This window comes from Salvelinus namaycush, chromosome 28 (genome assembly GCF_016432855.1).
Source record: "Salvelinus namaycush isolate Seneca chromosome 28, SaNama_1.0, whole genome shotgun sequence".
In the NCBI taxonomy this organism is placed as follows: Eukaryota; Metazoa; Chordata; class Actinopteri; order Salmoniformes; family Salmonidae; genus Salvelinus; species Salvelinus namaycush.
Window position 1 is genome coordinate 39,673,875 of NC_052334.1, and position 60,948 is coordinate 39,734,822.

At 43.6% G+C, this 60,948-nt stretch overlaps 2 protein-coding genes across 2 annotated transcripts; both read left to right on the plus strand.

Annotated features, from left to right (window-relative positions):
• The first annotated feature begins 1,186 nt into the window (after positions 1–1,186).
• LOC120023353 (DNA-binding protein inhibitor ID-3-A-like) lies at positions 1,187–1,528 on the plus strand. Its single transcript, XM_038967363.1, has one exon. The coding sequence runs from the start codon at positions 1,187–1,189 to the stop codon at positions 1,526–1,528; it is 342 nt and encodes a 113-aa protein (XP_038823291.1).
• A 32,223-nt stretch (positions 1,529–33,751) lies between these two features.
• e2f2 (E2F transcription factor 2) lies at positions 33,752–50,014 on the plus strand. Its single transcript, XM_038966999.1, has 8 exons — positions 33,752–34,015; positions 47,314–47,416; positions 47,649–47,868; positions 48,140–48,419; positions 48,859–48,861; positions 49,236–49,400; positions 49,434–49,470; positions 49,734–50,014. Exons 1-8 carry the CDS (start codon positions 33,752–33,754, stop codon positions 50,012–50,014), a joined length of 1,353 nt encoding a protein of 450 aa, XP_038822927.1.
• Positions 50,015–60,948: the final 10,934 nt, after the last annotated feature.

Sequence of the window (60,948 nt, forward strand, 5' to 3'; positions counted from 1 at the left end):
GAAAATTAGACCAAAAAGGAACAGAGGGACACACTTTGATTTAAACAAAAAAATGCATGGGTTAAAAAGAAAGAGAACAATTTATAACTTATTTTCAGTATTCATCCCGAATTGTATTCACATCACCCAAAGGATGTTTTCGTCTGCCGTGACTAACTAGATTTCATATTTGTTTGGATTTGGTTCTTATCTTTTATCTTTATTTTAATTGAGAGGAAAATGATCAAGGAAAATCCTTGAGAGTGGTGGGGAGATATAGACACTGTTCACAATTTAGCTATAAAACAGAGAGGGTTGCTGGGGCTATAATAAAACAAAGATAATAATATGATAGCTAATAATAACAAATTAAAAACTGTAATTCACAATGAAGGTAGTTTGAACTTTCAAGCACTCATGTATGATAAGGTTTATAACTGTTTGGATAAGTTATCTAATTTCTTGTGAATGGAAAGGATTGTTATTCCTATAAAGCGAGTGAATGGTGTGAAATCCATCACCTTTCATACCGCTTATAATTATAGGATTTTCAAGCTGTCTGTCTGCTCTCTGTCTTGTCTCTTGACATCTTTTAAAACCATGTGACACCAAGAGAGGTGAAAAAAAAAGATTCCAGACGCCGAGATGTCTGTAAAGTCATGACAGGAACAAACTGCCGTTAAAGATGTAAAGGTAACGTGTGGCTTCAATTTGATAAAGAAAGAAGACCCAGAGTGGGCCCTAAGCCTATATTTGTCTTGGCACAAACTATGTCAGTGAGCAGAATAGTAGCCTAGTCATATTTAGGCCTATTAATCTAGCAGAATACCCTATCAGAATAGCCTATCATATGCCTATCATATGTTGTCATCCGTATTCAGTGCTCACCAAAATATGCTTTGTTGATTGTAGCCAAATAGGCCTACCTAAAATGATGTGTCTAATTGTTGGTCAATCCAACAACATCCAATCAGAAACCCTATGCTCCTCAGAACCACCAGGAAGTCTCTACACTGGCTAATCAGAGTTCGAGGGTTTATTTATTTGTGAGAAGGGGGCGGCGACTGGTTGACAATGGTGTATAAAGCCATCCTCACACTAACAGAATTACTGTAGCTGGTTGTTGCCTGAGTGAGAATATTGGATCCTTATCCGAATCGGAACGTCATTTCGAATTGAAATAATTAATTGTAGCCTACTCACAAACATGAAAGCCATCAGTCCAATGAGATCTGTCAGAAGCTGCTACGAAGCTGTCCGCTGCATTTCGGATCAGAGTCTCTCCATCACCCGGAATAAGCCATCTATGGAGGAACCCGTGGGCGCGTTGTGCGATATGAATGACTGCTACTCGAAACTCAAGGAGCTGGTACCGAGTATCCCACAGAACAAGTCTGTCAGCCAAGTGGAAATTCTGCAGCACGTTATCGACTACATCTTCGACCTGCAAATCGCGCTAGAAGACGAGTCTTCAGCGACAACCACGCCTGACTTGGTGCTGTCACTAAAGGTGAAGATGGTTGCCCCGCGCCCGCCCACGTTATGCTGAATTTTATTGCATGTGTCTTTAATTCCTATTGTATGAAATGGAGGAATAGACGTGCATGTAACGGAAGACATGTTTTTCGCTATGTTTTACCTATGAACAATGTAACATGGTGAACGGTCAAAATGTATTCATCAAGTATCGGTGCGTGTTGCACTATATGTAACCAGTGTATCCACTCCATGCGTCATTGTTTATATCTTGTTGTCAAGTCTGGCTAAGAATTTCGCTTTCAGTGGCTATAATATTTCTAATTTTTCTTTTCCATGAAGACTGCAGACCTTGCACGCAATTTCTCCCAAGAAGATGGACGATTGTGCCATTAAACAGGAGGAATGTGACTTCCAGAAATGGTAGGTATCTATACATCTGTTTACATCTATTCATGTGTTATTACTGTTGCATTACATGTATATATAATCTCCAATTTGCTGTGAATAGGCTGGCAATGGCATTGGACTGCTTCAGGAAAAAAGTGTGTGAACAAACTCCATACTTCTTCAAATTATTAACAACAATAAATAGCAATATCAGGCACTGGTTTTGGAGATGAAGGGGGCATTGCTATGCAGGGAAAGAGTCTAGTCCCCTTTACCCTCTTTTTCTTACCCCCCTCTCACCATGGTTGCCAATTAGCCAAGCCAGCGAATGTGTAGGGGATTCATTGCTATCAGCCTGGGGTTAGTGAAAGTTCCACACTAGGCGCCAGTCTGTCTGCTCCCTTTCTCCAGTGGAGGGAGGGAGAGAGGGAGGGAGCGTGAGAGAGGCAGAGAGAGAGTACTGACTTAACTTTTTCTTCCCTTTCTCTCTGTGCAGGTGCAGAGAAACACATGTCTCCACTTCACTCTGGGTTAGAGGATAAGAGGGGCAGAAAGAAGGGGTAGTATTTGGAGTGGGGGGGGGGGGGAAGAGGATCAACATCTTCTCTACACTCCTCCAGTCACTTCTCACCAGACGTGGAGTAAACAAACACCAAAGCAGAAAAATATTTGAATGGATATACTCTCTACTTGTTCCTCTCAGTAGTTTTTTGTGTATGTGTGTGTACCCCCCTCCCCTTGTTATCTTATCATTTGAAGGTTTTTCCAACTAGGTCAAATTGTGTACATATCTAATTTGTGAAAGCTATGAGGGAGATAGTTCAGAAGAATGTGGTCTGGGGGGGGGTCCTTGGTTAGGATCACAACTCTATACTAGAGTTGATTGTAAATGTTTGTAGGGATTGTGTATTTCTACTGACAATGTCAAATAATTGCTGAGTTTTATCAACTTTTTATAAAAGTGTGTTTTGTATGTACGTTCTTATGTAATAAAATTACTAAATGTTCCGAACGTTCTGTGAAGTACTGTAGCTTTTTTTTTCTTGGATAGTAATAGGGTCGCGTCCCAAAAATGGCACCTTGTTCCCTTGGCAGTGCACACTTTTAGTCAAGGCCCATAGCAGTGCCCTATCTAGGGAATATGGTGCTATTTGGGACATATTCTATATATATATATACACACACAGTATATATATAGTATGGTGGCTGATTAGCTTGAAGAACTCTTATGATTTCATAAAATACTTTGAGATGACAGGATGTATTCAACAGGCGATTGAGGTCTTGTGGTTGGAAATCACATGACGGGTGTTTCCTGTATCTATCTCAGTTTTTCCATGAGCATAGGCCCTAACATAAGCAGCATGCTCTCTAGGTGCTAATCATGATGGTATTCAGAGGAGTTGACACCTAGTTACAAATAACATTACTCTTATTATATCCAATCAACATAACTTAATAGACCAAAACTGGTTTGATCGCCTATAATTGTGTTTGTAGCCTAATGATTTTCACCTATCCTAACAGAAGTCAACAGCTTTCCCACTGGGCACATACATTTAATTTTGATTTACATTTAATTTACATTTCGTTGAGTTGTCAACTAACGTGAATTCAAAGTAAAATCAACAACACAAATCACCATGTCATTGGATTTAGTTTAAAAGTCAGGTGGGGAAAAAAAGACAATTCCCTTACGTTGATGACTTTTGCAAATTCAATCAGTTTTTCACGTTGATTTAACGTCATCACATTGCATTTTTGGGTTGCAATTACGTGCAAACAACATTGATTCAACCAGTTTTTGCCCAGTGGGTTGTCACAATGAATCTCAATGTCAGCCCTACGCTTTTTTGGAGACTATTGCCATGTATTCATGATTTGTTTATTTTGTGATGTAGGTAAATGATTACTTCTAAGTAGTCAAGCTCGCTTTCAAGGTCTAGTTGACCAGCTGATCCAGAGACAGTACATAGATCAATATTCAAATCAAATCAAATTTTATTTGTCACATGCGCTGAATACAACAGGTATAGATAGACCTTACCGTGAAATGCTTACTTACAAGTCCATAACCAACAAGGCAGTTAAGAAAATTTTGTTAAGAAAATATTTACTAAATTAACTAAAGTAAAAAAAATTAAAAAGTAACACAATAAAATAACAATAATGAGGCTATATACAGGGAGTACCGGTACCATGTCAATGTGCGGTGGTACTGGTTAGTCGAGGTAATTTGTACATGTAGGTAGGGGTAAAGTGACTATGCATAGATAATAAACAGCGGGTAGCAGCAGTGTAAAAACAAAGGGGGGGGGGTGGGGGGGGGGGTCAATGCAAGTAGTCCGGGTGGCCATTTTATTAATTGTTCAGCAGTCTTATGGCATGAGGGTAGAAGGTGTTAAGGAGCCTTTTGGACCTAGACTTGGCACTCCGGTACCGCTTGCCGTGCGGAAGCAGAGAGAACATGACTTGGGTGACTGTTTTGACAATTCTTTGGGCCTTCCTCTGACACCACCTATTATATACACTACCGTTCAAAAGATTCTCGTCACTTAGAAATGTCCTTGTTTTTGAAAGAAAAGCAACTTTTTTGACCATTAAATTAACATCAAATGGATCAGAAATACAGTGTAGACATTGTTAATGTTGTAAATGACTATTGTAGCTGGAAACGGCAGATTTTTAATGGAATATCTACATAGGCGTGCAGAGGCCCATTATCAGCAACCATCACTCCTGTGTTCCAATGGCACGTTGAGTTAGCTAATCCAAGTTGATCATTTTAAAAGGGGAATTGTTCATTAGAAAACCCTTTTGCAATTATGTTAGCACAGCTGAAAACTGTTGTGCTAATTGAAGAAGCAATACAACTGGCCTTCTTAGTTGAGTATCTGGAGCATCAGCATTTGTGGGTTCGATTACAGGCTCAAAATGGCCAGAAACAAAGAGCTTTCTCCTGAAACTCGTCAGTCTAATCTTGTTCTGAGAAATGAAGGCTATTCTAAGCGAGAAATTGCCAAGAAACTGAAGTTGTAGCTGGAAACTATTGTAGCTGGAAACAGCTGGAAACACCAGTCTCAACGTCAGCAGTGAAGAGGCGACTCCGGGATGCTGGCCTTCTAAGCAGAGTTTCTCTGTCCAGTGTCTGTGTTCTTTTGCCCATCTTAATCTTTTTTTTTTTGGCCAGTCTGAGATATGGCTTTTTCTTTGTAACTCTGCCTAGAAGGCCAGCATTCCGGAGTCGCCTCTTCACTGTTGACGTTGAGACTGGTGTTTTGCGGGTACTATTTAATGAAGCTGCCATTTGAGGACTTGTGAGGCGTCTGTTTCTCAAACTAGACACTCTAATGTACTTGTCATCTTGCTCAGGTGTGCACCGGGGCCTCCCACTCCTCTTTCTATTCTGGTTGGAGCCAGTTTGCGCTGTTCTGTGAAGGGAGTAGTACACAGCATTGCACGAGATCTTCAGTTTCTGTACGCCTATGTAGATATTCCATAAAAAATCTGCCGTTTCCAGCTACAATAGTCATTTACAACATTAACAATGTCTACACTGTATTTCTGATCAATTTGATGTTATTTTCATGGATGAAAAATGTGCTTTTCTTTCAAAAACAAGGACATTTCTAAGTGACTCCAAACTTTTGAACAGTAGTGTAGATCCTGGATGGCAGGAAGCTTGGCCCCCGTGATGTACTTGGCCGTACGCACTACCCTCTTCCGGTTGGATGCCAAGCATTTGCCATACCAGGCGGTGATGCAACCAGTCAGGATGCTCTCGATGGTGCAGCTGTAGAACCTTTTGAGGATCTGAGGTCCCATGCCAAATCTTTTCAGTCTCCTGAAGATGAAAAGGCATTGTTGTACACTCTTCACGACTTTCTTGGTGTGTTTGGACCATGATAGCTTGTTGGTGATGTGGACACCAAGGAACTTGAAACTCTCGACCCGCTCAACTACAGCCCAATCGATGTGAATGGGGGCGTGTCCGGCCCTACTTTTCCTGTTGTCCACGATCATCTGCTTTGTCTTGCTTACTTTGAGGGAGAGGTGGTTGTTCTGGCACCACACTGCCAGGTCTCTGACCTCCTCCCTATAGGCTGTCTCATCGTTGTCGGTGATGAAGCCTACCACCGTTGTGTCGTCAGCAAACTTAATGATGGTATTGGAGTCGTGCTTGGCCACGCAGTCGTGGGTGAACAGGGAGTATAGAAGGGGACAAAGCACGCACCCCTGAGGGGCACCTGTGTTGAGGATCAGCATGGCAGATGTGCTGTTGCCTACCCTTACCACCTGGGGGCGGCCCATTAGGAAGTCCAGGATCCAGTTGCAGAGGGAGGTGTTTAGTCCCAGGGTCCTCAGCTTAGTGATGAGCTTTGTGGGCACAATGGTGTTGAACGCTGAACTGTAATCAATGAACAGCATACTCACATAGGTGTTCCTTTTGTCCAGGTGGGAAAGGGCGGTGTGAAGTGCGATTCAGATTGCGTCATCTGTGTATCTATTGGGTCGGTATGCGAATTGGAGTGGGTCTAGGGTTTCCAGGAGGATGGTATTTATGTGAGCCATGACCAGCCTTTCAAAGCACTTCATGGATACCGAAGTGAGTGCTATGGGCCGGTAGTCATTTAGGCAGGTTACCTTCGTTTTCTTGGGCACAGGGACTCTGGTGGTCTGCTTGAAACATGTAGGTATTACAGACTCGGTCAGGGAGAGGTTAAAAATGTCAGTGAAGACACTTGCTAGTTGGTCTGCGCATGCTCTGAGTACACGTCCTGGTAATCCGTCTGGCCCCGAGGCCTGGTGAATGTTGACCTGTCTTGTTCACATCTGCTACGCAGAGCGTCCGGAACAGCTGGTGCTCTAATGCATGCTTCAGTGTTGCTTGCCTCGAAGCGAGCATAAAAGGCATTTAGCCCGTCTGGTAGGCTCGCGTCACTGGGCAGCATGCGGCTGGATTTCCCTTTGTAGTAGTTTGCAAGCCCTGCCACATCCGACGACCGTCAAAGCCGGTGTAGTAGGATTACATTTTAGTCCTGTATTGACGCTTTGCCTATATGATGGTTAGTCTTAGGGCATAGCAGGATTTCTTATAAGCGTCTGGATTAGTGGCACACTCCTTGAAAGTGGAAGCTCTAGCTTTTAGCTTGGTGCGGATGTTGCCTGTAATCCATAGCTTCTGGTTGGGATATGTGCGTGCGGTCACTGTGGGGACGACATTGTCGATGCACTTGTTGATGAAGCCAGTAACTGAGGTGGTATACTCCTCAATGCCATTGGATTAATCCCGGGGAACATATTCCAATCTGTGCTAGCGAAACAGTCTTGTAGTGTAGCATCTGCATCATCTGACCACTTCCGTATTGAGCGAGTCACTTGTACTTCCTGCTTTAGTTTTTGCTTGTAAGCAGGAATCAGGAGAATATAATTATGGTCAGATTTGCCAAATGGAGGGCAAGGGAGAGCTTTGAACGCATCTCTGTGTGTGGAGTAAAGGTGGTCGACAGTTTTTTTCCCTTCGGTTGCACATGTGACATGCTGGTAGAAATGAGGTCAAACGGATTTAAGTTTGGCTGCGTTAATGTCCCTGGCCACTAAGAGCGCCGCTTCTGGATTAGCATTTTCTTGTTTGCTTATGGCCTTATACAGCTGGCTTAGTGCGGTTTTAGTGCCAGTTTGTGGTGGTAAATAGACGGCTACGAAAAATATAGATAAACTCTCTTGATAGATAGTGTGGTCTACAGCTTATCATGAGGTAGTCTACCTCAGGCGAGCAATCTCTCGAGACTACCTTAACTTTAGACATTACAGCTGTTATTGACAAACAGACACACAACCCCACGCCTCATCTTACTGGACGAAGCTGTTCTGCCGATGCATGGAAAACCCAGCCAGCTGTATATTATCCGTGTCGTCGTTCAGCAACGACTCGGTGAAGCATACAATATTACAGTTTTTAATGTCCCGTTGGCAGGATTGTCTCAAACGGAGCTCATCCAGTTTATTCTCCAGTGATTGCCCCTTGGCCAATAGAACGGATGGTAGAGGCGGGTTACCCACTTGCCAACCAATTCTCACAAGGTATCCTGATCTCAACCCCTGTATTTCCTTATTTTCTTCTTGCGAATGACGGGGATTTGGGCCTTATCTGGGAGCAACATTATATCCTTCGCGTCAGACTCATTGAAGAAAAATCTTCATTCAGTTCAAGGTGAATAATCACTGTTCTGATATCCAGAAGCTCTTTTCAATCATAAGAGACGGTAGCATAAACATTATGTACAAAACAAGTTACAAACAATGCGAAAAAACACACAAAATAGCACAATTGTTTAGGAGCACGTAAAACGGCAGCCATCTCCTCCGGCGCCATTCTTTATTGCAATAGAACTTTGAAGAAAATTAAAGCCTGCTTCACCTTTTAACCTTTTTATGCCTAGAGGTTGGGGATTTAGGTAGCCCACCTTTATTTTGCAATAGGTAGTTCTCATTATTGCACAAAACATTAGGAAATAATATCATAAAATTGCTATTTCTACTATTTCAAACTCCATGTGTTGTGTGCCAAAAGTGTGCAATGGATCTTTGAACTGTATGATGAGAATTAACATGCTATTGATACCTGTACCTATTTGGTTTGTAAATGCTTTTAGAAGACATAAGAATGTCACAAGTATTTATATTTGTATTTATTATGGATCCTCATTAGGGGGTCCAGCAAAATTAAGGCAGTTTATACAAGTACTCAGACCTCTGAGACTACCCGTGCCAATGAAATAAAAGCACTGGCCTCTCTTGCCCTACTTGACTTAATTTGTGAATATGTGCTGACACATAGTGGTTAAACTTAAAATTGCATGCGGCAAGTCAGTATGGCAAAGACCATAGAGCCCCACAGTGGAGGTGTCATAATACCCATAAAACCTAGCGGTCAAACAGGCTAATGGTTCAAATAAATTAGTGGTGGAAAAATTTTCCCATAGCAGATTTTAGAAACACTTAACATAAGGGCTGTGTTTGGTGTAAGCTTACCCTGGCATGACGTTTTGATAACCATATAAACTCTGTCGGACAAGGTGACTTTTATCAATATATTCAGCTCTATTTACTCTCAGATTCGAGGATGCCAACTAGCATCAAAGTAGAAATCATGCAAAACTACAAATCCCTGCAAGCTCCTGCATGGCACCTTTGCTAACAGGTATTGTGTCAATGTAAAACTTGCACAAGACAGTTTAAAGAATTGTCCGTTTAAAAAATGTTGCCAATTTATTCATTACTACATTTAGTTAACATGATATAGTTAATTCAAAGAATCTTATATTTGCCTCGATTCGGCAGTCTCGTCCAGATCATCATGGAATTTGTAGTTCTTTATCATAACCACATTAGCAGCTAATTAACATTTCATTATTTGGGGGGTAAATACAGGCGAATGTATTGATAAAAGTCACCGTGTCCTTGAGAGATTTACACGTTTATCAAAACTCCACGCCAGGGTAGGTCTACACGAAACACAGCCCTTATTTTAAGGGTTTCTAAAATCCCCTATGTGAAACATTTATGGTGGAAAAACTATTGGAACCATTTACCTGTTTAGCCGCTAGATTTTATGGGTATTATGACTCATACTGTTGTACTCTATTGACACATTGCACATATTGCAAGATGATGATCCTAGGATATATCGATTGAAGTCTATTGAAAATTCGAGATTTTACCATTTTTGATTACCATTAATTCGTTTTTCACCCTATATGACTTGAAGGTTGAATGAAATTGTGTTGGCCGCTGGCGTCAATGCCCTATGATTACCATAGATAGCATACAGTCAGGTTCTTTATACAAAAACATTTGTATAAAACATTCACCTGATGTTGAACGTTCCTATAACACATCATCTGTTTTTATTAAGGTTCCAAGCATGTTTCTTTAGGTTCTGGGTACAGTCTGGTGGGATCATTCTGGAGACATCACAAAAGATATGTTCCCAAAACACAAAAACTGTCCAGTTTTGCAAATGATTCTACAATGTTTCTTTTATGGTGTAAAAAAACATTCACCTGATGTTACAACGACATTCCCAGAACACATTTAGTCTGTTCTTTAAAAGTTCCCTGAATATTTAATTCAGTTGTGGTAACATTGTAGGGACATGACAAGAGATATGTTCCCAAAACACAAAAACTGTCCAGTGTTGCTGACATTCAGATAATGTTTGTATCAGGGTGAACAAAACATTTCTTTGATGTTGCAAGAATGTTGACAAAACAGCCTTTCTGAGTACTTTAGCCTGCTAACGTTAGCTAGCTAGCTACTCTCCCAATGTCTCTCACTCGTCCGTTCCAGGAATATGGGCCGGTGCTCACATGAAAATAAATCTCAGCGGTGCCTCCAAATTTGTTACCCTTCCAATGAGCTTATCATATAAACTACAACGCAAAATGTACGGTTTACTTCACTTTTAATCATGTCAGCACAGGTAACAACCGTTTACAGTCTTTCTTTAGTGTTTCATTCTTACTCTTCCCAATTCACTTAAACTATATTTCTTTATTTCCCATGGGCTTCACCAGAGTGACTAGGGTAATAGACGTCCCCGTTTTTAGTGGCCTGTCCCAGGAGCTGTCCCCGGAAATGTCCGCGTTTTTAACTGTGCGTTAAAAACAGACTGCAAAGTGAAATAATATTTTACGTGGCAAGAAAGACCGGGCATCAGAGTCTACCGGTTTACGTCTCAATCGCGTTGTGCTTGTTTTGTCCAGCAGAGGGGGCTGCTAGCTATATCAGCTTCATTCACTCTTCTTCTACTTCTTCTAACTACTTGCTCGCGCTAGTTTTAGAGAAAACTGCTGTGGAAATCTCGGCCAGAAGCTAGCAAGTGTCAAGTGAATGCCTGGATGTGTATGTTGAAACAGCATGTTCCAGTATGTTTGTGAGCAGTGAATGTGACAATGTGTAAACACCTATTGTGTTTATTGAGATGTACACTGAGATCTTCAGTTGGTCAATATTCCCCTTCAGTGATTCCCCAACATCTTGTCAACATGGGCCTCAAACACGAAAGAGAGGTTGAACAGGCTAGTAATAGAGGTGGCAACAATTTCAGCAGATAATTTTAGAAAGAAAGGGTCCAGATTATCTAGCCCGGCTGATTTGTAGGTGTCCAGATTTTGCAGCTCTTTCAGAACATCAGCTGACTGGATTTGGGAGAAGGAGAAATGGGGAAGGCTTGGGCGAGTAGCTGTGGGGGGTGCAGTGCTGTTGACCGGGGTAGGGGTAGCCAGGTGGAAAGCATGGCCAGCCGTAGAAAAATGCTTATTGAAATTCTCAATTATAGTGGATTTATCGGTGGTGACAGTGTTTCCTATCTTCAGTGCAGTGGGCAGCTGGGAGGAGGTGTTCTTATTCTCCATGGATTTTACAGTGTCCCAGAACTTTTTTGAGTTGTGTTGCAGGAAGCAAATTTCTGCTTGAAAAAGCTAGCCTTGGCTTTTCTAACTGCCTATGTATATTGGTTTCTAGCTTCCCTGAAAAGTTGAATATCACGGGGGCTGTTCGATGCTAATGCAGAACGCCATAGGATGTTTTTGTGTTGGTTAAGGGCAGTCAGGTCTGGAGAGAACCAAGGGCTATATCTGTTCCTGGTTCTACATTTCTTGAATGGGGCATGCTTATTTAAGATGGTGAGGAAGGCATTTAAAAAAAAAATAATAACCAGGCATCCTCTACTGACGGGATGAGATCAATATCTTTCCAGGATACCCCGGCCAGGTCGATTAGAAAGGCCTGCTCGCTGAAGTGTTTCAGGGAGCGTTTGACAGTGATGAGTGGAGGTCGTTCATCCACCTCTGGCCTGCTCGCCTCCCTACCTCTGAGGAAGTACAGTTCCCGCTCAGCCCAGTCAAAACTGTTCGCTGCTCTGGCACCCCAATGGTGGAACAAACTCCCTCACGACGCCAGATCAGCGGAGTCAATCACCACCTTCCGGAGACACCTGAAACCCCACCTCTTTAAGGAATACCTAGGATAGGATAAAGTAATCCTTCTAACCCCTCCCCCCCCCCTTAAAAGATTTAGATGCACTATTGTAAAGTGGTTGTTCCACTGGATATCATAAGGTGAATGCACCAATTTGTAAGTCGCTCTGGATAAGAGCGTCTGCTAAATGACTTAAATGTAAATGTAAATGTCGTTTGACCGCTGACCCATTACGGATGCAGGCAATGAGGCAGTGATCGCTGAGATCTTGGTTGAAAACAGCAGAGGTGAATTTAGAGGGCAAGTTGGTTAGGATGATATCTATGAGGGTGCTCGTGTTTACGGCTTTGGGGTGGTACCTGGTAGGTTCATTGATAATTTGTGTGAGATTGAGGGCATCAAGCTTAGATTGTAGGATGGCCGGGGTGTTAAGCATGTTCCAGTTTAGGTCGCCTAGCAGCACGAGCTCTGAAGATAGATGGGGGGCAATCAGTTCACATATGGTGTCCAGAGCACAGCTGGGGGCAGAGGGTGGTCTATAGCAGGCGGCAACGGTGAGAGACTTGTTTTTAGAGAGGTGGCTTTTTAAAAGTAGAAGTTCAAATTGTTTGGGTACAGACCTGGATAGTAGGACAGAACTCTGCAGGCTATCTTTGCAGTAGATTGCAACACCGCCCCCTTTGGCCGTTCTATCTTGTCTGAAAATGTTGTAGTTAGGGATGAAAATGTCAGCATTTTTGGTGGTCTTCCTAAGCCAGGATTCAGACATGGCTAGAACATCCGGGTTGGCAGAATGTGCTAAAGCAGTGAATATAACAAACTTAGGAAGGAGGCTTCTAATGTTAACATGCATGAAACCAAGGCTATTATGGTTACAGAAGTCATCAAAAGAGAGCGCCTGGGAAATAGGCGTGGAGCTAGGCACTGCATGGCCTGGATTCACCTCTACATCACCAGAGGAACAGAGGAGGAGTAGGATAAGGGTACGGCTAAAAGCTATGAGAATTGGTCGTCTAGAATGTCTGGAACAGAGAGTAAAAGGAGGTTTCTGGGGGCGATAAAATAGATTCAAGGTATAATGTAAAGACAAAGGTATGGTAGGATGTGAATACAGTGGAGGTAAACCTAGGTATTGAGTGATGATGAGAGAGATATTGTCTCTAGAAACATCATTGAAACCAGGTGATGTCATCGCATGTGTGGGTGGTGGAACTGAAAGGTTGGATAAGGTATAGTGAGCAGGGCTGGAGGCTCTACAGTGAAATAAGCCAATAAACACTAACCAGAACAGCAATGGACAAGGCATATTGACATTAAGGAGAGGCATGCTTAGTCGAGTGATCATAAGGGTCCAGTGAGTAGAGGTTGGTTGGGGTCACGGCGATTCAGACAGCTAGCCGGGCCATCGGTAGCAAGCTAGCATAGGATGGAGGTCTGTTTTTAGCCACCTCGTGTGTTTCCGTCTGTAGATTAGTGGGGTTCCGTGTGGTAGAGGGGATCAATCCAATTGGCAAAATAGATATAGTTATAGTGACCCAAGAAAAATTGTCCGATAGACTTATTCAGATAGCAGCCGATAAGACAGCTAACGATTAGCGGGCCGCAGATGGGTGTTCAGGTAATGTCGCGACGGAGGGGCCAGTTGGATAACTCCCTCGGGCAGATAACGTCGGTAGTCCAGTCGTGAAGGCCCGGTGGGGCTCCGCATTGGCAGTAAAACGGGTCCGGATAGGGTATTGTAGCCCAGGAGTGGCTGATGGAACTCTTCAGCTGGCTAGCTCCGGAATAATTGATGATTGCTCCGGAATCAACGTAAGACAATAGTCACACAGATAGCAGCTAGCTAGCTGCGAAATCCAGGTGTAAATGTCCAGAGCTGAAATCCGGGGATATTTATATCCGGGGATATGGAGAGAAAAATAGATCCGGTATGTTCTGGTCTGAGTCGCGTTGTACAAAACTGGCAATAGATTTTCGAGCTAAAGGAATAGCTGATGACCACAAACCGTGGTTAGCTGAATACTAACGTTAGCCAGTAAACTGGCTAGGCCTCTGAATAGCTTCTGGTTAGCTTCTGCTTAGCTTCTGGCTAGCTTCTGGCTAGCTTCTGGTTAGCTTCTGGTTAGCTTCTATTGTGGATTTCAGATTTGAGGTAAATAATACTTTTTTTTTTAAATTGGTGAGGCGGGTTGCAGGAGAGTGTTTTGAAGTTGAGTTCATGGAAAATAAAATATATAAAAGATATGCGAAGAAAGGTGTAAATATATATATATACGGGACACGACAAGACGAGGACAAAGGACCTCTGACTGCTATGCCATCTTGGGACAAGATGTATACAGTAAAGATGCTTAGAAATGCACTTAAGCTAGGACAGGGAAAGGCAAAGACTCTACTCAATCTGCTTCAGCACTCAGAATACACGGAGGAATGCTTGCTTACAGCAGGCAGACGTGACGTTGTCATTCCAGGTGGACAAACAAAATGGATTCATCCCTGTATCCCAAGAGGGGCTCCCTTCAATGATGAAATGGTGTTATTTGAACCGGACGTGAGAGTGATCTGGGGCCTGGACCTACAAAGTCAGGTCGTGAAAACATCAAAACGGCCATCTCGAAAAGTTGACATTGCAGTAGTGAATACTACCAAACATGACATTACCTTACCAAGACAAACAGTGATAGGGACATTACAGAGATTAGTAGCGTGTCACCCGGTTCCTGTGCCCAGTGGAGAAAAGGTTACTGTAGCACAGGTTCAGGACAGATCCCCACCGGAGCCTGGCCCTGACAACGGTCAAATAGAGTGGTGGGACCCACCTGTAGAGGTTCAGCACTTGAGCCAAGAACAACAAGAATTAGTCAAACGGATGCTCAGAGAGGAATCAGCTGTTTTCGCAAAAGATGACATGGACATAGGGTGTATTGAAAATCTCAGAATGGAGATAACATTGACTGATAACATACCAGTGTCAAAGAGATAGAACGGTGTGCAACGCCCTTTTGTATGCTGAGGTGAAAAGCCACCTTCAGGGGCTCCTGAACAAAAACCGCACCCTGACTCAAGCAGAGAGAAACTATGACCTTCGCTCAGGGAAACTGGAATTCTTGGCCCTCAAATGGGCAGTGACTGAGCGGTTCCGAGATGACCTATTTTATGCTCCCTCTGTGACAGTGTACAGTTATAATAACCCCTTGACAGATGTACTAACTACAGAAAGACTGAATGCCACCGGTCATCGCTGGGTGGCAGAGCTGTCTGACTTTAATCTCACACTGAAGTATCGTCCTGGAAAGGTAAACACTGACGCAGACTTTCTGTCACGCTCTCCTTTGCATGCTGAACATTACATGGAAGAATGCACAGAGAAACACTCACTTGAAATGGTAAAAGCAACACTCAATAATGTTCAGACACAACAGAATGACTGTGTAATGTGGATATCCACGGTCACACTAAGGCCATCAGTGCAAGATGAGCTGTCATGGTGGGGTGGAACAGTTACAGACCGACTGTCTCCACACGATATCATGCAGGCTCAGTTAAAGGATGCGGCTGTATGGAGAATCTTGGAACTGAAAAGTCAAAGGACTAAGCCTAAACCAACAGAATGTCAACAAGACTCATACAAAGTCAAACAGTTACTGCAAGAGTGGAACAGGCTCCATGTCTCACCAGATGGATTATTACAAAGGAAAACAGCAAAAAGGACACAAGTTGTGGTACCAAGTCAGTATAGAACACTGATTTTACAAGTACTTACACACTGAAATGGCCCATCTCGGAACAGAAAGAGTGTTGAACTTAGCACGAGAACACTTTTATTGGCCGCGCATGCAACATGACATTGAACACTTTATCACCAAAGTATGTAAGTGTATCAAACAAAAGAAACCCAGTGTAATAACTAGGGCCCCAATGCAACATGTACGAGCTACAGCTCCATTCCAGATGATTTCAATTGACTATGTGCATTTGGAGAAAAGCAGAGGGGGCTACGAGTACATTTGAGTTATTTTAGATAACTTTACAAAATTTGCACAAGCCTACCCCACCAGAAATAAGTCAGGGAAAACTGCAGCAAAAAAGCTTTTCGATGATTTTTTCCCAAAGTTTGGCTTTGTGTCAAAAATCCATCATGATCAGGGAAGAGAGTTTGAAAATCAGTTATTCAGAGCCTTGCAGAACTGTACGGGAATAGCCAATTCCAGAACCTCCCCATATCATCCACAGGGGAATCCGGTGGAGAGGTTTAACCATACACTGTTGTCAATGTTGCGCACACTAGATGAAGAGGAAAAAGGCCAACTGGGGTGATTATCTGAACAAGGTCATTCATGCATATAATTGTACCACCCGTGATGCTACTGGGTTCTCACTGTATTTCCTGCTATTTGGAAGGGCTCCACTGCTACCTGTTGACCTTGTCTTTGGGTTACAGATAAAGGAACAGGAGAAATCATACCAGGATTATGCTAAGAAGTGGCAGCAACAGATGGCTGAAGCCTATGACATCGCCAGTAGAAACATGGAGAAATCAACAGCAAAGGGAAAAGTCTACTACGATCGGAAGAAAATGAGTTTGGTTCTGGTCTCAGGGGATCGTGAACTGGTGAGGAACATGTCAGAACGTGGGGGGCCGGGAAAGCTAAGATCACACTGGGAGGACCAAATACATGTGGTGGTAACCAGGAAAGGTGATGACAGCCCTGTCTATGAGGTCAAACCCGAGAGCGGTACAGGCAGGGCCCGGGTTCTGCATCGCAATATGCTCATGTCATGTAATTCCCTACCATTTGAGGAACCTATTGAAACTCCCAGTAGAGGTCTGTGGAGAAGGGATTCACCCCAGCAAAAAACAGCAAAATGAGGAGAGCGCTGAGTCTGAGAGCTCAGATGAGGATTCTTATCCAGTATTCATCAATAGGCCACTTAGGGATGAAGAGAGCAGACAGAGTAGCACACAACTAGTATCAGATAATAGTGAGGAACGGGGTCAGACTGATACAAACTTCACTGTGAAGGAGTGCCAGCCAGTCCTCAGAGAGAGCCCGGAGGGACAGGGGTAAATATGGAAACAGCTGAGGGCTCAGAGACTCAATCATCTCATGATGAAGTGGACACTGATTCATTGGGGTCACCCATGATCTTTCCCCGCCGTTCAGCCCGGCAGAGGAGGCCCAGAGACATTTGAACCTATAACACTTTAGGGCTGCCAAGCTCTTATCAGGATACCAACTAGAGATGTTCTGATGTGTATATATTTTCTTGTTTACCTTTACTAATCACAGTGTGATAATATTTAGTGGGGGTTACGTCTGCCCATAAAGGCAGACTGGACATGTCTAGATAGTTATATGGCTGTTAGGCCAGTTTTTTCTGTTGTTCTCATGACCAGCACTTACATCTTCTGTTTGTTTTGAGGCTGGTGAAATGTTTGGGACAACATTTCGTTTTTGCAGGGGGGTGTTGTAAGGGGTCTTAGTACAATTGTATTCCAGCCACTAGGGGGTACTCTGGTGAAGCCCATGGGAAATAAAGAAATATAGTTTAAGTGAATTGGGGAAAGTAAGAATTAAAAACTAAAGAAAGTCTGTATACGGCTGTTACCTGTGCTGACATGATTAAAAGTGAAGGAAACTGTACTTCTCGCGTTGTAGTTTATATGATAAGCTCATTGGAAGGGTAACATAAACAGATACATGTGCTGCCTTTCCAACTGATGTGAAGTTCCAACACAAATATTCATTTGAAAAAGCAATAGACTTTCACATTGTAGGTCTGTTGTATAAATAATGTAATCATAATATATGCCATTTAGCAGATGCTTTCATCCAAAGCGACTTACAGTCATTTGCACATACATTTTACGTATGGGTTGCCCCGGGAATCGAACCCACAACCCTGGTGGTGGGATCGGCATTCTCTACACAGGATCATCATTTATAATGTAATATGTGTTTATAACAGTGAATGACATTGATAATAAAAGTCTATAGCAGTGTAATAAGTGTTTATAACAATGTACAGCACATCTACCAACGCACCGATGCGTTTCAAGAGCCTAGACTATTTTGTTTCAGAATCCTCAGACTCCTGACAGGGAGTAGCATAGGGGATAGTGCCATCTAGTGGAATGGAAATTAAACTATTATTCCAGATATTATTTAATAAAGAATATTGAAAACCTAAATTACTTTTCAGAGATCAGAGAAACGAAACAGAACGCATCTTGAAACAGGGAAATATACTACAATTTGTGATGTGTTCAAGTAAACGATGGACTTATAATTTGAAGCTTTTTGCTCGATTTGGAATGTCGCTGATTTCATGTAGCTCTCCTGCGCATCATTTACTAAACAAAATCCCGCAAACGTAAAAGCGCCAGAATTAAACATCGCGAGATTGTAAATATGTGTGAGAGTCAGAGATTTGAAAGCAGACGCATTCATCCAAAACGATTTACAGTAATGCGTACATACATTTTACGTATGGGTGGCCCAGGGAAATTAGACTTTTTATAAAGTTTTTCGAAGCAATTTCTTTACCTCTTTCTTTGTAATACTGTATGTATTCAATCATTTCGAATTGATCTCTTCCCAATGGGCACATACATCATTTTTATTCCATGTTAGTTCAACGTAATTTCATCGAAATTACATGGAAAAAACATTGATACAAAGTGGGTTTATTGTGTCACAGTGAATGTTATAATCTGCATTCAATTTCATTATGTTTTCATGTGCCATGATTCTGACATTTGACATATGATCCTCATAGGATTAGGCTAAATAGTTTCAGTGGTGCAGTAAATGTAATCTCAATTCAATACGATGTGCATATACTGTACATATAGCCAATATAGCTATTAAACCCATGTTCAGTGACTGTAATCTGTGACGCAAGTGGCCGAATATGTTTGTGACGTTCCATGGAAACCACGGTATTGTTTAAAACTCGATTCTGATTGGCTTGCAGGTCATTCTACAGTGTAAATTATAAATGAAAACGTGCTTTTATATCAGTGTGACAGATTCACAATACCGAGCGTGTCTCAAACCGTACCGCGCTTTTATCTGCCTAAAGGTATCTTCACGCACGACTGGATAGGCTTTTTAGATACGCTTGTCCAAGGTAAGGATATGAGTCAAACTATAGCCTACTTTTAATCTTTTAGTTCCGAACTCAAGTTACTCCAGTCAAGTGATTAATCGTAAAAGTTAGTTGTTTTGACTGAGCAGTCCAATGGCCAATGCTGTTTTTGGACTATGACACCCTCTGCTATATACTATGATGAGCCAATAACATGCATAGATTATACATTAGGCATTGCACAAATCAGGTCAGAATATAAAGTTGCTATTTCCGTCAACTCAAATTACTCAAGTCAAGTTACTCAAGTCAAGTGATTAATCTTAAGAGTTAGTTGTTTTGACTGTCAAAACAAATAACTGATGGATTATTCCAAATTAAATGGGCAATTATGCATCACAAATTTACAATATTACTTGTATTTCAATTATTCATCCAGGCCCAAGACATAAAGTCGCCTGAAAGCTGTGTAGCAATAATTCCAGCTCCTGATCCATAGGATGGTAATCACATACATGATTGGCTTAATCAAGAATCATGGATACCTTTCATGTGAGTACTCACACGCCAGATTTTTTTACATACCTCAGAAGGAAGATACCTCAATATCTGGAAGCACTGTCTCATGTACAATTGTTAATGATTATCTCTGAAATGTCTAACAAAATGTTGACTTGATCGTTTCATCAAGACCTTCTCATCACAAGTTGGAACTAGTTGTCAACATTGGGACAGTGCTGCCCAAAATAACAGGGGCCAATATTTTCATGGAGGTAAGCACTACATTTCGGATGGGTTTAAAGACTGTATTACATTATCTAAATTTGAGAAAGTAAACCCCAGCTGTTGTTATTCTTTTCACAGTGCCATGAATGTTCTTTTCACAGTGCTCATTATGCCATGAATGTTTCATTGCTGAACAACCATAGATATTTTTCCTCTAATTTGGCTCCCGTTCCTCCAACAGTGAGCAAGACCTGCCAGCAGAGCTCACTGGAGCAGGGAGACAACCCGTCATCCTTTTGGCGCCTGACAAAGTACACTTTTTTTCTTCTAAATAACACTATAGTAACATCATATGCACAAAGTTACATTCCTAATAAGATTGGTGTTAAGTGAGAAAGAATTCTAAAGATGGTCCAATGGGCATGGTCTGAAGCCTCTCATCATCTCAGTATGTTGAACCACCTGATTTCTTGCAGGCTTGAGATTCAGATCCTGCTGAACGATGTTAAGCAGTCGATTAACCACATGCAGGGGACGCTGAACACCATGCAGGGGCAGTGTATTGAGTTGCAGACTGCCATATCTAAGGTAGTGTCAGATGAGTCTCAGATACAGAAGAATAGGTCTATGATGGTATGGTGATATGGATTGAGATGGTGATTATAATAATGATGACTAGCGGTACCCCACCCTACTGGCGGTAAATCATTGGATCTGATTAATTCAATTCAATGCAATTCAATCTTTGAGGACTGCAACCATAGAAATACAATTTATTTACACTAATAATAAGCTATTGTCAACTTCCCGTCTATGGTTATCTTGCTCATTGCTCACTGTTACCCTATGTGTGCAACTATTATTGATTTATCACACCATACCATAATTTGGTTGCAAATGTACCTGGTACCATGTAAATAATTGTTAGGCTACTCATTTTGAATCCACCGGTGGCAACTTGTGTGACCATAAAAGTCTGTGTGCGACTAGGCACAGTTAAATCATTTGGTTACTGACCTGCCCTACATCATAGAAGGCCCTTCATGTCGGAACTAGGAAATTCTGACATTTCTGACTCGCTAACTCGTTATGGAATGATGATTTCAAGTTTCCCACTTGTGAAGTATCAGAATCAACCAGTAGGAAGATCTACGCTAATAACTTACATTCCTTTAACTCTGAGGTTCCAAGTTTCCGATGGCATGTGAATGCGTCAATAATTGACATGGTAATTTTGAATGTTCAGTCAGTGAGCATTATGGGTAATTGTCCTACATACTTACATCAAATGCTGTAGTAACAGTGTCATTCCAAACACAATAAATGTGAAAATTAACAAAGATACAAAATATTGCTAAAGTGAAGAAAATCAACTCAAAATTGTAGGAGGAAATGCCCCTGCAGCAGGGAGGCTTACGGTATTATAATATATTGTAGATAACATTCATATAATTTGTGTATTTACAGTATCAGCACACATACAAATGAAAGTATATGCTATGGATTGATCTACACTGAGTGAACAAAACATTAAGAACACCTTCCTATTGAGTTTCCCCCCCTTGGTGGTGGACCATTCTTGATACTCAGGGAAAACTGTTGATCGTGAAAAACACAACAGCATTGCAGTTCTTGACACAAACCGGTGCACCGGGCACCTACTACCATACTCTGTTAAAAGGGACTTAAATCTTTTGTCTTGCTTATTCACCCTCTGAATGACACTCATACACAATTCATGTCTCAATTGTCTAAAAATCATTCTTTAACCTGTCTCCTCCCATTCATCTACACTGAGAAGAAGATTTAACAATTGATATCAATAAGGGATTATAGCTTTTACCTGATTAGTCTATGTCACAGAAAGAGAAGGTGTTCTTAATGTTTAACACACTCAGTGTATGTGTAATTTTTTTTACCTTTATTTACTTAGGCAAGTCAGTAAAGAACAAATATTTTTTTTCAATGAACGTCTAGGAACAGTGGGTTAACTGCCTTGTTAAGGGGCAGAACGAAAGATTTGTATCTTGTCAGCTCAGGGATTTGATCTTGCAACCTTTCGGTTATTAGTCCAACACTCTAACCACTAGGCTACGCTGCCGACCCAATGATGTTATTTTTTAGGGAATGACTATATGCTCTATATTATACCTGCAGATCATCACAGCAGCCGAAGTTGCTGTGCAGAGGGAGGAGATCGTCCGAGCATCAGGCCTCATCCCGTCACATAGGGAGGGTATCCTTCAAACAGCCAGTGTCCCTGCACAGAGGGAGGGGATTCTCTCAGCAGCCAGCATCAATGCACAGAGGGAGGAGATCCTCCGATCGTCAGGCCTCATCACTGCACAGAGGGAGGGGATCCTCCAAACAGCCACTGTCCCTGCACATAGTGAGGGGATCCTCCAAACAGCCAGTGTCCCTGCACAGAGGGAGGGGATTCTCTCAGCAGCCAGCATCAATGCACAGAGGGAGGAGATCCTCATTTCGTCAGGCCTCATCACTGCACAGAGGGAGGGGATCCTCCAAACAGCCAGTGTCCCTGCACAGAGGGAGGGGATCCTCCAAACAGCCAGTGTCCCTGCACAGAGTGAGGGGGTCCTCCAAACAGCCAGTGTCCCTGCACAGAGGGAGGGGATCCTCCAAACAGCCAGTGTCCCTGCACAGAGTGAGGGGATCCTCCAAACAGCCAGTGTCCCTGCACAGAGGGAGGGGATCCTCCAAACAGCCAGTGTCCCTGCACAGAGTGAGGGGGTCCTCCAAACAGCCAGTGTCCCTGCACAGAGGGAGGGGATCCTCCAAACAGCCAGTGTCCCTGCACAGAGTGAGGAGATCCTCCAAACAGCCAGTTTCCCTGCACAGAGTGAGGGGGTCCTCCAAACAGCCAGTGTCCCTGCACAGAGGGAGGGGATCCTCCAAACAGCCAGTGTCCCTGCACAGAGTGAGGAGATCCTCCAAACAGCCAGTGTCCCTGCACAGAGGGAGGGGATCCTCCAAACAGCCAGTGTCCCTGCACAGAGTGAGGGGATCCTCCAAACAGCCAGTGTCCCTGCACAGAGGGAGGGGATTCTCTCAGCCGCCAGCATCAATGCACAGAGGGAGGAGATCCTCATTTCGTCAGGCCTCATCACTGCACAGAGGGAGGGGATCCTCCAAACAGCCAGTGTCCCTGCACAGAGGGAGGGGATTCTCTCAGCAGCTAGCATCACTGCACAGAGGGAGGAGATACTCCGATCATCAGGCCTCATCCCTGCACGGAGGGAAGGGATCCTCCAAACAGCCAGTGTCACTGCGCAGAGGGAGGGAATCGTCCCAATGGCCAGCGTCCCTGCGCACAGGGAGGGGATTGTACCAAAGGCTAGTGTTCCTGCTGAGAGGGAGGAGATCCTCCAAACAGCCAGTGTCCCTGCACAGAGGGAGGGGATTCTCCAAACATCAAGTGTCCCTGCACCGAGGGAGGAGGTTCACCAGTCAGCCATTGTCCCTGCACAGAGGGAGGGGGTTCTCCGAGCAGCTAGCATCACTGCGCAGAGGGAGGAGATCCTCAGAGCATCAGGCCTCATCCCTGCACATAGGAAGGGGCTCCTCCGAGCATCAGGCCTCATCCCTGCACAGAGGGAGGGGATTCTTCCAGCAGCTTCTTCCATCAGCTACTATCAGAAGAATAAGCTCCTCAGAGCATCACAACTCACCCCTGCACAAAGGAAGTTGAGATTCCTGATAGCCAGTGTCACTGCGCAGAGGAAGGGAATCTTCCCAAAGGCCAGCGTCCCTGCGCATAGGGAGTGGATTGTCCCAAAGGCTAGTGTCCCTGCAGAGAGGGAGGAGATCCTCCTCACAGCCAGTGTCCCTGTGATGAATGAAAACAATCATCCACAACCACCTCCCATCATCCCCATGGTGGCACCACTGTGGAAATGGGATGGTGAAGCGTGTCCTCCACCTGTGGATTTCTATTCCAAGAGAAGAGGTCACTTAACCTTACCTAATTAGTAAAGAAATTACCATTGTGATAGCTTGATAATAAGTTGTGATAGGTTAAATGTATGGCTCATGTGACTGTATATCTGTAATACTTTCATACATTTTCTACATAACACAGGTTTAGCTACATTTTACTTTTACATTTTAGTCATTTAGCAGACGCTCTTATCCAGAGCTACTTACAGTAGTGAGTGTATACATTTTCATACTTCCTTGAATCTCTCCAGGATTTCGCATGGATTTTTAAAATATTAAATATGCTAGATTTTGCAGCGACAATTACGACATTTTGCATAGCAATATGCAATTGTTTTGTCCAATTTGTTGCAAAAATGCGCTGACAAGGGACAAAACTGTGTTGACGTGTGGCTTGATTGAACCATATTATGCAGTAAATGTGCGGTGATTGGTTGAAATTGCGAGCCCTCTTTTTGTACTGTGGTAGTGGGTCAGTTCTATGCGATAATATTGTGATGATGTGACTATTTTATGCAGAAATAGTTTGGTGATTGGTCAAATTTGTAAGCCCTCGCATAATATGCAGGGAATTGTTGATTTTGCAACCAAAACAATGCGATTGCAGAGTCCTGGAGTAACCTCCCAGTAATCCCTGTGACTGCGTGTAGGTTAAGATTGGGTTGTAACAGAGTATCAGAGCGAGACGTTCCTACCTGTCAGCCAGTAATTGTTCTGTATGGTGACATGAGCAGAGTGGCCTGACTTCTCCCACTTATTACAGATGTCCGACTTAGATATGTTGAGCATCCTGCTATGATGTCCATCACCAAGCCGGAACACTCCGATGCCAACCCTCAGTTCCAGACTGGCAGCCGGCCGGTGGCTGAGCCCGAGACCCCTGCTGTTCACAATAACAGTGGAGGCTGGCTCAGCTGGGTCTTTGGGAGTGGAAGAGCTAATAAGAAGGAGGTTCATCTACCTGAGGACAAAGACAGATTTGTAAGGAACTGGTTATTAACACTATATTCTATGTAGAGACAATTGAGTGGATTTTGTTAAAAAAAAATTGTGGCTTGCTTCACATTGCTAATATCTTCTTCCTCAGATTGTCTGGGATCCAACTCTGCACAGATGGATTAACAAAACTGAGCCCAAGGCTGAGGTACATACTTAAATTCAATTCAATTAAAAACAGTGAACAACCATTGTATTTCAACTGTGATAATATTACTAACAATTTGGAAAATGTGTTGATGTGTTTTACAATGTGTTGATGTGTGTACCACCACCTCCACCGATGGGGACATATGGATATCAGGGGAACACTGGCAATGTCCCCAAAGGAGTGAATCCTTACTCTATGAAAGCAGGTGAATATTGCTTTAGAATACATGTGGTTTAACCAAGACTGTGTCAGCCAATCATAGATGTCCCTGGTGAACTCCTGGTAACACCTTTCCCACTACCAGCAGGTCTATGGGGCAGCAGATACCCTACAATGAATTACAATGATGAGACCAACTCAAAGCCTCCAAGCCATGGGCCTGGACTGCTTCCTAGACAGCTCTCTGGCTTGCTCCCTCCTTCACACTTTGACCTCATGGCACCAATGGTTGTGCCACCTGACACTCTACCCTACTGAGGTATGACTCTGAAAAATCCTTCCAAATTGTATCCATTCATCATTAACTGAGATTTTACTTTAACATAGGAAATGGCTGAAGTAGCAAGAATGTTAACTATTTTTTATTTTTGACCAACAGGCCATTTGCCCAGAGTGGATTTGCCATACATAGATTCTTTCAGCATTAAAAAACTTCAGCATTAAAAATCTATTAAAAGATGATCTTTGAATTAAATCTCTCCTTTGTGTCCTCATGTTCACATTAATTTGATGTGTTCTATCATCGTTTACAATGCTTATTGCTTCTGCATTGCTTTACTTTACTGACAAGTATATATTATACACATATATTTTATTTTAGACATTACAAAAACATATTTTTGTGCATTTTGGATTTCCTACATTTACTTACTGTACAGACAAGTATATTTTATACTTGTCTGTACAATTTTATACTTGTCTGTATGTGATTTTAGTTGGATAGAGATTCCTGTACCTCTTTCTGGTAGTCAAATGAACTAGTGGCCTCATGGGTGGAATGCTATTCATATTTTTCATAATTTTATAATTCATAAAAATAAAATAAAAACATTACACAGAAAATCCAGTCTTTCTATGTCAAATGGTTTCATTATATTTCAGTCTTCTGTGATGGATATAAAGTGTAATATTGGGATGCAAACTCAAAATTAAATACATATCTGACATGGTACAGGTGTCTTTTTTTTAAAAGCCCATAACAATGTGTGTGAGGTGTACACTTTTGTTTGAATGTAAATTTGTTTCAGACTACCAAGACTACGAAGTAGATTTTTTTAAGACTACCACTCTGTGTGACCCTGATTTAGCCCACTGCAGTAAAATACACTGCTCAAAAAAATAAAGGGAACACTTAAACAACACAATGTAACTCCAAGTCAATCACACTTCTGTGAAATCAAACTGTACACTTAGGAAGCAACACTGATTGACAATAAATTTCACATGCTGTTGTGCAAATGGAATAGACAAAAGGTGGAAATTATAGGCAATTAGCAAGACACCCCCAAAAAAGGAGTGATTCTGCAGGTGGTGACCACAGACCACTTCTCAGTTCCTATGCTTCCTGGCTGATGTTTTGGTCACTTTTGAATGCTGGCGGTGCTCTCACTCTAGTGGTAGCATGAGACGGAGTCTACAACCCACACAAGTGGCTCAGGTAGTGCAGTTCATCCAGGATGGCACATCAATGCGAGCTGTGGCAAAAAGGTTTGCTGTGTCTGTCAGCGTAGTGTCCAGAGCATGGAGGCGCTACCAGGAGACAGGCCAGTACATCAGGAGACGTGGAGGAGGCCGTAGGAGGGCAACAACCCAGCAGCAGGACCGCTACCTCCGCCTTTGTGCAAGGAGGTGCACTGCCAGCGCCCTGCAAAATGACCTCCAGCAGGCCACAAATGTGCATGTGTCTGCTCAAACGGTCAGAAACAGACTCCATGAGGGTGGTATGAGGGCCCGACGTCCACAGGTGGGGGTTGTGCTTACAGCCCAACACCGTGCAGGACGTTTGGCATTTGCCAGAGAACACCAAGATGGGCAAATTCGCCACTGGCGCCCTGTGCTCTTCACAGATGAAAGCAGGTTCACACTGAGCACATGAGCACATGTGACAGACGTGACAGAGTCTGGAGACGCCGTGGAGAACGTTCTGCTGCCTGCAACATCCTCCAGCATGACCGGTTTGGCGATGGGTCAGTCATGGTGTGGGGTGGCATTTCTTTGTGGGGCCGCACAGCCCTCCATGTGCTCGCCAGAGGTAGCCTGACTGCCATTAGGTACCGAGATGAGATCCTCAGACCCCTTGTGAGACCATATGCTGACACATGCACATTTGTGGCCTGCTGGAGGTCATTTTGCAGGGCGCTGGCAGTGCACCTCCTTGCACAAAGGCGGAGGTAGCGGTCCTGCTGCTGGGTTGTTGCCCTCCTACGGCCTCCTCCACGTCTCCTGATGTACTGGCCTGTCTCCTGGTAGCGCCTCCATGCTCTGGACACTACGCTGACAGACACAGCAAACCTTTTTGCCACAGCTCGCATTGATGTGCCATCCTGGATGAACTGCACTACCTGAGCCACTTGTGTGGGTTGTAGACTCCGTCTCATGCTACCACTAGAGTGAGAGCACCGCCAGCATTCAAAAGTGACCAAAACATCAGCCAGGAAGCATAGGAACTGAGAAGTGGTCTGTGGTCACCACCTGCAGAATCACTCCTTTTTTGGGGGTGTCTTGCTAATTGCCTATAATTTCCACCTTTTGTCTATTCCATTTGCACAACAGCATGTGAAATTTATTGTCAATCAGTGTTGCTTCCTAAGTGTACAGTTTGATTTCACAGAAGTGTGATTGACTTGGAGTTACATTGTGTTGTTTAAGTGTTCCCTTTATTTTTTTGAGCAGTGTATTATAACCTGTATTCTTGTGTATTCATATGCTTCTTAAATACATACTCAGAACCTTCAAACTAAATAAGAAAACAATTTGACCTTTTCTTAATTTCAAAATCACATTTCGTAAGACTTTCAACAAAAGGGATGACGGGAAAAAAATCATCAAATACAGTGTTACAAGTACACAGCATATGAAGAAGATGGGAGCATTTCAATAACTTAGAAATTGTGTTCTGTGTTCTGATTGACCGTATTTGATTGAAAAGGAAACAGAAACACACAGCTGATCCCTGGTGGCACAGAGGGTTAAAGATCTGGCTACAAATCCAAACATTGTGTGTTCAAACCCAACATTTGCAGGTTGTTAAAAGCTGTTCAACTGTCCAAAGTACAAATGCCTTGTGTCTCTGTATCACCTACGATACTGCCCTCAAATCAAAATTGCCATGAAATCTGTGGAAAAACTTAATGGGGATGTATTCCAATCTACTTACTTATGTTTTAAGGAGCTACACATTTGCATGCTGAGAATGTTGTGGTAATGTTAAGTAAAGCTTAAATATAACATTTTTGAAATGTTCTGAGGAACTCCAAGACAAGGTAAAATATTGGAATATCAATGGAATATGATGTTAAACCTAAAACAAATATGCTATGAATGTAATAAAAACAGACTTATTTAATTCTTACAACATTAAGGGAATCCTGTGCAACCTAACTTAAACAATGTATGAATGTCATCACAATTGAGCATATTTTGTGTTTTGGGAATATATCTCTTATCTCTCCCACAACCTAAATAAGTGTTTTAGGAACCTTTATGTAATGCCTGATGAAAATCATGAACATAATATTTCTTGCAAGTGTAACGGATGTGAAATGGCTAGCTAGTTAGCGGGTACGCGCTAGTAGCGTTTCAATCAGTTACGTCACTTGCTCTGAAACCTAGAAGTAGTGTTGCCCCTTGCTCTGCAAGGGCCGCGGCCTTTGTGGAGTGATGGGTAACGATGCTTCGTGGGCGACCGTTGTTGATGTGTGCAGAGGGTCCCTGGTTCGCGCCCGAGGTCGGGGCGAGGGGACGTACTAAAGTTATACTGTTACACACGGTAAACAGCATATGGAAAGTCATTAAATACATTTTGAAGAGCACCCTAATAGATCGATTGAAAATGACACATTGGTTAAAAAAGTAACATTAAATGTATATTTTTTTAAAGAGAACAGGTCAGTTAAGCTGGCACATGCTATTATATTATATCGTATCTGGTCCTTTTCGACCACTACACAGTAGTACGCTGAACCACTGCGTGAGGCCCAGTATAGCGGTAGATAATAACTTCATTTTCCCCACTAAAGGTTGCTGGATTGAATCCCCAAACTGACAATGTAAAAATCTGTTGTTCTGCCCCTGAACAACCCCCTGTTCCCTGGTAGCCTGGCATTGTAAATAAGAATTTGTTCTTAACTGGCTTGCCTAGTTAAATAAAGGTTGAAATAACTATTGATTTTCTGGTTCATTAAGAAACCTAAACATAGATATGTGTTTTGGTTTGACTCAAGTAGACCATGCCCGTTTCATGCATATCTTTCTAAAAAAATAAAACGTTATTTCAGAATATTTTGGCAAGTTAGCTTGCTAAGTCATTGATCTTGCTTTGTACTAGATCCCTCTGGACACTGCTGTCTCAGGCCCATTAGCTTGCGTTTACACAGGTAGCCCAGTTCTGATCTTTTTCCCAATTATTGGCAAATGATGATCTGATTGGTTAAAATACCAATTAGTGGAAAAAGATCAGAAATTCGCTGCCTCTGTAACACAGCCATTGTTGTGTGTGTTGCGTGCCTATGATGGGCCAATGGCTGTGCTAGATGCCATATTTGGCCAGCAGGTGGCATGGTAGGCTAAATGATGTGTCCAGTCTCTTGTCACTTAGCTCTCTAGCCCCCAGGAGCACCACATCCAGCAGTTTATGGCCAGCATGGAGATCTAGTAATAAAAAACATAGAATTCGTATGTAAATTAATGTAATGTCTGTTTGTTCTCATTTATCTAATCATTGTTCTCAAATATTAGTAGCTGTAGGCTAGTTTAAATTGGCGGGGAACGCAGGCACCCGAAGGGCCTGTATACATTAGATTTTTTTTAACTAAACAACAGCCAAATCTAGATAATCTTTTACATTTTTTTTTGTGATCACAATTTGATTTGATTTCATTTATATTGACAGAGGAGTACAAAGAAAACAATAACGAGTCACATTAACCATCTGTCATCCCCTCCCTTCCCCTGTCCACACTCAGTCATGAACTTGAATGCCGAAGAACTACAAGAGAAGAAGTGTAAAAGCTCAGTAAATGAGATACAATTAAACTAGCTTAAACGTGTTGAAACAGGTCTGTAGATAGTATCACTCTTTATGCTTTGGGCTATTGCTGTGTAAATATAATATGCCTCACGGAACCACAAGATGGGGATACTGTATTTCCATGGCATGTCGATGTCTGCTGTAGACTTGTAGACTATCTGATAACTAAAAGTGTTATCAGATATACACACTGCTAGTGAATGAATGAGACATGAACACTGCTAGTGAATGAACGAGACATAAATACTAATAGTGAATGCGACTAGCTTTAGCTAGATAAACCAAGCAGGGGGGGAAATGTAACACAGGGCTATACATACATTTTTGTAATATAATTGAGCATGAATTGATATAAGCCTGAGAGACATGAGAGACCTGCTGCTTTGTTGGCTTTGTAACACATTTCATTATGGAATTAATCAGGCCAACTGCATATAATAGAGCTTGACAGCACCTGTTTGTGTCTATTTATTTGGACCCCATATTGTGAGGTATTTCACACTATCATTATAGGGCCAAAAGCAAATGGGTGCAAACACAGAAACAGATTAACAGACCCTCACTTTGCAGGGAGCAAACAACCCCGCATGCTGACTGGATCACAGGCACACACACAAACACATGCATGCATGCACACAGAGACACTCAGACACACACACACACACACACACACACACACACACACACACACACACACACACACACACACACACACACACACACACACACACACACACACACACACACACACACACACACACACACACCACACACACACACTGCAAGATCTCTCCCTGAGTAACATTTCAATACAGGACCTGCAGCTGTTTATAATGTAGTAGTTTCCTCTTGAACCATTTGGCTGTAGTTTTGCTCCTGTTTACAACATAGCCTATATACAGTGCATTCGGAAAGTATTCAGACCCCTTGACTTTTTACACATTTTGTTACGTTACAACCTTATTCTAAAATTTATTAAATACACGTTTTCCCTCCTCATCAATCTAGACACAATACCCCATAATGACAAAGCGAAAATAGGTTTTTAGAAATGTTTGCAAATGTATTAAAAATAAAAAACAGAAATACCTTATTTATATAAGTACTCAGACCCATTGCTATGACACTCGAAATTGAGTTCAGGTTCATCCTGTTTCCATTGATCATCCTTGAGATGTTTCTACAACTTGATTGGAGTCCACCTGTGGTAAATTCAATTGATTGGACATGATTTGGAAAGACACACACCTTCTATATAAGATCTGCAGAAGGGTACCGAAAAATGTTTGCAGCATTGAAGGTCCCCAAGAACACAGTGGTCTCCATCATTCTTAAATGGAAGAAGTTTGGAACAACCAAGACTACTCCTAGAGCCAAACTGAGCAATCGGGGGAGAAGGGCCTTGGTCAGGGAGTTGACCAAGAACCTGATGGTTACTCTAACAGAGCTCCAGAGTTTCTCTGTGGAGATGGGAGAACCTTCCAGAAGGACAACCATCTCTGCAGCACGCCAAATTAGGCCTTTATGGTAGAGTGGCCAGACGGAAGCCACTCCTCAGTAAAAGGCACACGAAAGCCCGCTTGGAGTTTGCCAAAAGGCACCTAAAGGACTCTCAGACGATGAGAAACAAGAATCTCTGGTCTGATTAAACCAAGATTTGGCCTGAATGCCAAGCGTCATATCTGAAAGAAACCTGGCACCATCCATACAGTGAAGCATGGTGGTGGCAGCATCATGCTGTGGGGATGTTTTTCAGCAGCAGGGAATGGGAGACTAGTCAGGATCGAGGGAAAGATGAACGGAGCAAAGTACAGAGAGAACCTTGATGAAAACCTGCTCCAGAGCGCTCAGGGCCTCAGACTGGGGTGAAGGTTTCCCTTCCAACAGGACAACGACACTAAGCACACAGCCAAGACAACGCAGGCGTGGCTTCGGGACAAGTCTCTGAATGTCCTTGAGTGGCCCAACTAGACCCCGGACTTGAACCCGATCTCTGGAGAAACCTGAAAATATCTGTGCAGCGACGTTCCCCATCCAACCTGATAGAGCTTGAGAAAATCTGCAGAGAAGAATGGGAGAAACTGTCCAAATACAGGTGTGCCAAACTTGTAGCGTCATACCCAAGAAGACTCAAGGCTGTAATCGCTGCCAAAGGTGCTTCAACAAAGTACTGAGTAAAGGGTCTGAAAACTTATGCAAATGTAATATTTACATTTTTTATAAAAATGTATAAAAACCTGTTTTAGCTTTTTCATTATGGTGTGGTATTGTGTGTAAATTGATGAGCTGTAATGTAACAAAATGTAGAAAAAGTCAATCTGTCTGAATACTTTCCAAATGCACTGGAGTAGTGTCACCACATGCATGGGAAAGTCACTGCAGTGTGTCTGCCAACTACAGCAGGCTAGATGTATGCACAATTAGCTAATTATACAGACACATCGCCAAGGCCATTATGAACTCGTCGATGTGAGTTGCCCATTTCTCAACACATTTGGCTCACTGTATTTATTGAGCGCTGTATAGCCAACTCCTATGGCCTTTGCCATGTTTATCATGACAATGAGTATAGGAGTTGTCAAGACAGAACAAAGATCTGGGATCAGACTAGACTAGCAATAGGACTTCATGTGAAATTTGCATTATAAGAGGGGCATTCCTGTGTCATATCTGGAGGCTTGTGGGAGGGGGGCATGTCTTCAAGGAATGATTCCTGTTGTCTTTGTGAACTAGTGAGAAGCAGATGTCATTCGATTATCACATAGAACTTCACTTGATTGTTTTATTGAGGATATGAAATACACTGTTTACTAAAAGGAAGGCTGATTTGATTCAGATGAGTTTTTCTTACAAGGAGATATTATGAGGCGGGTCTATAATAACATCAGGGTTGACTAGGCCTACATAATCGTACTTTACTCTATAGAGAGGAAATAAAATAATATCTAGATGCATTTGCTCCTCATGTCGTACTGCTTATCAGTAGGTTATAAAAGCATGTTATTATTTAAAATGACCACACATAGACATACTATTCCTTTAAGGCTGGGTACGCCCCGCGCCAACTGTTTTATGCAAATATATGCGCAATGTAACAATCGAAGTCGCTTTGGACCAATCAAAGATGGGCTCTAACCGCGGGAGATCCAAATTTCGCGGGACGAAATTTGGCGCTAAAAAAGCAGTTCTTCCGAACTCCAATTCCCTTGTATCAAGAGCTAAGCTTTTTAGCTGGACAGAGAACCGGACCGTGGCAGTATCTTCTCTACGGAAAATCTGAAGAATACTCCTAAACTTTGTATTTCTGGAGGATTCTGCTTCTCAAGACGTAAACTTCAAAGTTTGCCCATTCTGGACTTGCAAATATACTTGTTGTTTATTTATTTAGCTATTAAATCATTAGCTAGCTAGGCAACGTCTACGTTTTCTCTCAACTGGACACATCAAGTATAATATCGGTTGCAATGCAAGTCGTTTAACTTCAGAAAATACTCAAACAAAGGATATCTCTGGTGATTTAGGTATTTCACTTATGCATTTTGCACATCATTAACTAAATAGTATTTTTATGAAATTCTTCGGACTTTTATCAAACTAGTTACGAATTGTGAGACATCGTTTCCAGTTCGTATCGGAAAGACTCCCAACTCCTTTCATTCACTGTCGTGAATACAGTTTTCTGGAATATTTGTGTTTTGCTAGTAGCTAAACGTATTTTGATTTGAACACAGTCGTTATTTAAATTTACTAAAATGATGCGGCTGCCCAAAGGCGTTTCTCCTGCGTCTGGCCGAGGTGCTGTAGGAGGGCTGTCGTGTTCACAGAATAAAGTTTTGTCTGGAGTGAAGACCGAATTCTTCAGCACCGGGTTATGCAGTTCACCGATGAACTCTGTACGGGCTGGATACTTCACCCAAATCTGCAACACGACAGCGGCCGAACAAAGGGTGAACTGCCTCTATGGAACTCCCCATGGACCTGAAGCTAAACCCATCAGACCCTCCGGCAGACTCCCGGTAAGACTTTAAAAAAAAAAAAAAAAAAACTACCAACAATCGATATGACTGTTATCCACTTGATAATTAACGTTACTGACTATACAATACGCCAAATTATGGGCAAAATATTCTTACATTCCACCGGTATGAATATTCATCGGAGTTGTGCTTGACATTTAAAAACTGTCAAGCACAGGGTGATTTCTCATTCTACATGTCAATGTATGGTTCAAAAAGTAAGAGCTAAGAATATCAAATAATTAAAGAGCAGCAGTAAATAACAATAGCGGGGCTATATACAGGGGGTACTGGTACAGAGTCAATGTGCGGGGGAACCTGTGTCCAGGTAATTGAGGTAGTTATGTACATGTAGGTAGAGTTATTAAAGTGGCTATGTATAGATAACAGAGAGTAGCAGCAGTGTAGGGGGCAGGAGGGGGGGGGGGCAATGCAAAAGTCCTGTTCAGGAGTCTTATGGCTTGGGGGTAGAAGCTGTTTAGAAGCCTCCTGGACCTAGACTTAGAGCTCCAGTACCGATTGCCGTGCGGTAGCAGAGAGAACAGTCTATGACTAGGGTGGCTGGAGTCTTTGACAATTTTTATGGCCTTCCTCTGACACCGCCTGGATGGCAGGAAGCTTGTCCCCGCTGATGTACTGGGCCGTACGCCCTACCCTCTGTAGTGCTTTGCGGTCGGAGGCCGAGCAGTTGCCATACCAGGCACTGATGCAACCTGTCAGGATGCTCTCGATGGTGCAGCTGTAAAACCTTTTGAGGATCTGAGGACCCATGCCAAATCTTTTCAGTCTCCTGAGGGGGAATAGGTTTTATCGTGCCCTCTTCACAACTGTCTTGATGTACTTGGACCATGTTAGTTAAACCTTACATGAATGAGGAAATGCACCACCTGGACAGGGAACTTATTTCATAATGCCCAATCAGCCAATGCAAGTAATTTGCTGAAAAATGCCATTTAGCTTAACACATTGTTTAGCCATAGCCCCCAGCTGTCACTAACCAACCAAGCCAGGTCATATACACCCGGCTCAACCTGTTTGTGTCCATCCACAAAGGTCACAGGTCACAGCTGGACAACCACTCACTTTTCTTGGGAGCTGACACAATTTGTATGTTCAAACATGACACACACACACACACACACACACACACACACACACACACACACACACAAAGGAGTAGTCTTAAGGGAGATAATGACATGTTGCTGATTAACACACACACACCCAGGGTTCAGTGTGTGCGTCCAGGCTGATATTGTCTTTAGGACTAAATATTGAGGGGAACACTACTCCTGTGCTTTGCGCTAATACAATGACATTAACTTGGCTCGTCACATGTCTGGGCTAATGCAATTTCCTTCGTGTATTACTCGCCATTGTCCTAATGTCTACTTCCTATTCTAGGCCAAGTCTGACCAAGGCACTAGGTCAGGCGATCAGGGTATTCATCGCCCCTCTCTATCCTACTTTTAGGATTAGGACCATGAACTTTTAATGACCAGGAACATTTTGTTATAAAACTAGTTACTGCTAGATTACAAGTTACAACTAGTTATAGCCTATAACTGGGGCCTGGCTATACTTGCCCTGGAAACCTGGTAATGATAATAGTGTCAGAAAAAGTGGTAGAGCAGGACATCCTCTTGCCATGCCCTGTTACTCGTAAACACTTTGGGTTACACTGTGAACGAGCCGTTATCCTTCTCCCTGCTGAAGTCATTCTCATTGGGGAAAATGGGAGTAGAATTGATCTCAAATATGGGTCACTCACAGATACTTATATAATATATGCCATTTTGCAGACACTTTTATCTAAAGCAACTTACAGTCACGCTTGCATACATTTTATGTATAGGTGGCCCCGGGAATTGAATCCACAACCCTGGCGGTGCAAGCACCATGCTCTACCAACTGAGCCATACAGGACCGCTTCACAGGTTGTCATGGATACTTACAACTTGGCAGAGACTAACAACTGGTCAAACGTCAACATCATACTAGTCATATTCACCTTGATATTGTATTAGGGCACTCCTACACTCAAGTGGAAGCTAAATCTAGAGAGTTAATAGTTCATTATAGATAACCTGTGTCATATTTATAGTGGTTGCTGCTATGATGTTTGAGTGATTGGCGTGCTGTGAAATACTGTATTTCCTGTGAGGATGATACTACAACTAACTCGTAAATGTTTGACAAGAGTTTTACTCCCGAGTTGAAAAACAAGACAGAAGGTCAAGGAGTGCTCTCAGGTTTCAGTTTGACACATACAGTACCAGTCAAAAGTTTGGACACACCTACTCATTCAAGGGTTTTTCTTTATTTTTACTATTTTCTACATTGTAGAATATAGTGAAGACATCAAAACTATGAAAGTACACATGGACTCATGTAGTAACCAAAAAAGTGTTAAACAAATCTTCAAAGTAGCCACCCTTTGCCTTGATGACAGCTTTGCACACTCTTGGCATTCTCTCAACCAGCTTCACCTGTAATGCTTTTCTAACAGTCTTGAAGCAGTTCCCACATATGCTGAGCAGTTGTTGGCTGCTTTTCCTTCACTCTGCGGTCCAACTCATCCCAAACCATCCCAATTGGGTTGAGGTCGGGTGATTGTACTGTACTTTTGTTTGTACTTCTGTTTATCCCATGTAACTCTGTTTTTTATAGCACTGCTTTGCTTTATCTTGGCCAGGTCGCAGTTGTAAATGAGAACTTGTTCTCAACTGGCCTACCTGGTTAAATAAAGGTGAAATAATAAATAAATAAAATAATTGTGGAGGCCAGGTCATCTGATGCAGCACTCTGTCACTCTCCCTCTTGGTCAAATAGCCCTTACACAGCCTGAGGGTGTTTGTTGGGTCATTGTCATGTTGAAAAACAAATTGTAGTCTCACTAAGCGCAAACCAGATGAGATGGCGTATCTTTGCAGAATGCTGTGGTAGCCATGCTGGTTAAGTGTGCCTTGAATTCTAAACAAATCACTGACAGTATCCCCAGTAAAGCACCATCACACCTCCTCCTCCATGCTTCACGGTGGGAACTACACATGCGGAGATCATCCGTACTCTGCGTCTCACAAAGACATGGCGGTTAGAACCAAAAATCGGAAATATGGACTCATCAGACCAAAGGACAGATTTCCACCGGTCTGTCTATTGCTTGTGTTTCTTTGCCCAAGCAAGTCTCTTCTTATTGGTGTCCTTTAGTAGTGGTTTCTTTGCAGCAATTTGACCATGAAGGCCTGATTCATGCAGTCTCTTCTGAACAGCTGACTCTGTAAAGCATTTATTTGAGCTGCAATTTCTGAGGCTGGTAACTCTAATGACCTTATCCTCTACAGCAGAGGTAACTCTGGATCTTCCTTTTCTTTGGCGGTCCTCATGAGAGCCAGTTTCATCATAGCGCTTGATGGTTTTTGTGACTGCACTTGAAGAAACTTTTCTTGTTCTTGAAATTTTCCAGATAGACTGACCTTCATGTCTTAAAGTAATGATGGGCTGTTGTTTCTCTTTGCTTATTTGAGCTGTTCTTGCCATAATATGGACTTGCTCTTTTACCAAATAGGGCTGTCTTCTGTATCCCACCCCTACTTTGTCACAACACAACTGATAGATGCGTTTGAGTCAATCTTCAGAGTTTGTTCTGTTAGGTGACCTAAACTGGGATATGTTTAGCACCCCGGCCATACAACAATCTAAACTAGATGCCCTCAATCTCACACAAATTATCAAGGAACCTACCATGTACAACCCTAAATCTGTAAACATGGGCACCCTCATAGATATCATCCTGACCAACTTGCCCTCTAAATACACCTCTGCTGTCTTCAACCAGGATCTCAGTGCTTACTACCTCATTGCCTGCGTCCGAAAGGGGCCCGCAGTCAAACGACCACCCCTCATCACTGTCAAACGCTCCCTAAAACACTTCAGCGAGCAGGCCTTTCTAATCGACCTGGCCCGGGTATCCTGGAAGCATATTGACCTCATCCCGTTAGTAGAGAATGCCTGGTTGTTCTTTAAAAGTGCTTTCCTCACCATCTTAAGCATGCCCCATTCAAAAAAATGTAGAACTAAGAACAGATATAGCCCTTGTTTCACTCCAGACTTCACTGCCCTTGACCAGCACAAACGTTTCTGGTAGCCTTCCACAAGCTTCCCACAATAAGTTGTGTGAATTTTGGCCCATTCCTCCTGACAGAGCTGGTGTAACTGAGTCAGGATTGTAGGCCTCTTTGCTCGCACCTGCTTTTTCAGTTCTGCCCACAAATTTTCTATAGGATTGAGGTCAGGGCTTTGTGATGGCCACTCCAATACCTTGACTTTGTTGTCCTTAAGCCATTTTGCCACAACTTTGGAAGTATGCTTAGGGGTCATTGTCCATTTGGAAGATCCATTTGCAAACAAGCTTTAACTTCCTGACTGATGTCTTGAGATGTTGCTTCAATATATCCACATAATTTTCCTTTTCATGATGCCATCTATTTTGTGAAGTGCACCAGTCCCTCCTGCAGCAAAGCACCCCCACAACATGATGCTGCCACCCCCGTGCTTCACGGTTGGGATGGTGTTCTTTGGCTTGCAAGCCTCCCCCTTTTTCCTCCAAACATAACGATGGTCATTATGGCCAAATAGTTCTATTTTTGTTTCATCAGAACAGAGGACATTTCTCCAAAAAGTACAATCTTTGTCCCCATGTGCAGTTGCAAACCGTAGTCTGGCTTTTCTATGGCGTTTTTGGAGCAGTGGCTTCTTCCTTGCTGAGCGGCCTTTCAGGTTATGTCGATATAGGACCAATGCCATACAACACTCTGTTCGTGGCCTCCAACTGCTCTTAAATGCTAGTAAAACTAAATGCATGCTGTTCAACCGATTGCTGCCCGCCTAGCATCACTACTCTGGACGGTTCTGACTTAGAATATGTGGACAGGTACAAATACCTAGGTGTCTGGTTAGACTGTAAACTCTCCTTCCATACTCACATTAAGCATCTCCAATCCAAAATTAAATCTAGAATCGGCTTCCTATTTCGCAGCACAAAGCCTCCTTCACTCATGCTGCCAAACATACCCTCGTAAAACTGACTATCCTACCGATCCTTGACTTCGGCGATGTCATTTACAAAATAGCCTCCAACACTCTACTCAGCAAATTGGATGTAGTCTATCAACATGCCATCCGTTTAGTCACCAAAGCCCCATATACTACCAACCACTGCAACCTGTATGCTCTCGTTGGCTGGCCAACACCTCCTTTGGCCGCCTTTCCTTCCAGTTCTCTGCTGCCAATGACTGGAACGAATTGCAAAAATCACTGAAGCTGGAGACTTATCTCCCTCACTAACTTTAAGCATCAGCTGTCAGAGCAGCTTACCGATCACTGTACCTGTACACAGCCCATCTGTAAATAGCACACCCAACTACCTCATCCCCATATTGTTATTTTTGTTGCTCTATTGCACCCCAGTATCTACTTGCACATCATCATCTGCACATCCATCACTCCAGTGTTAATGCTAAACTGTAATTATTTTGCCACTACTATTTATTGCCTTACCTCCCTAACCTTACTACATTTGCACACACTGTACATAGATTTTCTATTGTGTTTTTGACTGTAAGTTTGTTTATCCCATGTGTAACTCTGGGTTGTTGTTTTTGTCACACTGCTTTGCTTTATCTTGGCCAGGTCGCAGTTGTAAATGAGAACTTGTTCTCAACTGCCCTACCTGGTTAAATAAAGGTGGAAACGAAGGAAAGAAATTTCACAAAGTAACTTTTAACAAGGCACACCTGTTATTTGAAATGCATTCCTGGTGACTACCTCATGAAGCTGGTTGAGAGAATGCCAAGCGTGTGCAAAGCTGTCATCAAGGCAAAGGGTGGCTACTCTTTGGGTGGCTACTGTAGATTCTCAAATATAAAATCTATTTAAATTTGTTTAGCACTTTTTTGGTTACTACATGATTCCATGTGTTATTTCCTAGTTTTGATGTCTTCACTATTATTCTACAATGTAAAAAATAAAGTGCTGTAGGTTTCGGTGACGTGCTAGCTACCCCCTGATCTCTCTCACCCCCACACATCACTACCTCATGTCATCATTGCCTATGCCCTCACCCCTCTCTGGGACCCCATGGTCAGCCTCTATTCAGGCTAGGGCTCAGGGTGCTGGGCTGTGAGATTGCCCACTTTGCCCCTTGTTTACACTCCAGCCAAAAGCTCTCTTTCTCTCTGTTATCTTGAGTTCCCTCTTCTCTTTTTGGCCTGCTCCATTCCCCAGTAGCATGGGGAATGGGGCCGTCTTTTTTATGTGTGAGGGACGTAGGCTAGCTTGGTGTTGAACGAGTATTTTTGTCACACATATTGAAACTTGTCCTTGTCTTGGCAGTTAGGTTCTACGTAACTGAACCGGCATTTGAAGAGAGAGAAGGTTTACACGCGCACACACACACCAGTAGCTAGAAGTGAGTCTGTTGAAACCATTTGGTTCATGTGACACAGATTTGTGAAATGCCTCTGGAGGAAAATCCAGTCATATCTGTTGAAATGGCGTGAGTTAGAGGCGTGGAAGGACAGCTGAACTTACATGCACGTTTAGGGTGAAGACGCGTAGTCGCTGTCTTAGAATGAGGCAATAACGGCTGTGGGTTGAGACATTATGACACAATGTGTCATGGAGATAAAGAATGGATTGTGAAGGAGGGACTCGGTGTATTGAAATACATTTATGTCATTTGGCAGACACTCTTGTCAATGTAAGTAAACACATTTTCATACATATTTTTCACACTGGTCCCCTGTGGGAATCGAACCCACAACCCTTGCAAACACCATGCTCTACCAACTGAGCCACACGGGACCATGTAAATGTACTTAAAGTAGATCGCCAGCAATGGCCTGCTAATGTGTTGACAATTGCTGTTTGAGCATGACATTCTTTTAGCTTAATTTATTGCTTGTGTGTGTGTGTGACTCGTTATGTTCTGTGTCTCTCTGTACATAACTTTGTGTTAGCATTTGGTGGTTGAGTGATTTTTGTATTTTTTTCCTTCCCCCCTCGCCTGTGGTACGCTAGCTGACATAGGCCTTGCATTTTCCCACGCCAAAAGGCAAAGCGCTGACTCCCCATTCAAAACCTCACGACAAACACAAACTCACAGGCCTAAGCCGGGCCCCTGCAAAACTGTGGTGAAATGTTCAAGGGGAGGCCCATTCGAGTTAGATACAATGCAAGGCCGCCATTTTAACCACCACATGTCATCTTCTCTGGGGTTTAATTGACCGGTTGCATTTAGACCAGGCTCCAGAAGATGACACGGGGTCACATGTTTAATCCCTGAGGTAGCCTGAAAAGAGTTTAAGAGTGGGATCGGTGCTATCTTTTACTCAATCGCTCCTCTAGTTAGCCACTTAGCCATTTCCTTCCTCTTTATTGGTCAAAAGGAGAAATCATGTCTTAATACAGGTTGAACAAGTTAGAGGGGAACAAACAAGCCAACTACTAGACAATAGATTGATCATTATTACGAATGTATTGTTTTGTATTTACCATAAGTAGCAGGCTTACTGATAGACTACTAATGAAAATCTTAACAGATGCGATTGTGTGTGAAAGACGAGTAGAGTAATTCGACTATAATCTAGCCTAGGCCTAGTAATAGCAATATATAGTAGCCCCTGAAATGAACGTGTGTGTGTGTGTGTGCTAGAAGGGTTAGACAGGTCCTCTTGTTGTCTTTCCCTGCCACCTGCTGTGTGTGGCTGTGCCATATGTCACTGACAGACAGGTGGACATGTGGTGGAGGACAGAGGGACAATGTCATCCTTTGTCCCTCTCTCTCTCATGGTTCAATTCAAAGCCACATGCTGCTCACATTCTCAAATCTCCTCTCAGATCTACTGTAGTAAAGTATGGGTTTTACTAAGAGATAGGAGTTTTTCCAGACCTTTTTTTTTTTTTTTTTTAACCAGGCAAGTCAGTTAAGAACAAATTCTTATTTACAATGACGGCCTACACCGGCCAAACCCGGACGACGCTGGGCCAATTGTGCGCCGCCCTATGGGACTCCCAATCACAGCCAGTTGTGATACAGCCTGGATTCAAACCTATTCCTGGTTAGAAAAAAAGAGAACCAGTGCAGTTAAAACCTTAGGTGAAAGTTAAAACTACACATTTGTTTAATTCTACCCTGTAGTCTGTGTGTCTAGTTGTACTGTAATGACTTTACTTAGTACATAAGGCCTATTGCAGCGTCAGATCATGACATGCGTCACATAGTTTATACCATGGTTTGATTTGTAGCTTGTGGACATGTGGCCTTCGTGGCACATGCTGGGTTGTGTCTGTAGCCACACTGAAGCAGAGCATAGTCTCATTTGACATGCCCTCTCTCCAACTGTGATCTGGCGTGTGTGGTTGTGCGGTTTGTAAAGCGAGATTTATGGGGTTATGGAGTTGTGTGTACGCACACACACACACACACACGCACATCTGTGGGGGGGTAACACCACTTCCCTCTCGGTTTTCAACCAGCAGTACATGCGGTACCCCAGGGCAGATGTTCAATGTTCTGCTTGGTTCCCCTCCACTGCCACTGAGCACATTATAATCTGGTCCTAATTTAGTGTGTTGGAATGGAGTGGGGGCATACCATTGCTGCAGTATGGGGGTGTTCTGAAGTCCTATTAAAGATGTGTTCCGGAGGGTTGAAAACTACCTCATTCTTTTTTTTAAACCTCCCATTTTGGACTCGGCGTGTCTAACAATAATAAACCATAATAAACCATCTGCAGTCCTCTTTCAGCAGCAGAAAGGCACAGCATCCTTACATTCTAACCATGACATATTTTAGTGCAGGTGATACACGCTTGTTCAACAGTGAAAATACCTAGATCAAATCCATACATCCTAAATTAGAAAACGTTAGATCTGTTAGACTTCGGTTGTAGTTTTAATTTCTCTCTTTCAATGGCCTACGCTTCTCTGGAAGCAAGCGGCAAACGATGTGCGTTAAAGATGTTACTGTAACCAGACATGCATTAGAAGACCATTGTCAACCTGATCAGAAACACTCTGCTCACAACCTGAATCTCCTAAATGGTGTCACTGATGTATTTTGTAAGACAAATACTAGTAGACAAATACTAGGCCTATATACACTGCTCAAAAAAATAAAGGGAACACTTAAACAACACAATGTAACTCCAAGTCAATCACACTTCTGTGAAATCAAACTGTCCACTTAGGAAGCAACACTGATTGACAATAAATTCCACATGCTGTTGTGCAAATGGAATAGACAAAAGGTGGAAATTAAAGGCAATTAGCAAGACACCCTCAATAAAGGAGTGATTCTGCAGGTGGTGACCACAGACCACTTCTCAGTTCCTATGCTTCCTGGCTGATGTTTTGGTCACTTTTGAATGCTGGCGGTGCTCTCACTCTAGTGGTAGCATGAGACGGAGTCTACAACCCACACAAGTGGCTCGGGTAGTGTAGCTCATCCAGGATGGCACATCAATGCGAGCTGTGGCAAGAAGGTTTGCTGTGTCTGTCAGCGTAGTGTCCAGAGCATGGAGGCGCTACCAGGAGACAGGCCAGTACATCAGGAGACGTGGAGGAGGCCGTAGGAGGGCAACAACCCAGCAGCAGGACCGCTACCTCCGCCTTTGAGCAGGAGGAGCACTGCCAGAGCCCTGCGAAATGACCTCCAGCAGGCCACAAATGTGCATGTGTCAGCATATGGTCTCACAAGGGCTCTGAGGATCTCATCTCGGTACCTAATGGCAGTCAGGCTACCTCTGGCGAGCACATGGAGGGCTGTGCGGCCCCACAAAGAAATGCCACCCCACACCATGACTGACCCACCGCCAAACCGGTCATGCTGGAGGATGTTGCAGGCAGCAGAACGTTCTCCACGGCGTCTCCAGACTCTGTCACGTCTGTCACGTGCTAAAGTGCTCAGTGTGAACCTGCTTTCATCTGTGAAGAGCACAGGGCGCCAGTGGCGAATTTGCCAATCTTGGTGTTCTGTGGCAAATGCCAAACGTCCTGCACGGTGTTGGGCTGTAAGCACAACCCCCACCTGTGGACGTCGGGCCCTCATACCACCCTCATGGAGTCTGTTTCTGACCGTTTGAGCAGACACATGCACATTTGTGGCCTGCTGGAGGTCATTTCGCAGGGCTCTGGCAGTGCTGCTGCTGGGTTGTTGCCCTCCTACAGCCTCCTCCACGTCTCCTGATGTACTGGCCTGTCTCCTGGTAGCGCCTCCATGCTCTGGACACTACGCTGACAGACACAGCAAACCTTCTTGCCACAGCTCGCATTGATGTGCCATCCTGGATGAGCTACACTACCTGAGCCACTTGTGTGGGTTGTAGACTCCGTCTCATGCTACCACTAGAGTGAGAGCACCGCCAGCATTCAAAAGTGACCAAAACATCAGCCAGGAAGCATAGGAACTGAGAAGTGGTCTGTGGTCACCACCTGCAGAATCACTCCTTTATTGAGGGTGTCTTGCTAATTGCCTTTAATTTCGACCTTTTGTCTATTCCATTTGCACAACAGCATGTGAAATTTATTGTCAATCAGTGTTGCTTCCTAAGTGGACAGTTTGATTTCACAGAAGTGTGATTGACTTGGAGTTACATTGTGTTGTTTAAGTGTTCCCTTTATTTTTTTGAGCAGTGTATATACTCATTGGTGCTGAGCGATTAGTCTTTTTTGAGCTTGTTTCAGTTCGAGTATAAGAAAATAGTCTCTGATTTCGGTTTCTATTTTTAAAAAATTACATTAAATGCACCGCGCATTATGTGGGTTGAATGCTGTAACAACACCGAATAAAACAATTGGGCCTAATAAAAGTCACATGGTGGTAGTCACTGCCCATTACTGATTATCAGTTAATAACCATCATTTATTCACATTACTTGACCTTAATTTTTTGTAGAGCTGCTGCCTATGCTGTCTGACAAAATCACAAAAAAAAAAAAATAATAATAATAAAAATTGAATGCTTTTATGACTTCTATCAACCACCTATCAATCACTTAGATCGTGTTTTTTCAGGTAGAGATTCCTCGAGAAGCAACTGCTCTCTATCCCTCTCTATCGGAATTCTTCTGTCTCTTTTAGGTAGCAGGCATATTCCAACAACAAAAACACAGAACGATAGGCGCGAAATGGATTATGGTAATTGTAGTAATTACCACGTTTTCTGCGCTAAACTCTGCGGAATATTGGTCGGTTGGAAACAACAGCTTCCTACTACATCGCACAGTTCAGGCTTGATCTGTCTACAGAAACGGCGCAATGTGTGCATTGAGCTCACAGAAAAATACTGAATGAAATGGAATTCAAAATAATTGAACCAATGTCAGTCGATTAGTTGTTTAAAAACCGAAAAATATCCTACATTTCCGTTAATCGCTCAGCACTAATAATCATTACACGACTTTAAAGGAGAAGGTCATTTGATGCAAACATATACTGTAAGTAGGTTATACCTTTTCCATGGTATAAATTACATTATCACAATCGCTTGCTTGCCATACTAGTCTGTACAACAACGGGAGTTAGCCACAACCAAGCTTGAGGGACAATGTTGATTGGCAGGTATCATTCCCACTGAGGTTGCAAGGTTAAAATGGGAGGTGGGATCAGATCCGCACAGCATTGTCTAATAGAGCTCGCCAGCTTGTAGTTCTAAAACCTGGAAATGAGTGACCTCTGGTTCGTCCAGCCATCCCTGAAAATAAGGTTTGAGGTAAACACAGGCTTCGGAGATCTTATACATTTTGTTCTGTGAGGTAATAGCAGTCAGTTAAAATGACCTTAGCATAGTGGTGAATACGTGTGATGCAAAATCGGAGGTGTGTATAGGTGGTCTTATTTATGTGTGTGTGTCTTGGTCAGGTCACCTACTGATTGAGGCCTCGTGTAAGGAGTGTCAGATGTGATGGTTGGGAATGTGGCAGGCTGCCTGTGTGTTCTTTAAAGAAAAGAGGACAAAAGGAGGAGTGAGAGGGTCATGGGGGGTAAAGGAGGAGTGAGGGGGTCATGGGGGGGGAAAGGAGGAGTGAGGGGGTCATGGGGGGGAAAAGGAGGAGTGAGGGGGTCATGGGGGGGAAAAGGAGGAGTGAGGGGGTCATGGGGGGGAAAAGGAGGAGTGAGGGGGTCATGGGGGGGAAAAGGAGGAGTGAGAGGGTCATGGGGGGAAAGGAGGAGTGACGGGGTCATGGGGGGGAAAAGGAGGAGTGAGGGGGTCATGGGGGGGAAAAGGAGGAGTGAGGGGGTCATGGGGGGGAAAAGGAGGAGTGAGGGGGTCATGGGGGGGAAAAGGAGGAGTGAGAGGGTCATGGGGGGAAAGGAGGAGTGACGGGGTCATGGGGGGGAAAAGGAGGAGTGAGGGGGTCATGGGGGGGAAAAGGAGGAGTGAGGGGGTCATGGGGGGAAAGGAGGAGTGACGGGGTCATGGGGGGGAAAAGGAGGAGTGACGGGGTCATGGGGGGGAAAGGAGGAGTGACGGGGTCGGGGGGGAAAAGGAGGAGTGAGAGGGTCATGGGGGGAAAAGGAGGAGTGACGGGGTCATTGGGTGGAAAAGGAGGAGTGAGGGGGTCATTGGGTGGAAAAGGAGGAGTGAGGGGGTCATGGGGGAAAGGAGGAGGAGAAGAAACAGGGGGATGTGGTCAGTGAGTGGCATTTGGCGGGCAGTGGGGCGGTCCCACACACACACACACACTCCCCCCCATTAGAAGTGCTTGAGAATGTTATGGCCTTTGTCACAGTTCTTGAGACCACCACCACAATTACGACTTGTCGCTTTTCAACAGCCACAATTAGCATTAGCATACTGGCAGCACAGATCTCACACCACAGTGGATGGGCTGGGCTTTATTCTATGGCCTGCGACCATCCTATCCTCATGATCTACAGCTCTATAGGACATAGTTACATGTCAAGTGGACTTGTTAAGCATTCAAACTGGGGAATGGTTCCAATAGACTCCCTGCATCCTAATAATCTGTCCTTTCTCACAAAGTGTGCACTTGTTCACTCCCCTTTTTGAAAGGAAGTTATTGGTTGGAGATATATAGTGCAAAACTCTCTAGCCCATGCCTCCTACGTTGTCCATCCAGTGATTTGACATGTGTGGGGAGTAGTGAACGAGTGCAAACTTCAGGAGAAAGGAGATATTATTGGGACACATACTCCTTCTCAAGCTGTCTTTAACCCCTTTTTTCCTCTTCTTTGTGACCCCCCCCCCCCCCCCCCCCCCCCCCCCCCCATAGGCCAAGAGGAAGCTGGACCTGGAGGACCCCCTCTACCTCCCAGACTTCAGGACTCCCAAAGGAAAGGGGAGTGTGGCCACAGCCAGAATCCCTAGTCCCAAAAGTGAGTGTCTGCATCAATGAAAAAAAGACTGCCCCCTACTGTCTTCATTACCAAATAAGTGACGGGTTGCATAAAGCGAGACAGCATAATCACCCATACATTCTTTATACTCAAACACACAAGCTACATGTAGATCTTTTCCCAATCCATAATATTGAGTTCACATATGTATAGTCCACCGTACACAAATCCACTCTCTTACCCCATCTCTTGTATGACCTATGACCCTCAGCGCCCAAGTCCCCCGGCGAGCGGACGCGCTACGACACCTCCCTGGGTCTGCTGACCAAGAAGTTTGTCGGCCTGCTGAGCGAGTCACCTGACGGCGTGCTGGACCTCAACTGGGCCACCGAGGTCCTCGAGGTGCAGAAGAGACGCATCTATGACATCACCAACGTGCTGGAGGGCGTGCAGCTCATCCGCAAGAAGTCCAAGAACAACATCCAGTGGATGTGAGTAAGACACTTAGGACAAGTCAACACTTAGGATAAGTAACTTCTCATTCTTCGGCTGTAGGAGGTGGGCCCAGTTCCATTGTCAACTCCTTAGCCTCTACTCCTTGTTGATATATTGATAGGTCCACCTTGCTCTGTAATCGAAAGACAATCGTTTTTTAAAGTGTTGAAAGTTCCAACTTCACCTGACCGTGATCTATCTATACCATGATGTACAATGTATGTACTCTGTAGTGGCTCATCATAAAAATCGAAACAATTTTATTAGGGTGGGTGGCGTGTTCGAGGGCTCGGCCAGCAGCGGGGAGAAGTCGTGCGCCCTGAGGAAGGAGCTGGGAGAGCTGGAGAGGGCCGAGAAGGCCCTGGAAGACCTGATCACGTCCAGCAGCACCCAGCTCAAGGAGTTGACCGAACACGGGGACAACCAGGGACAACTAGGTTACGTCACCTACCAGGACATCAGGTCTATAACCAGCCTGCAGGACCAGACGGTCATCGCCGTCAAGGCCCCATCAGAAACCAAGCTGGAGGTGCCTGAGTCCTCGGGGGTGAGTGGTCATCTAGTCATAGATAGAGAGCTGGGTAGTGTTCATTTGGGCACACCGTAGCAAAACATTTTGCAACAGACAACAGCAATTGCTTTTCTTACTGGACAAGTTCAGTTAGTACCTGACCGTTTGAAAAAAAAAATCTGCCAACTGAACAGCTGAAGTACAGCTTAAGCAGACGTGAAAAAGGACACAGTGACTGCCCTATGTGTAACCTTTATTTAACTAGGCAAGTCCGAGAAGAACAAATTCTTACTTACACTGACAGCCTACCGGGGAACAGTGGGTTAACTGCCTTGTTCAGGGGCAGAACGACATATTTTTTTTACCTTGTGAGCTCAGGGATTCGATCCAGCAACCTTTACGGTTGACGGCCTACCGGGGAACAGTGGCCCAACGCTCTAACCACTAGGCTACCTGCCGCCCCTATTACTTGGAGCAAGTGACATGGGTGTGCACGTTGGGCCTGCTCTGTGGTTGCCCCATTGGACAAGTGATTTTTAATTAGTGATAACAACCAAATGACAAAGAATTCCAGTCGTCTTTACATTTCCGGGCAGGTCATCATAACCCCAAAAACTCCTGACCTGCCCAATGGGCAAGAGCCTTTCAGACCTTAACGTCAGTCCCTGTACCTCTTCCTTACAAGGATATGCCACACACTTTCTTACTAAGTCAATCCTCTTGTATAACAAAAAGACACTTTACCCTTCTGACATTTTGAAACCGAGCCCATTCAATTACCAATCCTGCTCACTATCCCTCACTTCCCGTGGTGCATCATTGCTACATCTCCCTGTTGTCCTGTACCCACAGGGCTCCCAACAGATCTACCTAAAAAGTAAGAACGGCCCCATCGAGGTGTACCTCTGTCCCGAGGAGGGCCTGGAGGATGCCAGCCCCGTCAAGAACACCACCACCCCCAGGAAAGACTCCCCTCATCACCCCCTGGGTCACACTGCCACCCCCTCCCTCGCCATGGCACCACCACAGTACACCACTATCAAACAGGAGCCCCAATACACCGACGTCAAGCAGGAGCCCATGGAAGGTAAGCTGAACTGGGGGGGGGCCTGTGTTGTCTTGTCTGATACATCAGTGATGTGAAAAGTCCTGAACGTTGCAGATAGCAATAGAATGAATAGACCTGATACGATTTCCAATTATACATGACAGACAGTCGTAGCTGTTCTACACAATACCTTTCCATCTGAATGTTCTGTACCGTTGCACCCTCCTCTAAACAGTCCCGTGTGTTGTAAAGAGGTGTCCAGTCGCTAACACACCCTCGCTCCCTCTCCGCCCTCCCTATAGCTGAACTCTCCAGACCTGCGTCAGTATCCCTCCCCAACACCTCCAACACCAACACCACCACCCTCCTGGACGTAGAGGGCCTCCTGGGCCTTCCCCCCAGCTTGCTCCAGATGACAGAGGACCAGCTCCCGGGCCCCGGGTTCACCCCCGACCCCAGCGCCCCCTTCGTCAGCTTCTCTCCGCACCTCGACCACGACGACTACCTCTGGGGGCTGGAGGATGGCGAGGGCGTGTCCGACTTCTTCGACACCTACGACCTGGGAGACCTGCTCCAGAGCTGAGGGAGGGAGAGAGCGGATGGGATTATAGCCTAGTTACGACCACGTTACTTGACCTGAAGCAACTCTGAACCCTAGTTATAATAACTAGGGCTCAGAGTATATATAATATAGGCTATAACTGGTCAAGGGAAAACTCCTGTCCCTATTCAAGAAGGAGTAGTGTTCTCTGTAGAGGTATGGGGTGAGGGGAAATGTTACACTATGAAGCCATCAACCTTTGCTTTAGCCATGTCTGTTCCACGTTAATGATTTGTCTAAAACGGGCCCCTTGTGTCTGTTCATTTGTATATACATGTGTATACTTTTTGGGTTTGGATTTCGGGTAGTGCCTGGATTGACACTGGTCTGTGTGTGTCCAGCTTATGAAGCTCTCGGCGTTGTGGTTTGTGTATTTGTATAGTGGACGGTTTGTGTCCGTCTCGTTTCTATGCTGTGTGAAAATGCTATGTGCTGTTTGAAAATATAGACACAGCACATTTTTTTTTATGCATATCTGATGAAAAATTAACTCTGGCATTTTGGGTTGGGGGTGTTATATTAATAACTCTCAGGATTTCTTTGTGACTTCAAAAGTCTAAATGTTTATAGTGCGTATCTTTGGCCATTAGGGGGCAGCATTGTATTATGTCTGTAACTTGCCAGCTTCAGAAGGTTCAATCACTCAGTGTATGTTTTAAAACCGAAGTGAAACGGGGAGGTACTACTGTCTCCAATAAGAACACAGATTTCCTTTGTCCGCTGCAAAACTTATTCGAAATATAGTGCCCTACTGATCACGACCCAGGTACCAAACATGGAGTCTGTGGCGCTAACTTAATGTGACGTTTCAACGAGGTGTAGGAGTACGGGTAGGGTGTAGTTGTCGGGTGTTCCCAAGACATCTGTTTATATTGGGGACCTGACCTGGTCACTACATCGAGCCTCAAGCTTTATGGAAGGTCAGGTGGTGAAGTATTCTGTCTCCCATGCCAGAATGTGTCCACATCTAATCATAGAGCACAGGTGTCAAAGTCATTCCATGGCGTATCTGCAGGTTTTTGCTCCTCCCTTGTACTTGATTGACAAATTAAGGTCATTAATTAGTCAGGAACTCCCCTCACCTGCTTGTCTAGGTCTTAATTGGACACAAATTGGAAGGAAATAACTCAAACCAACAGACACTCGGCCCTCTGTAAAATTAGTTTGACACCCCTGTCATAGAGGTTCGTTAGACGCTGTTCTGGACCCATAGCCAAAGACGCAGAAGCTGCATTCCAAATTGTGCCCTATATAGCGCACTGCTTTTGACCAGAGGTCATAGGGGATAGTGTGCGATTTGGGACGTAGCCAGGGTCTTTTTGGTGACTGATATTATCCATCTACGTGGTGATCCCTAGTCGATATGTGACTGACTAGAGTATCATGCTTTGCTCTTGGGAATCGGCAGCTGGGTTTCACATCGTGAAGCTTCTCTATCAAGATGCATTTGATCGGTGTTTTGTATCTAGAATTCATAGTAACAAATGACCTTGTATTTCCAAGGAAATAATCTAGTAAGGATAATAATACGCAACAACATCTGGGTGTTTTGATTTAGGCAGTAATTAAAATGAACTAAAGGGCTATTTTAATTTCCCACTTCTTTTGAAACGAGATGAAGTCTTTGATTAAATGGTGGTTTGTGTGTTGAACGCTCGCCATGCACCCATAATAGGGAACAAAGAGCACTTTGTGTTTTTGTAATAATAAAAAATGTATGAAGGCTTGGCCCCACGTGTGTGTGTGGTAGTTTAAACCTGGGAGACAGAGCCGAAATTACACGCCATGGTCAAATTTCTCCCTCTGTCTTTTAGACTGGGCTGTGTTCGCACCAAACTGAACAAAACCCATCTCGACGTTTTTGAGCATGAATTCCGTGTTGGTGCGTTTTCTGCCTCTTCCCCAATGCGGGTAAAGTCAATTGTCCTGTCCTAACAAACTTGAATATTTTGTGTGCGTGTGGTTTGTTGTGTGTGTGTGTGGAAGGTTGGGAAATGGGTGTTTTTTTAAAGTTGTAGATTTGTAGACAATTTGAATACAAAAATTGTTTATTTAAAATGTTTTATTGTGCATAATGTTTTGTAACTGTACAGAATTTAATTTGTATTTATAATTTCTTTTTCCTGAAATCATTTATGTTTTTAATACTGACGATTTGTAAAAAAGCAACTGTCTTTGTTTGACATGCGGCACTTAATATTTTGTAATATTGTGGTTGGTTTGAAAAGAATAAAGTATTGAAGCCATGGTGTAAACTTGCGATTCTGTCTATTTCCTATGACATCATTCATTGATTTCTCATGGCAGGCAGCAGTTCTCCAATGTAGGTCAATGGTAGATGCCTCATTGTTCTCTTCTGTCTGGAAATCAGCAAACTCCGTTCCAGGGTGTGCTTGGTCAAGTCCGATCGTAAACCAAACTGTTTTCTTAAGAGTGAGTTTATTAGAACCACTTATAATTTTTTTTCGGGTTTATGAATAAATAATCCTGTTCAGACTAGCTTCAAATTAATCCTCAAAGCAGAGAATTCTGGCTAATATGGTAACAGATTCAAACACAAACCTCAGTATCAACATAGACTTGAATACAAATGTACTACAGTAATGCTGCAGCATATATAGTATAGCTTTCTTAGCTCCACAACATCTAGTTGGGAATCACTATCCAATTTGATCTGTGTTAGAATTTGGCACAATAACTGAGGACATGTCTTGGCACATTGATGCAATAGAATTGTGACATTCCCATGGCTTGACTGAACAGAACAACATGAGCAATGACAATAACACTGATGCAGCTATAAACTTACACCCCGACAGATGGACGAAAACATAAAAAGCCACAGAGTCATTCTTTGGACTTTGAAGGTTGTCAGGGGCAACCTGCAGACAATAGATAGTGGATGAAGCTAAGGTCGGAGGTTAGGGGTCCCGATGGAACTGGACACAATGGGATTCTCCAGCCATGGTAGCCAAGTAACCTCAGGCCAATAAACCTTTCTTTCACTGCTAAGAAAGCTCTAAGATGAAATGTATATTTGATTGGTGTTGGGCAGAGACCTAACTGCTATCATTCTCTCTCCAAAGACAATGAAAAGCATCAAAGGATAGTTAGAAGTTCAACTTAAATGCTTTGTTTCTCTTGTAAGGGAAAGCACAATCTAGCCTGAGCCATCTGACTAACTGAATGGCTGGCAGCTAGTCGACCAGCTAACGAAACAAGTCCTGGCGTGTTTGTCCCATTGGTGTGCAATGGAGAGGATGAAGGAGAAGGAAAAGCCCAGAAATAAACAGTGATTCTGGAAGGAAACTAATTCTGGTGGTCTCATTCACCAGCCGTGTCTTATAGGCCTTTGTGAGTATGAGAGAATAGTAGGAGAGGCTAGAAAGCTGGCTGGCATAGGAGGCCAGATAACTAGGGAAAGTGCCCTTCAGGTGTGTGTAGATAGAATTTTGGATTCAAAGGCTCCATTTTGACATGAAGAAGGATCAGAGTAACTTAGATGTATCTGGAAGAATGGAATATCACACAGTTTCCCACAAGTACTGTATGTATCATTATTAATAGTTGAATCCCATCCAAACAAATATTTGCCCGCAGCCTAGGTGTCTATGATTAGGTTATGTGGCTGGTGAATGCTGAACGCAATTCTACGTGTTTAACAGGTTGTCAGACACCGCAAACCCACAGACTAGTGTGACATACAACATGCCTCTGTTCTCCCTATGCCTCTGGCAACCTCTGGCAACCTGCTCTATAAGCCGTTAAAAAAGCAGGGTTTCTCCAGACCTGTCACAGGTCACACTTTAAAGGCTGAGTCTGTGATTTTTAGTATTTTTTTAATTGAACCTTTATTTAACTAGGCAAGTCAGTTAAGAACAAATTCTTATTTACAATGACGGCCTACCCCGGCCAAACCCGGACGATGCTGGGCCAATTGTACGCCGCCCTATGGGACTCCCAATCATGGCCAGATGTGATACTCACAGCCGTAAATTACGGAATGGGCCTTTAATTCTGCTACATGCTCGGAAAGACTGGTCCTCAAATATGGACATACTTTTTTGAATTCTGAACCTAAATGAAAGCCTTGAATTTTCATGTGAAATATGTGTATGTGACCAATAAAATGTGATTAAAAAAAATAAAAAAAACATATTTATTGTCACAAGCCAGACTTTAGCCGCAACCCAAAACGGACTTTCTTCAGACTGCTACTAGGGGAAACCTAGATGTAATTGAATTTATAAACATGGAAATTGTCTGGTTTGAAATGAAATTGGCAGCCATCGTTGAAAGTGTCAGGTGTGTGAGGATCGAGACTCACTCGGGCTGGGTGTTGATTTCCTTGAGACAGTGACTGACGGTGACATGACTTAATCGGATTACTCCTACATCCATAAATAAGTTGAGCTTCTAAGCACCGTTCATAACATGTAGGTGTTGCCATGATGACGTTAGCGGAAGACAAGTCATGTGATGTCATGTGTGTCACAGTATTTGGGAGGGTGGGGAGACAAAAAGAGTGTGACCCCACCACCAGGGGAGGAATGCTGCACACAGTGGGTCATACTCATAGACGCTTTACACGTTTTGACCAAAACAGTGGTAGACACTCACGTCAAACTAAGACCTTATTATTGCTACCGTGCCATATTAGAAGCTATTATCAATAAGTGCTTTAAAACAAATACTTGAAATGGACACCAGTTCAGTTGATTCTCAGCCGGGTTTTTTTTCTTCTTATCAAGAAATAGTCCATATGAACTTTTCCCTAAAGTAACAGTGTCTTAAATCTTAAATATTGCTGCACCCTCTCCTCTCTCTCTCTCTCTCGCTCTCTTATATGGTAAACCTGGGAATACGGGGGGTTCTGTCTTAGAAGTAACCTTAACTGGAAGCCACGGCTAAGACCTCCACAAGAACAAGAGCTGAAGAACCTCAATACAAGAAGTGAAACGTTAGAAGACCCTCTGCCTCTCTGCAGAAGGAAGGGTGCTGATTGAGCAGAGGGAAGGACGCTGTGTCGAGATGGGAGGTTCTGAGTGAGGAAGGCAGAACAGGAAGGAAAAAGGGAGAAAGAGAAAGCGTTCGTTTGAGAGTGATATTGTGGGAGGCAGAGGAAGAGAGAGCGAGAGAGCGTTATGGTACAGGAGATTGAAAGAGTGGGTATGGGATAATAAGGAAGAGAGGGAGGGAGAAAGGGAAAGGGAAAGGGTGAAGATAGAGGCAGTTTGGATATGAACACACAAAAAAGACAATGAACCTCTGTAAGTGTTTTCTAAATGGTCTCCTTTCTCTCTTCTTGTCTCTAACTCAATCACTCTCACACACACTCACTTACTCTCTCTACCTCACACACACTCACTTACTCTCTCTCTCTCTCTCTCACACACACTCAATTACTCTCTCTATCTCACACTCTCTCTGTGTTCTCTCTCCTATATGGCTATTCTGTATGTGTGTGTGTGTGTGTGTGTGTGTGAGCACGCGTGTGTGTGCATGTGTGTGTGTGTGTGTGTGTGTGGCTGAACAGACCGGCTTGCTCAGTCCTAGTCTCACAAAAGGACCCCAACAAACGTAGCAGCAGCCACACAAAGGCCCTGCTTCATCCAGTAGCCCTGCATGGTAACTGAAGGAGGGTATTGTTATAGGCAGGCAGGGAGTCTCTGAAATGTCTGCATTACATCAACCCTAACGCACAGAGCCAACACAGGCCACAGAAAACAATTTTGGAAAACAAGAGTGTAGCTAATTGGGTCACCGAACCAATTTGTTATGCTCACCAGTACATGGGGCATGTTCTTTGGGCCAGGGGTTCTTAGATTTCTTGAGGTCGGGGCCCCTTTTTTTATGATAACAAATGAATCAGGGACCGCCTCAAAATCAGGACACAACTCGAAATAGACAAAACATAGCATACAAGGAGTTTTACTATGCCATCGGGACGAACCAAGTCTGGCTCCCTGGGAAGGAACCTTTTAAAGGCCCATCTCTTGGCATCGGAGAGATAATTTCCTGCAATTCTACACATTCCATCATGGTGCAGAGAGATTTTTTGTTGTTGCAGCAGAGAAAGCTTTGCAGTTTTAAAGTTTAAATGACAAGAAGTATTGAGTTGAAAAATGGATCATTGGTAGAGCACAGTGGATAACAATATCCCTGTGAGCCTCCCAGGCCCATGTTGTCCAGGTGTAGGAACATACACTAAATGACCAAAAGTAGGTGGACACCTGCTCGTCGAACTTCTCATTTCAAAATCATGGACATTAATATGGAGTTGGTCCCCCGTTTGCTGCTATAACAGCCTCCACTGTTCTGGGAAGGCTTTCTACTAGATGTTGGAACATTGCTGCGGGAACTTGCTTCCATTCTGCTACAAGAGCATGAGTGAGGTCAGGCACTGATGTTGGGCGATTAGGCCTGGCTCGCAGTCGACGTTCCAATTCCTTCCAAAGGTGTTCGATGGGGTTGAGGTCATGGCTCTATGCAGGCCAGTCAAGTTCTTCCACAACAATCTCGACAAACTGATTCTGTATGGACCTCGCTTTGTGCACGGGGGCATTGTCATGCTGAAACAGGAAAGGGCCTTCGCCAAACTGTTGCCAGGAAGTTAGAAGCACAGAATAGTCTAGAACATACCGTTGTTTGCTGTAGCGCTAAGATTTCCCTTCACTGGAACTAAGGGGCCTAGCCCGAAACATGAAAAACAGCCCCAGACCATTATTCCTTCTCGACCAAACTTTACAGTTGGCACTGTGCATCCGGGCAGGTAGCGTTCTTCTGGCATCAGCCATACCCAGATTAGTCCGTCAGATTGCCAGATGGTTAAGTGTGATTCATCACTCCAGAGAACTCCAGTTTCCACTGCTCCATGGTGATCTTAGGCTTGTGTGCGGCTTCTCGGTTATGGAAACCCATTTCATGAAGCTCCAGACGAATAGTTATTGTGCTGACATTGCTTCCAGAGGCAGTTTGGAACTCGGTAGTGAGTGCTGCAATCGAAGACAGACGATTTTTGACCGCGCTACGTGCTTCAGCACTTGGCGGTCCCATTCTGTGAGCTTGCGGCTGAGCCGTTGTTGCTCCTAAACATTTCTACTTCACAATAACATCACTTTCATTTGACCGGGGCAGCTCTAGCAAAGCAGAAATATGACGAACTGACTTGTTGGAAAGGTGGCATCCTATGACGGTGCCACATTGAAAATCAATGATCTCTTCAGTCAGGCCATTCTACTGCCAATGTTTGTCTATGGAGATTGCATGGCTGTGTGCTCGATTTTATACAACTGTCAGCAATAGGTATTTCTGAAATAGTTAAATCCACTCATTAAAAGGTGTGTCCACATACCTTTGTATATACAGTGTATTCAGAAAGTATTCAGACCCCTTGGCTTTTTCCACATTTAGTTACATTACAGCCTTATTCTAAAATGATTACATAATTTACCCCCCTTATCAATCTACATACAATATCCCATAATGACAAACAGGTTTTTAGATATTTCAGCAAATTTATAAGAAAGAAAAGACAGAAAAAACGTATTTACATAAGTATTCAGACCCTTTGCTATGAGACTCGAAATTGAGCTCAGGTGCATCCTGTTTCCATTGATCATCCTTGAGATGTTTCTTCAACTTGATTGGAGTCCACCTGTGGTAAATTCAATTGATTGGACATGATTTGGAAAGGAACACACCTGTCTATATAAGGTCCCACAGTTGACAGTGTATGTCAGAGCAAAAACCAAGCCATGAGGTTGAAGGAATTGTCCGTAGAGCTCCGAGACAGGATTGTGTCGAGGCACAGATCTGGAGAAGGGTACCAAAAAATGTCTGCAGCATTGAAGGTCCCCAAGAACTCAGTGGTTTCCATCATTCTTAAATGGAAGAAGTTTGGAACCACCAAGACTCTTCCTAGAGCCAAACTGAGCAATCGGGGGAGAAGGGCCTTGGTCAGGGAGTTGACCAAGAACCTGATGGTCACTCTGACAGAGCTCCAGAGTTCCTCTGTGGAGATGGGAGAACCTTCCAGAAGGACAACCATCTCTGCAGCACTCCAACAATCAGACCTTCTTGGTAGAGTGGCCAGACGGAAGCCACTCGCTTGGAGTTTGCAAAAAGGCACCTAAAGACCATGAGAAACAAGATTCTCTGGTCTGATGAAACCAAAATGTAACTCTTTGGCCTGAATGCCAAGCGTCACGTCTGGAGGAAGTCTGGCACCATCCCTACGGTGATGCATGGGGGTGGCAGCATCATGTTGTGGGGATGTTTTTCAGCGGCAGGGACTGGGAGACTAGTCATGATTGAGGGAAAGATTAACAAAGTACAAAGTACAGAGAGATCCTTGATGAAAACCTGCTCCAGAGCACTCAGACTGGGGGAGAAGGTTCACCTTCCAACAGGACAACGACCCTACGCACACAGCCAAGACAACGCAGGAGAGGCTTCAGGACAAGTCTCTGAATGTCCTTGAGTGGCCTAGCCAGAGCCCAGACTTGAACCCGATCGAACATCCCTGAAGAGACCATAAAATAGCTGTGCAGTGACACTGCCCATCCAACCCGACAGGGCAGGAGAAGATCTGCAGAGAAAAATGGTAGAAACTCCCCAAATACAGGTGTGCCATGCTTGTAGAGTCATACCCAAGAACCTAACAAAATGTAACGTAACAAAATGTGGAAAAAGTCAAGGGGTCTGAATACTTTCCGAATGCACTGTATAGTGTGCATTGCAGATTAAGAATATTACATTGTATTGTATTATACCCTCTAAATTTATTCCACGGATCCCTTGGCCAAAACCGTGGAACCTGTTGTTCGTAATATTCCTTCTCAAAATGTTATTTTGAGATCTGGCCTTGGACTCCCTGCAGTACTTCGTGGACCCCACTTTGGGACCGCCTGCATTAGGCTATCTCCATCCATAATGGAGTGGAGTCCGAGCACACTATACTGTACACCGCAGAATGTAGAACTTCAAGAAAATTCAAGCCAGCACTTTCCTGAAAGAGACCCACTTTGTTTGATGATGAAAAGAAGCAGTAGTCCTTTCAAAGACTGTCTGAACTTTTGATCATACAAGCAATGGAGTCTTTCCATTACATGCATCGAGAAACAGAGTACACTCTTAAAAATAAAAGTTCCAGTTGGAACCAAATAAGGTTCAGAGCGATGCCATAGTGGAACCATTTTAGGTTCTCTGAAGAACCTTAAATGGGATGGTTCATTTGAAGAACCACACCCGCTCAACACCGTATTTCATGCAAATAAGGTGTTGAGCCTTATTTGCATATTTCCCAGGGTGCCTTTTGAGGGAATTTGTGAGTTACCAGTACCGCCCATGGCTGTGTTCACTAGTGACAGAGATTGGTTATTGAAATTCATTCTAGCGCTGGGCATTCCGGCTCTTTTCAGTGAGCTAGCTTGTTCGGCTCACCAAAAAGAGCCAACTCTTTATAACCCCATATGGCTTTTATTTATTTTTAAATGTATTATTTAAAGTCAAAGAGTTTGCGATAGTTTGACTATGATTGTTGTTTGTCACAGAGCCTGGAGTGGTGGGTGCGGAGTCAAGAGCAGAGGGTAATGGGGGAAACCGGACTTTATTGCGGCATCCAACACTAACGCCCAAAACAACAGGCAAATATCAAAAAAAAATCCAACCCAGCACAGGGCACAAACAGACAGGAACACCACACGCAACAACCCCGACTAACAGAAAACAAGCCCGCACAAAAACAGGCGGGCCTAACAGGCTTAAATAGTCCTGAATCAAAACTAAACAAGAGACAGGTGCAACCAATAAGACATAACAAACAGAAAAGGAAAAGGGGAGCGGTGACAGCTAGTAGACCGGCGACGACGACCGCCGCCCGAACAGGAAGAGCCACCTTCGGTGGAAGTCGTGACAGTGTTAAAACAATTCTAATTAAATTAAATCATACTCTACCTTAACCACAATGTATTTCAAAATGCATTGGTTTGTTATGAAAAAGAATGCTATTAAACATTTGCATTTAAAGTAACTTTTGAATGTATATAAACAAAGTGCATATAAATCTAACCATTCAAAACACATACAATCTGAACAACATAATAATAGAATATTGCACAATATCAAAGAAAAATAAATAATGTGCAAAACTGCAGCATCCCACTTAAAACATTAAACTGGTCCCTCTTTTCTCTCTCTTCTTTATTGCCATGTTATAACCAGCAGCACACAGCAATGCTGACCATATTTTTCTTTTATGAGAGATTTGCATTTAGAAATGCATGCTGCCTCACTTTCGAGGGGCTGATGCGGTTTCTTCTCTCAGTAATGATTTGTCCCATTTTCGAGAAGATCCTCTCAGATGGAACAGATGTGGCCACTATGCAGAGTCTCCCTGTCATGACTTTAGTAAGCCGTGGGTAGACAGAGGCCTTGTTCTTCCACCAGCTCAGAGGATCTGCAGATCTTTGTAGGAGGGGCTCCTCCAAATAGGGTCGGACCTCCATTATGGCATTTGCTGAGGGATTCCTTCGTGCTGCATCCCCAGTTACTCTCTCGTCAAACAGCATCCAAACAGCAGACGTTTGTGGCACTACTGCTGGTGCTTCTGCTCCATCTGATCCCTCTTCTTCCTGTTGCCCTGGTGCCTGAGCCAGCTGACTGCTGGGGCTGTCCCTCCCTGCTGCTGAGGTTATTCTTTGAGGAGCCTCATCAATCGCTCTGGCATCACTGAAGGCTAACTTCTTAAACCTGGGGTCAAATGCAGCGGTTTGTGACAGTGAGTGAGTTGGCTCAGCCCTCCCTATAGCAGTCAATTGAAAAACATTCTAACAGTATTTCTGATTGTCTTCTCAACTCACCATCACATTCTTTTAAAGTGGGGCTATGACAGTCAATGTGATAAGGTGCGTCTC

What these genes read in the sequence shown, in the direction of transcription:
- LOC120023353 (XM_038967363.1), top strand. Translation starts at nt 1,187, where the DNA reads ATGAAAGCCATCAGTCCAATGAGATCTGTCAGAAGCTGCTACGAAGCT.
- e2f2 (XM_038966999.1), top strand. Translation starts at nt 33,752, where the DNA reads ATGATGCGGCTGCCCAAAGGCGTTTCTCCTGCGTCTGGCCGAGGTGCT. An exon ending in CAGAATCCCTAGTCCCAAAA is followed by an intron (nt 47,417 to 47,648) that starts GTGAGTGTCTGC and finishes TATGACCCTCAG; the next exon opens with CGCCCAAGTCCCCCGGCGAG. An exon ending in CAAGCAGGAGCCCATGGAAG is followed by an intron (nt 49,471 to 49,733) that starts GTAAGCTGAACT and finishes CCCTCCCTATAG; the next exon opens with CTGAACTCTCCAGACCTGCG.